The sequence below is a fragment of the Gadus morhua genome, chromosome 8 (genome assembly GCF_902167405.1).
Source record: "Gadus morhua chromosome 8, gadMor3.0, whole genome shotgun sequence".
Classification (NCBI taxonomy): domain Eukaryota; kingdom Metazoa; phylum Chordata; class Actinopteri; order Gadiformes; family Gadidae; genus Gadus; species Gadus morhua.
In genome coordinates, this window is record NC_044055.1 from 28,643,201 (window position 1) to 28,715,289 (window position 72,089).

The 72,089-nt window shown below is 45.5% G+C and overlaps 2 protein-coding genes across 5 annotated transcripts; both read left to right on the forward strand.

Annotated features, from left to right (window-relative positions):
- The first annotated feature begins 3,044 nt into the window (after positions 1 to 3,044).
- On the forward strand, positions 3,045 to 19,334 carry ripk2 (receptor-interacting serine-threonine kinase 2). 3 transcript variants are annotated; one of them, XM_030363196.1, is made up of 11 exons: positions 3,045 to 3,481; positions 3,653 to 3,806; positions 5,109 to 5,264; positions 5,826 to 5,983; positions 6,432 to 6,481; positions 6,745 to 6,906; positions 7,484 to 7,569; positions 7,993 to 8,085; positions 8,408 to 8,501; positions 15,349 to 15,585; positions 17,991 to 19,334. In XM_030363196.1, exons 1-11 carry the CDS (start codon positions 3,273 to 3,275, stop codon positions 18,392 to 18,394), a joined length of 1,803 nt encoding a protein of 600 aa, XP_030219056.1. In that variant the 5' UTR covers positions 3,045 to 3,272; the 3' UTR covers positions 18,395 to 19,334. The 3 variants fall into 3 exon arrangements, with proteins under 3 accessions (XP_030219056.1, XP_030219055.1, XP_030219057.1); XM_030363195.1 differs by having other exon boundaries at positions 3,046 to 3,481; positions 7,990 to 8,085; XM_030363197.1 differs by having other exon boundaries at positions 3,047 to 3,481; positions 7,990 to 8,085; positions 15,361 to 15,585.
- A 1,192-nt stretch (positions 19,335 to 20,526) lies between these two features.
- On the forward strand, positions 20,527 to 55,333 carry LOC115548503 (Y+L amino acid transporter 2). 2 transcript variants are annotated; one of them, XM_030363198.1, is made up of 10 exons: positions 20,527 to 20,735; positions 20,841 to 21,557; positions 22,015 to 22,140; positions 22,251 to 22,395; positions 23,185 to 23,308; positions 23,574 to 23,677; positions 23,851 to 23,947; positions 24,507 to 24,656; positions 53,534 to 53,717; positions 54,291 to 55,333. In XM_030363198.1, exons 2-10 carry the CDS (start codon positions 21,056 to 21,058, stop codon positions 54,383 to 54,385), a joined length of 1,527 nt encoding a protein of 508 aa, XP_030219058.1. In that variant the 5' UTR covers positions 20,527 to 20,735; positions 20,841 to 21,055; the 3' UTR covers positions 54,386 to 55,333. The 2 variants fall into 2 exon arrangements, with proteins under 2 accessions (XP_030219058.1, XP_030219059.1); XM_030363199.1 differs by having other exon boundaries at positions 21,053 to 21,557.
- The last annotated feature ends 16,756 nt before the right edge of the window (positions 55,334 to 72,089 follow it).

Sequence of the window (72,089 nt, forward strand, 5' to 3'; positions counted from 1 at the left end):
TTAATAGTATTTTATTATTATTCAATTATACCGGTATATTATATTATATAGATAGAACAAGATATTTACAGTTGGTTTATTAAAAATGCTTTTCAGTAAAAGTCAATAACAATAACTCCAATAACAAATGATAATTTTATTCAAAATGTATTTATTCAAAATGCTTGAGTCAACAATTCCTGTAATGAATGAACAGCACAATGAAAGAAATAATGTCGCATCTTAACATCCTTCACTTAACAAGTTAACAATAACTCTGAACTCGAAATAACACTCACTTCAGCCTCAGTAATGAACAAAATAATGTCTGTTTTGTAGGGCTATTGGGGGGGGGGGGGGGGAAATTAACCAATGAGCTGATTTACAATCATTGAAAATAATTAAAATAAATAACAAATGAGCTCATTTACAATCAGGTAGCCTATTGGAGAAAATAAATTAACAAATGAGCATAATACAAAAAAAACCATCTTGTATACTCGAAAAAATAACAGAATATACAAAAAAAAATAGTAAATATCAACACACCATCTTAACTTCCCTGCTTAATCCTCGTCTCCCTCTTCATCTGTTTTGTCCTCCTCTTCGTCTGGTTTTTCTTCCTCGTCCTTCTTTGCCCATTTGTATTTTGCTGTAGAGCTGATCTTCTTCAGCAGTGTCTTGTGGCCCAACATGTACGTGTGAAAGTCCTTGCATGACATATCTTTGAGATTGTATTGCACAAATAGGATCCCTTTCAAAGATGGAACTGAGAGCTGGTTCCTCTCCTTTGTCCACTGGCTCTGCATCAGTGAAAACACTCCCTCCACATTTGCATTATGTGAAGAAAGTGCCAAGACAAACTGTGCCATCCTCAGCAGCTCCGAGTAGCATCCGAGGCTTTTGGCCTTCTCGAAGTACTTGACCCACCTCTGGTGCACCTGCAGGCCCATGAATGCTTCATCCTCACTGCAGCTTTCCACAAATTTCTTTAAATTGGACACTTGGTCAAAGCATTTCACATCGTCAATTGCCACCCCTTTCTCCTCAAGGTACTTGATGCAGGCCTCCACATCATCCCACTTAGGTGCCTCGCTCATGTCCATCCACAGGAAAGGTGTGAATTCTTCCATGGGCGCCATCCATTTCTCCAGGTACTCCAAGCATGCATGCCTAACACATCCGCCATGAACTTGTCACATCCCTCTCCAAGTCCTTCTCTGCGGTGTGCGGCAAGCAGTCCCTTGACTTTCAGGGACATGAAATTGTTGGTCTTCCGTTCAATAACGTTGTCGATGCTGCTCAATGTTTTCTTGATTTCCATGATGGAGTTGTCCTCCCTTTCCATCTCCTGAATGTGGCAGTGGAAGATGGACATGAGGGAGTGCATGTGCCACAAATACACCTCACTAAAAGGGTTTTAAAAAAAAAACCTTGATCATCACAGGTGGCTTTTCTTGGGATAAAAAGAATGCTTTTAGAGCAGGGAACATCTGCAGCATCCTCTCTATTCCTGGGAATAGAGAGAGCCACCTGGTCTTGCTGTGTGACAGCATCCTCCTGTATTCCACATCCACAAAATCGCAGTACTCTTTGAGGGACTCTATGCGCACAGTGTATATGTGGAAGTACTGGTAGTTTTTGAAAATGATATTTTCAATGTCCACATTAAGCCTATCTGCCCCGTGATGGACACAGTTGTTAAGGATATGTGCTGGGCATCCCACGCCAATCAATGTTTTGTTTTGTAGCAGCCTCTTCAAATGTGCAAACACATTATTTCCCCCTTCGTCACGCCGAGTTCCACCAAAATTGGTGTTGCAATTGTCGCCGGTAAATGCGACGCATTTGGAGGCCAAATTGTTTTTCGTCAATGTTTGCATTAAGTAATTGGCGATGGTCGTTGCAGTCTCGTTGCACTTCAATTGGTTTACTCTGAACACCACCCGCCTTCCAATCAAAATACTAAATAATGATGGGGAAGATTTTCACCGCACCATGATTGCTCCCATCAGTACTTACACCACAATAAGGGATGTATTTTAGTGCTTCGTGCGCCACTTCTACAGAATGCGGTGCCAGTACACTATCAACAATAGCCTCGGTCTTAGTTCGGGCACAACTAAACTTTTTAGCAGTGTCTGAATCGGGGAGGGTCTTTTTGAGCAATGCACTAGTGCAGTCCATGGATCTGTAACTGTTGTGGTGTTTCACTGTGTGAAATGACCATGCAGCCTCCGCTGCATTCACTGCATCCTCGTTCCCTGGTCTGAGAAAGTAGGCCTACTGTGTGATCGAGCTAGCACTACCCTCGCCTCGGACAGCTGTTTTGTGCTTCTCGGTGTCCAGGTGGATTTTCAGATCTCTTGCACCTCCATTGGACACAAGGCTTCCCATTTGTCTCGACCCGGTCTGAAAACCCGGGAAACTCTTTAGTAATTCTTCGGTAAACGAGCACTTGCGCTTCGGCATGTTGCTTGCGTATGACTGACAGTCACGTTGTCTACGTTCTGATTAATAGGGCTGACAGCATAGGGGCGGGGATTAGGCTACGTCGCACGCAGCGCCGTGGGCAGTGCCCTAGTGCATGTAAATGTGATGATCCAAAGAAGGTAATTTTAAAAACCAGGACATTTCCTCGCTTTCTAAAAATAACGCGGGACACCCGGGACAGGACGTGAAATACGGACACGTCCTGGGAAATACGGACGTATGGTCACCCTACCTTAAGTCTTTCAAACTTAAAATATAACTAACCAAATTTATTCACAAATAATGGCAATATTGTGGTTGTTTGTTGTTGTTGTTGTTGTTGTTAAAAGGTGCTTAAAGGTGTTAGTTTGCTTTTGGTGGAATAACGTGAACGGACTGGACTGTTGACTGACTCACACACTCAGACAAACACGGTTCTTAATTGATAAGGTCATTTAATGCTCATAAATTTATCGCACAATAAATTAATAATAAGACAAATTATAGAAACAATAACAGCTACATTATTGAGTAAGCTACCGGAAGAACGAGTCAGACCTCCCCACAGCCCGCCCCCTCAAGGGCTTTCACTTCTGTCATCTGACGGGACAGAAAGACAGACATTGTGAACCAGAGACGGGCCGACAACCCTGAGCACACGGGCTTTACTGGAAATGAGCGGCTGATTTCCCCGTTGAACTCGGTTTAAAAAAATGCGTATTATATGTTAACAGTAAGCCTAGTCCTAATGTTGAATTGCTCATCCAGTACTTAGGTTATTACTTGGTTGGAGTGAGTATCGGCGGGACGTGTTGAAGAGTATGGACCACAACGCACACCACACGCATATCGGCTGTGTGAACATCGGCACCCTGACGAGCACCCTGCCGGTGATCCCTTATCAGAAGCTGACTGATCTACACTACCTCAGCAAAGGAGGCTTCGGCACTGTGTTCAAGGCTCAGCACTCGGACTGGCGAACCTCTGTAGCCATCAAGTGCCTGAAAATCGACTCTCCAGTTGGCGAAAGGTACGCTATTTTTCCCTAAGCCCCCTTGATACATCTTCTTCTTATGTTAAACGAAACTGATTTGTTCGCAGTAATCTTTAATATTACTTCCTTAAATCACACTGGCTACGGAAAACGCGCGCGTGTGCGTGCGTGCGTGCGTGCGTGTGTGTATGTGTGTGTGTGCTGCAGGGAGAGAAATAGCCTGCTGAAGGAGGCTGAGGTACTCCACAAAGCCAGGTTCAACTACATCATCCAGATCTACGGTGTGTGCAACGAGCCAGAGTTCTTCTGTATCGTTACAGAGTACATGTGCAATGGTTCTTTGGACCGCCTGCTCCACGAGGTAATGACCTTATTTAGGCTTACTGGTATTTTGCAGTGGTTGATTAATGCGTGGGTTAATGTGTAGGGATTTGCTGCTGTCAAGCTTAACATAACATTCACCCATTGATGGGGCCTGGTCTTTTTTAACATAAAGGAGAACTAAGTTATCACCGTGGTTCCTCATTCTTAAGTAATGTCTCCCTGAATGCAACGAAATGTCAAATGTAAACACTTTCTATTTGCTGCATTTATTTGTACAATTATTCTGTTTTATTACTTCGACATATTTGTGCCAACATGTTTGACATCGATCTGTTCCTTATTTCAGTTAAATTTTTTCCGATGACAGTTTTGAATAGTTCTCAAGCATACATATACATCTCATGTTTTATTTATCTATTTATTTATTCTTGGCCCCAGTGTTTGAAATTAGTAATTTCAACTCCTGCATTTGATCGGGTGAAGTTTCACTATGGCCAAAGAGAATATAGAATACTATTCTCGATCCTTTATCTCACAATAGCTTGTGACAACATAATTTACCCCCGAGGGAAAGTCCATGAGGGACTTTCCTGAATGTGGTCCCTGACTGCAATGTGCCCACAGTAGCTATTTAAATTATTTAGTGAAGCATGATCATAGAAATCATCTCAATGAACAAATCTGTCTTTATCCCAAAGTCTTGTCAAAATGAGGAAAAGGTTTTAAATTGTGCTTTTCAAAACCACCTTCAACAAGAAAACATGACCTTCCTATAAACCTCACCTGCCTGTAAACCACACAATATTTAACTGTTTTGGTCTTTAAGTGTGGCAAAGATTTTGCACAGCACACCAGGCCTTAACAAGGCACTAACCCGGCACTAACCTATTTCATTTCAAGCCAGTTGTGTTCCTCAAAACCGAACTCCAGGTTGACAATCCTAGCCCTGTGGACCTGGCCGGCTCTGGGCTCCCCCTCACCACAGGATATAGGATCATATTTAACATGTTCAATATTATGATTGCGAATGCGCGTTGCCTTGTCAGGTTTGGGGAAGAATAATCCAATCCTAACAGACCCCACACCATAGGATAATCTGCCGATTTATATTTACAGCAGTTATTGTAATAAAACAATACAATATAAAACAATAAATCAATGTCACTGACTCAGCTAAGTATCCGGAATGCAACACATACGCACTGGGATCCACACACCTGGAGTCGGCTCTTAATTTAACATAATGATAACGATAGTACAACCAAAGTGAAGATGGATAAATAACAACAGGTTAATCGCGATAATTGCTGAAGTGAGTCTTGGTCTATGTGTTGTACAGAAAGACTCGTATCCCCATCTCCACTGGCCCCTGCGGCTGAGGATCCTTTACCAGATCGCGCTCGGGGTCAACTTCCTCCATAAAATGACCCCGCCACTGCTGCATCACGACCTCAAGACACAGAATATCCTGCTGGACGGGGAATTTCACGTCAAGGTGTGTGTGTGTGTGTGTGTGTGTGTGTGTGTGTGTGTGTGTGTGTGTGTGTGTGTGTGTGTGTGTGTGTGTGTGTGTGTGTGTGTGTGTGTGTGTGTGTGTGTGTGTGTGTGTGTGTGTGTGGTGCACGCATGATAAGGGAAATACAGCTTGAGTAGTGTACAGCCTTTTCAGTTTTGATTAAACCTTTTGTTGTGAGTGGAGGGAAAGAGTGGATTTGAATCTGAATAAGCTGTCATTTTCTTTCCAGCTCAGTTTATGGCTCAGTGGTCCTGTTGGATCTGTTGTGGAATCCCTTATATAGGCTTGTGCTCTTCTTTTCAAATGACCCAGGGTCATTCGAAAATACATCTTGTGATGGACTAAAAATGCATGTGATTGCTTAATGTATTATGGAAATGTATTTCCTTATGCCACAATATTGGTCTCCTTACTCAAGACTTAAGATGGATCATAGACAATCTGCAGAGTACAAAAAACAGTATTTAGATTAACTGAGTGAAACAAGAACAAGAAATACATTTCTCTTTAAACTTGTAATGCTCATGTTCGGCTGCTTAGATTGCAGACTTTGGCCTGTCCAAATGGCGGCAGTTGTCCATCAGTAAAGGTTCTGGGTCCAAACCTACAGAGATAGGGGGCACCATCATCTACATGCCCCCCGAGGAGTACCACCCCAACAGGATCCGCAAGACGGACGTCAAGTACGACATGTACAGGTCAGAGAGAGGCCACCATGTCTATTAACATACTTATTGCTTTTCTTCCATGTCCAATCAGAAACATACTCATTCATAGTTCATTCCCAAAGCAAAGACCATTCAAAGTGCTTTACATGTGTAAGAATAAACTTTTTAAAGACACTTGAAGCACCATCCATAACAGTGGATGTTAGCGACAGTATAGACAGACGGAAACGCTTTAAGCCCTGGTTTAAAAGAGTACACCGCGTTGAGGCAGACTTTCTGGAAGTTTGTTGAACCGGATTTTCAGCATACTGATAGACAATAGACCACACCATGGCATGGCTAAGTAGCTGCCAACCGAACAATCCAACCCACAGCCAGCATTCAGAAGGTGATTTATTTTAAAGAAAAGGGGAATTACATTAGTGACACCATGCTCTTCGTCCCTCACGGGTTCCCCCCCTCTATGTTCACTTTGTAGCTACGCCATCATCATGTGGGAAGTGCTGTCCAGGCAGATTCCGTTTGAAGGTAACCAGACTGATGGCGTATATGGAAGTATATTTTTAAATTCACATTGAATAAAGTAGTTGAACAGCTCCTACTCTGAAATGGATTCCTTGTCAAAGTGCATTTAACTATCTCATTATCGTAGCAATACAAATTAATCATTGTGTGTGTGTGTGTGTGTGTGTGTGTGTGTGTGTGTGTGTGTGTGTGTGTGTGTGTGTGTGTGTGTGTGTGTGTGTGTGTGTGTGTGTGTGTGTGTGTGTGTGTGTGTGTGTGTGTGTCAGACACGATCAACCCCATGCAGATTATGTTCTGCGTGATAAACGGGACCCGCCCTGACACGGGTGCAGGCAGTTTGCCGGACGACACCCCAAGTAGAGAGACCTTGGTCCGCCTCATGACCTGCGGCTGGGCGGGCGAGCCTGACGACCGGCCCACCTTACTTCGTAAGAACACAACACAGGGCCCCCCAAATAAAGGGGCTTGCAGGTCATTGGATTTGGTAAATAAAGCTCAGGGTAACAAAAACGTTCCAGTGGCACCGTACGGACGGCTCCATCTTTGGTGAAAGATTTGTGACAGCAAATACTGTTTACTATTTTGTTAATGCATATAGGAGACGCTTACATAATAAAAGCCATTAAGAAGCAGGTAGGGGTTAGGTGAGCCTCATCTAGTTAATCTATCAACACACTGTAGACTGGCCCCTCTAGATAAACTGTTCTTAAAGTTCTCTTCTAAAAGCTTCGCCCACTCGCACAAATGACTTGCTCTTCGGTAGAATAACCATATAACAAACGGGAAATAAGGCGTAACCCCGCCTCTTTAAGTTTTTGGTTCCTGGATAGGCTCAGTCACGCTTCTCTCTAGAAGTTCTGCTATAACATCGTAGCACTTGGCAAACGTCTTCATTGATCAACCTCAGTCAATTGCGGAGGAAATGCAAAATAGGCCCTAATTCAGGGACACATTTCTAACACACTCAATCGCTCACACTTTGAATGTGTACTGTGTGTCTCTAAGAGTGCTTGATGGAGCTGGAGCCCATGCTGAGGAGATATGACGACATTGACTTCCTAGAGGCCGTCTTTGAAATCAAGAAGTCAAAGGTTGGTCAGAAATCCGAGTTTTTGGGTCTGTGGTGGGTGTGTGTTTGAAGGCTTGTTTTAAAGCAGCCTCAACTGGTCAGGTCAAACTGATTAGTCTCTGGGGCTAGGTGAGGTTGCTCAAACCGCTGTGTACAGCGAAACGTTGCATGGTGTGGCGTTATGAGACTCATATTGGAGATCATTTTGGGCAAGAGCCGTGACATAGAGTTTGAAGACGCATTTCATTTCCTTTCCTGTTGCAAATACCCTTCCTCTTTTCAGCCTCGGTTTCACATGTTTTATCTTTTAGAATAGTATTTTATTTTTGTCTCATTAGTCAGCATTTATCAAGTTTCACAAAAAGATTACAAAATAAAAAAATTTGGAAGGATGGTTCATCAAGCAAAAATACCCTTTCTTCTTATGTTGGACCCACCTTAGAGGAGGAGTGTGAGCTGCTCTCCGGGCCAGGCAGTCTGCCAGAAGGAGGCACAGAGATCCATGGACTTTCTCAAGGAAAGCCCCAGGCCTTGGCCGGTATGTATCCTGCTCTGATACAACCACCATGTTGCATAGATAGACATTTAGTTTATTTTCACCTTTTTATTTGACATTCGTTCACTATTTTTTTATATTATTACTGTCCTGTACTTATGCAGTGTTCTATTCCACATTTCCAGACTGGAATAAGTCAAATGTCTGATCTTAAGTGGCTGATTAAATATTCTGAAGGAATTATCTACCTGCCACAATAATTTCTATAATTACTATCCACATATTTAAAAATGTTTTCAAATGCCAACTCCAAAGAGTGTTGAGTGTTGCCGGTGTGTTTAGCATGTGTCTTCCCCTCCAATAGGAATCCTCCACCTCCTCAGGCTCCGCCTCCTCTCAGGAAACTGACATATCTCAGCCAGGGCTCCTCACCAGCATCGACGCCCCTCCAACTAAAGGTAATAAAGCCACTTGGTATGATGCCATGCAACGCATCTAGCATGCTAGCCCCTTACCATTTATGCTTAGGGCATTTAGCAGACAGTTTTAACCAAAGTGACTTACAAGAAGTACATTTGTCATAAGAAAGTGAAACAACAATATATCACTGTCGGTACATTAAGGATGTTCATAGAACCAAGCAGTGTTGGGGAGAAACGGAATACATGTACCGGCGTTACGTATTCAGAATACAAATATAGCTTACTGTATTCCGCTACAGTTACAATTGAAATATTTGGTATTTAGAATACAGTTACATTGTTGAAATCAATGGATTACATGAAGATACTTCTGTATCAGCAGTTTATTTGTGCTTTCACACCAACAGCATTTAGTGCGCACTAAACGAGTTTGGTCTCCTTGGTTCGGTACGTTTGCGTTGGCATGTTTGCGGTTCGCTTCCAAACAAACCCTGGTACGGTTCGCTTGATTTGTGAAAGCGAACGCACCTCGGTCCGATCCAGTTCTACAAAGCATAGGATTTGCCTCTTTGGAAGTAACAGGCACCCGCTCAGCCCCGCACATTATGGGAATTATTGTTTGATTGTCGGACCGTCTGGGAATTTGGACAGACACCCACATAAAACGTCTCTCTCTCTCTCTCTCTCTCTCTCTCTCTCTCTCTCTCTCTCTCTCTCTCTCTCTCTCTCTCTCTCTCTCTCTCTCTCTCTCTCTCTCTCTCTCTCTCTCTCTCTCTCTCTCTCTCTCTCTCTCTCTCTCTCTCTCTCTCTCTCTCTCTCTCTCTCTCTCTCTCTCTGCGATTTTATAGGCAACACCTATGCACTTATTTTTCGCATAAACATGCCCTTATAGTCTTTGTTCCACTACAGAAAATTATATAAAATAGTTCACTTTCAGGGAGACTTGGGCCTAACACATTCAGCCAGTTTGGACAGAAGAACACACCAGAATAGGCCTGTTTAGTAAGCAGGATTTGATGCCGCATTCCTACACCTATAAAATGCAATTCAATTTGGAAGTAATCCAAGTATTCAGAATACAATACTCAGATTGAATGATGAAACGGAATACGTTACATATAACATATTTGGGTATGTATTCTGTATCTGTAACTGGATACATTTTAAAAGCAACCTTCCCAACACTGGAACCAAGTGCCAAGCACTAACAAGCATTAGGTTAACGCATTCACAGTACACAACAAAGATAGTGAGGAAAAAATGCTACACAACTAAGTACAATAATGAAGTGCGACAAACAATAAGTGTGTACATTAAGTGCCAGGACGAACAACATACGATAAGTAGGAGGGGTGGGAGGAGGTTGCTATGCAGAGTCTTAGCAAACTCTGAACAAGTGAGTCTTTTGCGGAAGCTGGTTAGCGACTCTGGGGCTCTGACGTCGGCAGGGAGCTTGTTCCAGCGCTGTGGTGCAAAAACAGAGAAGAATTGTGACTTTGATTTAGACTTTTGCTTGCTCTTGGTGATGGCGGTACCAGATGCCCAGCTGAAGTAGTTGAGCAGAGCGCTCGTGCTGGGGTCTGTGGTTTGACCAACAGTTGGAGGTAGGCGAGGGCAGTTCCATTGGCCGCCTTGTAGGTGACTACCATCATCTTTAATCTAATACGAGCTGATTCCCGGAAGAGGGGGGTCACATGGGAGAATTTAGGTAGGTTGAACATGAGGCGTGCTGCAGTGTTCTGGATACGCTGCAAAGGTTTAATCGTGGAGGCAGGGAGCCAGGAGCCAGGAGCGAGGTGCAGTAGTTGAAACGGGAGATGACAGGCGCTTGGACCAGGAGCTGAGCTGCTTCCCTTGTGAGGGATTGCCCGATCCTCTGGATATTGTTGACGGCTAATCTGCAGGATCGGGCACGCGGTGATGCTCGTGGTGCAGCAAAACTGATTGTCCAGTACCCCACCAAGGTTTCTCGCGGTTGGTGATGAGGATACAGCGATCTCCTCGACAGTGACCAGTGAGTCAGTCCATGTTAGGGCAATCTTTCACTGGCATAAGGAGGAGCTCAGTCTTGTTGAGGTTAAGCTTCCGGTGACATTGTCTGACAGTGCTGATGTCTGCCAGACATTCTGAGATGCCAGACATTCCTTACCACATGTCCGCCTTGGGTTAGACACCCTGCACACATAGGCTCCGCTCACTATTCACGCCTTGTTGCCCAATTCAGATTTATTGCCCACATCTAACGTTACTGTTTGATTGTTCACATCATTTACTAAAATGTGGCCAATATCGGATTCCAGATCAAACTGGTCAGTCCGACAGACCCACATGAGCAAAAGATCAATAACAAAGAGGTCTCATGGCCCGCTTCCATCATTGCACATGCAATGATGGAAGCGTGCCATGAGACCTCTTTGTTATTGATCTTTCAGTGAAAATCTGTTTCACTGAAACAGATTTTGTTTCTTTTCATTGTCAAGGGCTATTTTCTTATCTTCATTACTGATTTTATAGACATTACTACTATTAACTGCTATTGTCACTTGTCCCTCCAATGACCTCATTAGCAGCTCTTTTCCATGTTTGTATTCACTGTGTGTTCAGAGTGGTGTCAGAATGACCCAGTGACTGAAAGGTTGCCTGAACTCTGACCTGTATCTGATATAGGAACACAAATGTTCACAGAATAAATTATGTCCACTTTTGCTTGCACTGTGAACGAGGCCATATTCTATACCATTTACCGTGCCTTAGAAGGCATGGTATTGCATATGGCATGTAAATAGGCTAATGGACCAACATGCAATCATACATTTTGTTCGGAATTGCACCCTCTAGTTTAGAAAAGGTAATTCAAAACGGGAATGGGGGGCATTAATTGCTGCGCTGTTGGAATACCAGAATGGTCATTCAGTTTAACCTGATGAAACAAATTACTTGTTGAATCTTTGCAGTAGAATTACAGTGTGTTTAGGGTGCAGGTTTGAGTTGGCACCCATTGAGGAGATACATGTGATTCTTAGTCTCTCTCTATATATGTTGTAGCGGGCCTGTGGGTGTGGGGTTTCCACGCTACCAAGTTGAACAGATAAAACGACACAACAGCTCTAGCTCCAACTTCCCCTTCACATGTCTGTTTGCTAGCCCTCTTAAGCCCCAGCACCCCTGCTTAACGATCCCCAGGCTTGCCTGGTTAAAAGGAGGAAGTCCATGTAAGGCTTTGGGGTGGAGCCAGCAGGTTTCCAGACCTACCACTCCCCTCACTCCTCCCTGCAGTCTGTCAGACACCCTCCACCTCAGACCGGGAGGGAGGGGCGGTCCGGCTCCCTAGAGCAACCCTCCTGGACAGGGCCTCTGCAATCTCCTGTGCTGGGTCGTCCCCCACTGCGTCGTCTCCGTCTCCCACTGCGTCGTCTCCGTCTCCCACTGCGTCGTCTCCGTCTCCCACTGCGTCGTCTCCGTCTCCCACAGCGTCGTCTCCGTCTTCCACTGCGTCGTCTCCCGCTGCGGCCTCGTTTCCCGCTGCGGCCTCGTCTCCCGCTGCGGCCTCGTCTCCCGCTGCGGCCTCGTCTCCCGCTGCGGCCTCGTCTCCCGCTACGGCCTCGTCTCCCGCTGTGGCCTCGTCTTCCGCTGCGGCCTCGTCTTCCGCTGCGGCCTCGTCTCCCTCTGCGGGCTCGTCTCTGGCGGCGGCTGCTTCCCATGCGGCGGCAGTGGCGGCCCTTGCGGCGGCGTCCCTTTCGGCGGCGGCGGCGTCTCTGGCGGCGGCGTCTCTGGCGGCCCATCAGCTCCATGTACCTAGCCTGCTGCGCAAGGTTCGCGTCCACCAGTTTCCTCACCAACGCTTCCATCTTTTCTGTGTGCTGGTCTATCTATTCAACTTGGGATTGTTACTAGCACGAATCCTCCACCATATGTAGCGGGCCTGTGGGTGTGGGGTTTCCACGCTACCAAGTTGAACAGACAAAACGACACAACACACAGAGAGCAGTTCAATTTATTCACCTTGTAAACAAAACCAGGGTGGGAAAAGGGTCATCCACTTCCTTTATGCTCCAGTCCAATGTCTGTCCAACACCTTCCACCTATCTCTCTCCCTTTTGGCGTACCACGCTGCCAGGCGATCACACAGATCCTGCCTTTCCTGTGCTTACCCTAGCCTCCCTAGCTCCAGCTCTAGCTCCAACTTCCCCTTCACATGGTTAAAAGGAGGAAGTCCATGTAAGGCTTTGGGATGGAGCCAGCAGGTTGCCAGACCTACCACTCCCCTCACTCCTCCCTGCAGTCAATGTACATGTGGAATCATTAGCTGGAATTAGCACATTTTCAAAATAAACAAGCTGCAGATGTCCTGACTAGGGATGTCGGGAGAACCGATACTTCGGTAACAAGTCGATGCCACAATTCTAAAAACGTGACGGTACTCGTTCTTCTACAGTACCGTAGGTACCGTAAGTACCGTAGGTACCGGGGGTAAAATTCCCCCAAACGTCACATGGGCAGCATATACACCTACAAGTGTTGTAGTCTGCCGTCAAATGACAAAGGAACACAGAAGATGGTAACTACAAGCTGTGACAGCTCCGCCTCGAAAAATAGCAAGAGTCTTTTCTGGAAGTACCTAGCGTTTGAGGCCGATGATCATGGATTAATAATAGATTCGCAAAACCTAAATGCAAACGGTGCCATTGAGCTTTTCAAACGAAAGGAGGAAACACTTCCAACTTATCGAAGTACCTCAAAGACAGACATCCAGATTTATTCAAAGATTTCAAGTCGACTTATCCTGAAATACACTGTGAAAAGCGAGGGTCGCATTTCCACAGAGCCTACCGAGTTTCCCCGTTTACCGTTTGCATGCACACATAGCGCCACACTACAAACAACCACCACACACCTCAGTTTAACCCACTTAATCCATCCACCATTTACTCAACATGATACATATTTCAAGCCATCAACCATGCATTAATTTGTATATCCAACGCAACGCTTAAATTTATTAGTTTATAGTGGTACAACGGCTCACGGATTTCCTGTCATCCATACGGATCAACCCTCACGGTTCGGGACCTCACAGAAGTGATCCGCAGATCGGCCGACTATGCAAAAACAAAAATAAACTAGAACTGCAAGCAGTTATGCAGGGGTCCAAGAAATGTGCATTTCGCCGGCACAACGCGAAGCATGTGTTCAAAACGCTACCGTGAACCTGTGGATATAAAGGTTTTGATTGTGGGAGGTTCGGTGTGGGAGTTATATCCCCAAACGCGTTTTCAGAACATTCCTTTGCCCAATTAGGAGATTAGGAAAATAATTTCTTTTCACGTGTGTCTGAAGATGTCGCGTGCAAAGTTTGGTGTCCATTGGTCAAAAAATGTGGCAAAAGGCAGTTTAGCAGTTTTCGCGATTTTGCGAAAAAAAAATTATGTACGCAAATGTGCGTGGCCTATGCCAAAAGATGCAGCAGACTCCAGTGAATCTGTGTGTCTAACGTTTTGGACTGTGGGAGGTTCGGGGTGGGAGTTATAGCCCCAAACGCGTATTCCTTGGTACAGCGCCACCTAGGGACCGTTGTGTCTGGATTTGGTCGTCTGCGGTCACCTCACGTACCTGGATCTAGTCATTCATTTGGCATGTGTGCAGCATTTACGGTTTGGGCTGTGGTACCACTTCTAATGAAGGAAGTATAATAATCACTACAAAAACAATAGGGATCCAACCTGTTGGCTTGGACCCCTAAAAAGTTGTCCGTTTACGTGATCGGCGCATGTTTAAATGACAATTTCGGTATTTAGCACATAGCCCCCTTTCTGGTTTGTCTAGAATGAAATATAGTGGCACACGCACACGCACACACCATGGCGGGTGCTGATTGACTGCGCACACACACAAACCCTGCTCACCGTTAGAAGAGCTGTAGGCGAAGTAGCCTCATCAGAGACTCTAATTGTATTCAACAGCAAAGTCTCAGAGATTGGTGACTTAAATCTTTTGTGGACTTTTGTCAGCAGCTCCTGCCTTTCTCTACGTGCAGTATCACACAAAAATACGTATGTTGGGTCGCCTAGATTGTTGTATATAGGCCTATAGAGGGGGGGTCTGTTTAATTGAATATTGCATAGTTTCCAATAGCTCCCGCTCAGCCCCTCGCAGCTTACGTGTGACCGTGATGAGTGTGTCTCTAACCTTCCTGGAGTAGTAGCAGGATTTGATAAAGTTAAATTCAAAAGCGGTTGTGAAAGAAAAATAAAGTTCACTGTATCCGGCCCTTTACATTTAAGCTAACAGATATAGATATTCGATAATCAATATTAAAAATAAAAAATAATAATAAATTCATATAACTTCAGAATAATCTGTCTGGCGGGCCAGTTATGGCCCGTGGGCCGCCAGTTACCGACCCCTGGTGTACACTCTACACTCTCCCCAGGTAATGCAGACATAAAATAATTTCAAGTTGTTAATCCAGGTCTGCTGTGCTTCCTTTGGACGCAGGTTTTCTATTTTATTTACTATCCAGGTTTAAAAGAAGAAGGAATAAGGCCTCATTTTGCACTTTATATTGTTTGACACTGTTCTTTATTTGTATTCCTTACTTGAAGGCTACAAGATATTGCCACTGTATTTTGTTATGTTCAAATGTTTTTAATAAATGAGTATGTTGAAATACACGATTTATTGTTTTGTTTTAGTTTTTTTACCGTGGTATCGAATTGGGTATCGAGAATCGTGGAATTTCACTGGTATTGGTATCGACTACTAAATGTCTGGTATCGAAACATCCCTAGTCCTGACCAAACATGGGAATTCCCCCGCTGCAGTTCTACTCTGTACCATGCTGAAGATTCACCCTCACTTTGTTGTTCCTCCTATTGACCTTTGGACCCCCCTTCAGACGGAGTTCAGGCGTCATTCCTATGCCAGACCCTGGAACGTCCGGCACCCCTGAGGGACCTAAGCCCCGACCAGGACATGAACTGTCCCCACGCCATGCCCACCAGGCCCATGAAGGACCCCGGCCAGGCCTACTGCCACGGGGGCGTCGCCTTGTGTGAGACCCTCAAACAACAGACAACGGACGACTTCCCCGTCATGCCCATCGGACAATTGCAGGAACAAGGTGGGGGCCAAGAGTTATCTTGTTATTTTTCATCCCGTAATGTCTAATTTACTCATAATGTATCCTCTTCAAAATGTAACACAACCTAACAGGTTTTGGAAAGTTGTTCATTCTCATTAGTAGAGTGGTATGTTAGGAGTGGAGTTATCGCTTAACATCTATGAGCATCTATGAGTAATGATGAAAGGTGGAAATAATGTGTGTGATTGCATGTGTTTGCCATGAGTTACACACACCAAATCATTCACATACATAGGTTATGTAAACACACACCAGTGGTCCATATATGCTGTGGATGAGGTGTATTCCCAGGCAAGAGAATAAGTGTGGTTGCAAAGCAAACCACACTATTGCTATCAGCTTCCTTATTATTCACAGTGTATCTGTGGATACCTATTGTCTTTGTAGGGTTTATGTATTATTATATTGGATGGTAACGCTTATAGCTCAGCCCCTGATTGCACAAAAGTTTTATTAAATGCCAACGACATTTGTATTCCCAGGAAGGAGATGCTCAAAAAGTTTGGTGCCAAAGTTTCCATAGGTGGCGCTATAAATCGTGGTCAAAGTTAAATGCTCGGCATATCCGCCCCGATTGCAGAAAAAATCTGAAATTTGATGGTCTTGCCTTATTTGGCATGCTGAACATTTTTGGCTGATGGACCCATAATGTCAGCCAGGATATATATATTTTGCTGTACAGTGACATTTTCGTGAATTTTTTTTCATAACATAATAATAATAGCTAGAACTGCAAGCAGTTATCCAGGGGTCCAAGCGATGTGCATTTCGCCGGCACATCGCGAAGCATGTATTCAAAACGCTACCGTGAACCTGTGGATATAAAGGTTTTGACTGAGAGGTTCGGTGTGGGAGCTATAGCCCTAAACGCGTTTTTCCTTGGTATAGCGCCACCCGGTGACCGGCATGTCTTGATTTTGTCGTCTGAGTAGCGGTAACGTACCTGGATCTGGTCATGCAATTGGCGTGTCTGCACCATTTACGGTTTGGGCTGTGGACCCACTTTTAGGGGGGGAAGTATAAAATACACAACGTCGTCGTTTATGGCGCCGCCTTGTGGCGTAATTTTCCGAAGAGAATTTTTCTCGTGGCGGAAATTTCGGAATTTTTTATCGAACGCCATTAAGGGTAGCACCGACATGTGTGTAAAATTTGGACTCGATCCGATGTCTAATTTATGATTTTTTGGGATTTATGATTTTCCACGTGTAACGTAGCTAATAAACAAATATTCAAAACGCTACCGTTTCGTCGTCGATGGTCGGATCACAAAAGTGTTTGATTTTCTTTTTTTGTATGCGTCTGAAGATGTCGTGTGCAAAGTTTGGTGTCGATTGGGCAAGAGATATGGGAGGAGTAGCGAAAAGGCAGTTGAGCGGTCTTCGCGATTTTGCGAAAATGGCAAATGGGCGTGGCCTATGCCAAAATATGCAGCAGACTCTAGTGAATCTGTGGGTATAACGTTTTGGAATGCAGGAGGTTCGGTGTGGGAGTTATAGTAATAATAGGGGATAAGAATCGCTACAAAAACAATAGGGATCCAACCTGTTGGCTTGGACCCCTAATAATAATATCATAAATTGTTTTTTATTTATTATTTTATTTATAACATTTTATAATATTATTATTTAACATTGAAAGTGAATGGGGGCTTTGGGCGTTATCTGACATGCTGAATTGAAGATCCATAACATCCATCTCGATAGATTTTGCTGCACTTTGAAGGTTTTGGAAAAAATAAAAAAAATGACCAAAAATTTTGTCGACGTGCTCCTTGATAATGCCAAACTTTATGTCATCATAATTCTCTTGAATCTGTTAAAAAATAACAGTAATGACAGATCTACGCACAAATATGATTATGCAAATTAGCTGTCATCATTCAATCAATCACAGGTCTGCTTCAGAGAAATCCAGGGACCGATTACTTGGTGGACCCCCCTTAGATATTGTGCAAAGTTCTGTGTTGATAGCGCATAGAAAGACGTCAAAGTGTAGGGGGGTACAGCGCTGAGTGTGTTTTGAGGAAAGCTGACTCCACATATCCCAGGTTTTGTTTCATGCCCCAACAGCCGCTCAAGAGCTGTGACTGGCACTACTCTGACGTCATTATTTGATGCTAAATGGTTTATCCGATAGAGCTGAAAGATGTTTTTTCACAATAAAAATAGGAAAACATCCCATGAATGGGCTATGTGAAAAACAGCATTGAACAGATTCTAGTGTGTGGCCTATTTCACTGATAGTTACCGTTCCTTAGTGTTCTAGCCCAGATCTGTCAGAGGGGTGGTAGAAAGGGGGTCCCATTATCAGGCCCCACTGACACACATTTTTTACTAAATATTTTGTATTTCTATAAAAGAATGTCCCCTCTCCTCCCCCAGGGGCTCCAGACCCGGCATTGGTTCATCAAGCAACAAGAAATCCCTCGGGGCCCCAGCAGGGCCCGGTGGGCCGCTGGATGACATCTCGCCGCGAGGAGATCGTGGAGAACATGACGGAGGCTTGCCTGAACCAAAGCCTTGATGCCCTTCTGGCCCGCAGCCTCCTGATGCGCGAGGACTATGAGCTTGTGCTGAACCAGCCCACGCGCACGGCCAAGGTACGTCAGCTGCTGGACACCGCCCACCGGCACAGCGAGGACTGCTGCCGCCTGGTAGTGCACACTTTGTACAGGAACAAGCAGAATAGACTGCAGCCATACCCAGCCGTGATCGTGTCCCCGGTGACGCCGGGGCCCAGCGCCCCGCTGCTCTCCCTTGGTGACACCTGCCCCGAGAGGAGGTAGCAGCAGCAGCAAAAGAAGATCAGCAGGGCTGCCTTGAAGTGGACTGATGGGGCAGCTCATGGAGGGAGCTTCCACAAAAATGGGTCAAATAAGGAGACTTCTGGGATTCTGGCGGACATCTTGGTTTTTTGGTTTCCAAGACAGACAGACAGACAGACAGACAGACAGACAGACAGACTTCATAAAGTTGCACAGCGGTAAGAAATGGTCGCAAGGAAGATGATGAATTCTTTGGAGTTGGCGTTGAATACGGTCGACTGCTTCCGTTATTGCTTATATGTTGTTTTTAAACAAGTTTTTTGGAGGTTCAGTTATGTATAGCTCTGTACATAAGTCTTTTTGTATGGCCATTTATTTATAAAAATGCTAAGTATTTTCAGTTGGTCTAAATTAGATAAGTATTTAAGTTGTGTTAGGTATGAATGGAAGAACAAGAGTAGCTGTGTCTTCTTTCACTGCATTTCATGGCAGTTCAAAATATATGGTTCATGGTTTGTGATTTGTTATTAAGTGCGGCACTAAGGTAATGCTGTCATTAAGGTGCATAACTTGCAGTACTTGAAGGACGGCTTGTGTTGGACTTAACAGGAGGCACTTCTACCATATTCTACTCAGTAGGATATATGGTGCCTTTTATATAATATATCATGTTCAGCATAATGTTGCAAACATCGTCGTTTGTGAGAAGCTAAATAAATGATCTGGACTGTATTTCACTGGATAATTGTGTTATTACCGTTGGAGCATCCAGTATTTATTACAGGTGACATAGTGAGCATTCCTTCCATTCATGAGACAGTTTAATTAGAGTAGAACTGTAGACAGGATCAACTTGCTTTGTCTCTACTCCATAGCAACCTTTTGTTATGTATTTAAGGCTTTTTTCTTTTCATTTGCATTTGCAGTTTTTACACACATATGAATAAAAATGTTCATAGTATGTATGATTTTATAATTTTCTTTAAATGTGTGTTGAAATTGCGGTGCTCTTAACTGTTCCCCTTTCATCTTTAAAACAGACTGTGGCTGTAGGTGCAGATGGGTTCAGGACCGGCTTTCTGCCAACTGCATACCATTTCTATCTATTGTCCACATTTTGATTGGCTCTAGTTTTCAAAAGTCAAACCTCTGCATGGGGTTCACTTTTTTCAATCGCTGTGAAGAAAGCACGAAAGGCTGTCATCATGGCACAATGTCTGATGTCCATCAAACTGCACATCAAGTGCAGGTTAAACGGTCTCTCTTAGCCATCGTCTTTATTGGCTGCTTCGCGAAGCCGCATGCAGGAAGTTGCTCTGAAGATTCAGGCGGAAAATGATGGAAACGACACAGAAGAAAGTCCTGTCTCTCTTTGGCACCATGAAGACAGGCAAGGCCCACAGACTAACTGACGACTAACTGACGCCAGCAGCTTGCATCTCCGCCAAAGCCCCTTCAGCAGCTGCCGGTCCTACTTGGGGCAGGGGAGGCCTGAGGGATGGGATGGGTATGTCCGGTGTGGACCATGTGTTCCACAAGGTGTGTGTGGCCCGCATCGCCTCGAGTAGCAGCAATTTTTACCCCCAACATTTAACAACACGCCATAATCCTTTTCGCGAACATAACGGCACCATCGTGGACTGCTATCATTTAAAGTTGTTAGTTACCATTGTCTAAAACGATGACATGACAGAAAGAGGAGTTATCTCCAAGGTAACCTAATAATTTCCAGGGAAGTGTAAATTACGCACCTTATTTTTTCTGACCTGTGGTGTGTGGGTGTGTGCTTTATTTTGCAGGCATGCAATGCAATGAATTAATTTACAAGTACATGTACATGGAGCCATGGTAGGGCTGGCCTGTGTGTCTTTGGCATGTTGTCAGAGCACACATTGTGTTTAGGACTACAGGAGAAGGCCTTCAGTAAACATCCTAGAGGACATTCTGGATACAGCTCTGCCATTGCAATGCCTGAAACTAACCCTAGTTCTTGTAGGTCAAAAGTACTGGGTATGCTGTGCTGCAGATATGGGAATGCTAATAATGAATTTATGACGAGACATCAGGCCTGTAATTGTGTCCCAGTTCCCTTTAAGGCTTCACGCAGAAAAGGAGGGGCCTTACTCCCTTTCAAAATAGACGGTTGGGGGACGGGATGTGGTGAGTAGTGTTGAGTAGTGTATGCTGTTGGAAAAACCCTCCTGGCTGGAACCGGGAGGCAGCGATTGCAACACTGACAGGCTTGTTGCTTACCCCCTCAGATGTGATTCATGTGGTGCCTTGCTCAATTTGACTCAAAACATTCCAGTGTAGTGCTGGCGTGAGGATTCCTTGTTCTCTTTTTTTATGGTGAACACACAAGGTGAGTTCCCTCTTGTTTTCATTCACGTGTTTTTGGTTTCCTGTCAGTGATATTGCAATTTATAAGTGTTAATGAATCAACATATTTTCTGACTCGTCCTTGTAGGTGGTTCTTGAAGGTATATGGAGCGTATATAGATCAACTGTTGTTTTAACTTTCACACGCTTAAGTGTTTAATCACAATTTAAAGGCATACAATCTGCATTTGAAATCCATCACATGAAAGTAAGACAACACAATCCACTCCACTTTTGAGTGTTGAACTGAACGTCTGACCTGTGGCACCGTGGTCTCGGTAACAGTGTGTGTTGGTTCAGGGTATGGGGGAAGGGGGTCAGAGTTCGGGGGCGCTATGTACCCGTCAAGCTCCCTCAGTCGAGGATCTCAAGGCGACGGGCGGGAAGGTTGAGAAGATGCAGATGAAGCGGGAGATCTCGCTGATCAACGGCATATGCCTCATCGTCGGCAACATGATCGGCTCGGGCATCTTCGTGTCGCCCAAGGGGGTTCTGATGCACAGCGGCTCTTACGGCCTGTCACTGGTCATCTGGGGCCTTGGGGGCGTCTTCTCCGTGTTCGGCGCGCTTTGCTACGCCGAGCTCGGCACCACCATCACCAAGTCGGGCGCCAGCTACGCCTACATCCTTGAGTCCTTCGGTGGTTTTCCGGCATTCATCCGCCTGTGGACGTCGATCCTGCTGATCGAGCCTGCCAGCCAGGCAGTCATCTCGCTCACCTTCGCCAACTACCTGGTGGAGGCCCTGTACCCCACCTGCCATCCCCCCTACGACGCCATCCGACTCATCGCTGCTGCTTGTCTATGTAAGGTCTATTTACTCCAGCGAGCAGAAACAAGCCTTTGAGCCATGTGTGAAGTTTAGTTTAGACCGCCTGCATACAAGTTTAGGACTAGTGGTTGTAAAATAGGCAGCCATTTAAAGAGCTATGGCCCCAGTGTGAACAATTTGACTAAGTAAGCGGTATATGATACCATTTTCTGTTCCAACTTTCTATTCCAGCCCCCCCACCCAAAGATAGTAAGGCTATCTATTGTCTACCGCTCATGCACACAACTCACACACAGGACAATTTGGAGCAGAGCCACACACTTCTGCAAACGTATGTGTATTAATAGTTGTGCTGTACATTTGTCCTTTGCCCCTCTCCTTCACAGTGGAGCCCACTCTCATGGTTCAACGGAGAGTGGGTTTAGAAACCAGCTGACCTTATCAGCTAACCTCTTGTTGTCTCAATGTTCTCATTATATTGCTTGGTCCAGGTGTACTGATCTTCATCAACTGTGCGTACGTGAAGTGGGGAACGCTTGTCCAGGACATCTTCACGTACGCAAAGCTCATGGCGCTCATCCTGGTCATCGTCATGGGGATCCTCAAGATCTCTTCAGGTGAGATCAACATCGAGACACAGAGACCAGAGTGCATTGCGGCGTATGACGCCGGTGTCTGTTGAAGCACATCCTGTTAATGCCACGGTGGTTTTCCTGTCTCCTTCCAGGGGAGACAAGGAACTTTGACGCTCCATTCGAAGGGTCTTCTTCGGAGCCCGGAGCCATTGCCCTGGCTCTTTACTCTGCACTCTTTTCCTACTCGGGCTGGGACACGCTCAACTTCGTCACAGAGGAAATTCAGAATCCGGAGAGGTAGCATATCGCCCCCCCTCACACATTTTTACGCTACTATTCATTCAGGAAGCAACTTCCATTGACTTCAGATACAAGAGATTGAGGAGAATGTATAGGGGGCAGGCCTCTTACAGAAGGACTCCTACAGGCCAGGCGGAGCTACCAACATCTGGGATCAAACCCAGTATCTTTCGCTGGGGAATTTACCATAGCTACTACACTAAAATGTCCTGCTGCATTCGCAGGCAGGCATGCAAACAAACAAGTGCGTACACCACACACAAAAGCACACACAGAAGCATGCAGTCTTCATGGTTTTAATTTGTAGCTCAGTTTCACTCTGAAACTGACAGTTTACTCGCACACCCAACCTAACCTCTGATCTAAATGTTTCATACGGCCTGTTGACGGTTTCCTGTTTTTAAAAGGGAAACAGATACCCTCTGTCAGCTGCGGGTTTGGTAATATATGTTGGAGTATGTTATGAAACCTAAAACTGTTCTACTGAATAGGTGATGACATGATAAATACAATTATTATATATGCAGTATTTTAACACATAGTATTATTAGGCTTTGTTAAGTGTAGTATATGGCTTACTTGACTGATTATTTTAACACTGATAGCATAAAAGCCACTTTCAAAAATATATTTTGTTGTATAGCCTTTTCCCATTCCCAGCATATGACATTCAGAACGCAAGGCCAATAAATAAATAGATTTTCTCTGGATAAACTATTGCAATTGTTTTATGAAACTGTTAATGGTAATAGTAATTATTTTTCAGTAGTGGTTGTTTGGTTTCAGGAACCTGCCACTGGCCATTGCCGTCTCTATGCCCATAGTGACCATAATCTACCTGTTGACCAACGTGGCGTATTATGTGGTGCTGGACATGCCGTCCCTGTTGGCTAGCGATGCAGTGGCTGTGGTATGTTACTAGGCTATATTTAGCATGGCTCTTCTTAGAACAGTTTAATTTCATAAAGCATATGCAACCCTGATAATAAGAACATAATAAGAACAACGCCTTGGCATATTTGAAGATAGACGACCCAGTAAATTAAAGATACGTCATTTTACTTTAAAATGTATTATTCCCCAAATAAATACTCCACAAATGTCTATGCTAGCATGAACAAACGCTGAGTCACTCTGATATTAAGTGTAATGACTCTTTTGTATCCGACCGGCAGACCTTTGGGAACGCCGTCTTGGGCCCTTTCAGTTGGATCATCCCAGTGGCGGTGGCCATGTCCTGCTACGGAGGACTCAACGCCTCCGTCATCGCCGCCTCGCGGTGATCCCCAAGCCCATGTTTAATGATGCCTTTATCTGTTCTGACATCTTACACAGAATCAATGTGTCTTTAGGCTCTAACGTAGTAAACACATGTATATTCATGTGTTCATTTGAGGATCTATAGCTGTGTTAACTCTGCGCTGATGACTCTAAGCTAATGTTGTCATCCAGGTTGTTTTTCGTGGGGGCCAGAGAGGGCCACCTTCCAAACAGCCTGAGTTTGATCCACATGGAGCGATACACTCCCATTCCTGCACTGCTGTTCAATGTGAGCATTCATGCATTTTTACCAATGATGAAATGTTTTTATTACAGAATAGCTACACAACAACACATGCATGTGATTCAAATATATTTTCAAAAAGTAAAATAATAATGAATCAAAATAATTACAAAAATAATAAATTCATAAACTAAAATAAATACTCAATTCAAGCAATGTTTAAGGAATTTGCAAGGTGATGAAATGCGCAAATTTGTGTGTGGTACATGCAGGATATGGCAAAAGCACATACAGTAATCAAAATTGTGAATATCACAAACAATGATAACTACTGTCAATTGTAATATATTGCATGTCACTCATGTAAAATCAACCTAGATGTGATCATATAGGCCCATTCAGGTGTGAGAACAGAAGTGGAGGCAAATTAGGTGAAGATAAAATAAGATTTGAATAAAAAAGTGGACTGTCAACTGTCTGTGTGTGTATCAAGAAACTTAAAATTAAGTACAGGGTTGGCCATGGAAACCTTCCGTGTGCATGTATAGTAGTGCGTTATTATGTCTGTGTTTGTGTGGACCTAATCGAGCTTGTTGGGTCTCAGGGCCTGATGGGCCTGATCTTCCTTTGTGTGGAGGACGTCTTCCAGCTCATCAACTACTTCAGCTTCAGCTACTGGCTCTACGTGGGCCTCTCCGTCGCCGGCCTTATCTACCTGCGCTACACCCAGCCGCTCAGACACAGACCTGTCAAGGTAGGACAGACAGACCCCATGCAGACTCACTAGATTGAGGTACAGACAGGGAGGCAGGTAGACAGACAGAGACAGACAGAGACAGACAGACAGACAGACAGACAGACAGACAGACAGACAGACAGAAAAAAGGAAAGGCTCAGAAGTGTCAAGGTAGAGGATGGTCTTCCCCATCCTCTAGTGTGTGAGTAGCCTGTTTCTGGAGCTAATTCCTCTCTACAGCGACACCATTTACTCCCTCAGAGGGATAGGGATCGCTCTCTCTGGGGTCCCTGTCTACTACGTGGCCAATTACCTGCCTGATAAAGACAAATAATAAGACAGATAAAAGTAGAACAGGAAGTCATACAGATTAACAGATTGGCAGGCAGGAAGGCAGGTAGATAGACTGACAGGTTTTGTCAAGGTAGAACAGATGAGTAAGACACTTCGGCAAACAGCAGATGCCTGTGCCCCTGTCCAAGATCCAGGTGCGCCGAGATCGTCTATTGGCCTGTGGAATGTGCCACCGCGACCACTGACATACCACGGCATATGCCGTTCAGGAACGGTAAATGCCGTTCCCAACAATGGTATATGACACCAGCACGCCCCGCCTCCTCCCTATAATTTCACGAAAGGTATTGCCGCAAATGTAAAGCTATATATATTTGGTCTTTATTGACACTATATCACAACATAGCGCCGTAAACAAAGGGATTCATATGTTTCTCTGGTCCGTTCTGTTGTTAGGATATGAGCGATCTGTTTGTTGTTGCTTTTGAAATGACAGATGCTTTTGAAAACAGCCAGACTTGCCCCGGTGATGGTGGTTAGCCTAGCCACCTAAACAGGTCTGACTAATCGATAAGAGAGATTTAAAGCTATACAGTCTATGTCTACAGAGGCAGGTCCCTATACCTACAAGGGGGTGGCACTGTAGCCTATGGCTAGACATTCATCCATTTTTTCCCTCGTGTTTTATCAAGGTGTCCTAGTAGCCTATATAGCCTACTGTATGACTATTCAATAGGCCACATTTTAAGTTTTGCATTTGTTCTTATTGGTGTTTAAACAAAAAATACAGTAGGCCTACAGGTTCCTATCATTTAACACCGATCCAGTGTCATAAACCTTCCTATACGACATGATCCAGTGGTATCATGGCAAATAGGCCAAGCTACCATTTCCTACTAGAACCTACCGTTTTTCCACTGGCATGCCACTCATGTAAATGGTATGTACCATTCCCTACTGGCACCTACCGTCTTTCCACTGGCATGCCACTCATGTCCTATGGTATTTGCCAGTTCATACTGGCACCTACCGTTTTTCCACTCGCATGCCGCTCATGTAAAACGGTAAGTACTAGGGATGTGCATTTCTGGCAAAAATACTATTCAATATTCGCTCAGAAGTATTCGAATAATATTAGAAAATCGGTCAATCAAGAACCCCCCACGCAAGCACGCACACAAGCACCTCGGATACACGCACACACAATGACACAGGGAGAGGCTATTATGATTTGTATGAAATCAATCTGTTCATTTCAACAACTGCACCATCAACATTTAAAGGTGCCATGGCATGAAAATCTCACTTTATGAGGTTTGATAACATAAATATAAGTTCCCCTAGCCTGCCTATGGTCCCCCAGTGGCCAAAACTTGCGTTCGGTGTAAAACGAGCACTAGGTGATCTGCTCGCCTTTGAAAAAAACGGAGGCTCAAGCGCGCTGATTTGGAATGTGAGTTTCTTATGGCGTCACACTGCAGTAAGCTCCTCCCCTTACTCTGCCTGGCCCGCCCAGAGACATGGCCCGCCAATGAGACACGACCGTGCGAGCGTGTGATGTGTGTGTGTGTGTGTGTGTGTGTGTGAATACACACACTGTAAAGTGTTTCTTGTCGGTTGCCGCGAGACACCACCGCCGCGAAGCACCACCGCCCGGCAGCGGGCAGCCGGCAGCCGGCAGCAGGCAGAGCGCTGTTCAGTCGTGAAAGTGGAAGAACCAGAGACGTCGCAGAACCCGGCGAAGTCGTCTGTGATTCATAATATCGTCTGGAGGCGCACACAGCTTTTGGCCGTGATAATATGTATTATATGATATAGATATCTATGTATTATATGATATTATTTGGATATAGAGCTCCAGGACTGTAACGCAAATTGTTGTACACTTCCTTTTATTTGTATAACCGTTCTGCTTTTTGTGTTATTGCGCATAACACGTCGGACTCTCGTCTCTGGTATTTTACAACGAGACTCGTAGTGGGGGTTATCTCAGCCATGGTTGTGAATGAATTGGAGGAAAGGAACTTTGGCTTTGACTCCCTCAAGAACATGAACCACGACATGGAAGGGAAAGGGATTGTTGGCGGAGAATGTCTCCCGCTTGAGCCCCGCTTCCCGCTGCCGATCAGGGACCACCGCCTCGGCGCTGCAGGAGGCGGAGGAATCCCTTTCTCCTCCTTGTCGAGGTTCGGTCTACTTCACATTGATATGGACGTGAAAGAACCAGGAACGTCGGAGCTACGGTCGTTTTAGATTCATAATATCGGCTCACACAGCTTTTGGCCGTGATAATATATATTATATGATATAGATATCTATGTAGGCTATATGATATTATTTAGATATAGACCTCCAGGACTCACGTGTGTTCTAGAATATTTACAGAACACGGCTAAAGGCTGTGTGTGCCTCGCCATTGCGATACATCCACTGTAAACAGAGCGCATGGTACCGTGGCTGCACACTGCTCAGGGCCACACACCCACCCTCCTCCTTGACCCGCCTCGCTCCTCCTCCTTTGCATTAAAGCTACAGACACCAAAACAGCGCATTTGGGGGAAGCTCAATGTGCGACTGGCTCGGAGTGGCTGTAACTCTGCACCACGGCTGAATTTCAGGAGCGTCTTTAAATACTGTTAGTGGCCCACTAATACCTATATTAAAGCATCCATAAAATAGCATGTCATGGCACCTTTAACATCACAATTATTTCAACTTGGGCTTAGGCAGATAGGCCTACATGTGCCGAAAACAGATCGCAATTTATCTATTTATTTTACTGAACACAGCCTGCATGAACTAGACACGTCATTAGCATATGGAAACTATGGCATATGGTATAGCGTCCTTGGTAACAAATACATTGTAAAAAGACACACCGTGTGAAGTTATAGTTCTATTTCATGCATGCTACTCCGTCTAGGCTTCGCCTTATCGGCTTGTCCCGTGCGCCTGCTCGTGCTCGTATGCACGGATATTTTCAACTATGGACCCATCAACGTGGGCACGGCCCACATTTCCCACGGCACCGTGTATATAAGGCGGCGCATACCGCCGCTCATCCTCCCTTTTCTTTCAGCTTTCTACTAATCAACAGCTATGACTTCAAAACTTCAAGAACCTTGTGGCAGCGGCGTGGGCGAGGTGACGGACCAACGGCCCTTTTCAGGGCCATTAAAGAGTGATTCCTTGAGAGCTGGGCCCTTTTCAGGGCCTCTTTACTCTTCTTGTCCTGCCTCTCTCGCGCCGGGTGACGGGCACCTGGCGTGTTTCAGGTGCCTCAGCGCAGGCCACGGGTTGCCTTGTCTACCCCCGCCTCTGCGCCACCTGCCGCGTGCCGGCAGGTTTCTTTTCACCGACGGTGAAAAGAAAAGGTGCCTGAAGAGGGGCTCCTCTTCAGGCACCTTTTCTTTTCACCGTCGGTGGCTCTCTCCGAGGCCATCGACATTTTTAAAGCCGGAGTTCCGGACGTAGAAGACGAGGACCTCATCGAGGTGGACGACTCCACCTCCATTGACGACGTCTTTGCGGACTCCGCGTCCGGGCTCTCCCCCTCCAGGGCTTCCATCTCCATAGTCGTCCCGAAGGGAGAAACCACGCCGGATGGCCGAATTATTCGGGGAGATCATGGGCGAGGCAGCGGCCATCAAGGGCATCGCTATGCCAGCCCTGCCTCCCGCCCTCATGTCGGATGACATGCAGGGCGAGTGCTTTTCTTACCCAGTTTTCCTCCCGGCGTGCTACCCAGTGTCCCCTGTTCCCATCCGTTTAGCATTTCTTCACCGCTGCGGGTGGAGACCCTTCTACACTGAAAGCCCCGGTGAAGGCCTTCACTGACTTAACCAACGTGGAGGGGTGGGCTGATACTCAGGCGAGGGGGATCGCGGAGAGCGCCTTAACGAGAAGCCGCTGCCCCCCGACCGCCTCCAGAAGCAGATGTGCTTACTTTGTGCCTCGCAATCTGCGGCGGCGGTCAACAACATCGCCCTGTTCTATGCCCTGGTCTCCTTGTCGGCTGGCAGGGAGGCTTACGGCCCAGAGGAAGCGGCAAGATGGCTTGCAGTTTCCCGGTTCTCCAGCGCCATCCTCCAGGCCATTTGGCTCTCCCACACTGTGGTGCCGGAGCGAGAGCGGGCCAGCCTCGTCCAGGGTCCCATTAGCTCCGGATGGGCTATTTGGGCCCCGGTTCTCGGAGGTGCTCGCGCACCAGCAGTCTGTCCGTGAGAATCATTCCCGTTTCGGGGCGATTCTCCCACCAGCAGGCCGGGAGGAAGCGGGGTCGAGCCAGGTTCCAGCATTCCAGGGGGCCTCCTTCTACCCCGATGCCACCGCCGCAGCCGCCCCAGCACCAGCGGGGGGGAGCAGGCGCAGCACAGCGGAGCCAGAAGTACCACAAGCTGGCTCGCGTTTTTTCTGTACCATTGAATAAAGATTCAAAAGAGCGTTTGGCCGAACAGCAGTACATACTTCCTAAAGGGCGATATTCCTTAGGCCAACTGTGTCCTACGCTTGTTGTGCATTCCTCTAGGCTGCCTCTTTCCCCCCCTCAGTCTGGTGGCTGTAGGGTGGTGGCCGGACGGCATGTTTACATAACCTCTGGTTCACCTGCTTCAAATATGCGGCGTCCCTTTGAGATTCGTGGGCGGACTGGAGACTCGTTACACAAGCCCGTAGATACGGATGCTTGTATCAGTCTCCTAGTACCCCACATTATCCCCTGTCCGCTCCCCCTCTCTCTGACCGAAATTCAGAATGCTCACTATCAGAGCACTGCTCCGATGGGTGAGAGAGGGCGACTGGTTCACATCCCTGGATCTCAAAGATTTTACTTCCATGTCCCTCTTCGGCAGGCACGCAGGAAGTTTCTCCGCTTTGCCTTTATGGGGGTGGCGTACGAGTACCATTGCCTGCCATTCGGCTACTCCCTGGCCCCTCGCACCTTCTCAAAGTGTGTGGAGATGGCGTTGGGAGCGCTCGGGCATCAGGGAAAGAGGGTTCTCTTATACTTCGACGACCTACTTATTCTGAGCGACTCAGAGGAAGCTGGGGGAAGGGACACCATGACGTTGATAAACCATCTCTCTTTCCTGGGTTTTGCCATCAACTGGGAAAAGAGCTCCCCGCTCCCCAGCCGGCCAATAGTCTACTTGGGGCTCTACATAGACTCAGCCACCATGACAGCGATGCTCTGGCACTTGTGTTCGCAGAAACGTGACCGCACTGTCCACCATGCGCCTGTTATAGTAGGGCAGATAACAGCCATTTTTCATTGAAATTGTGCAAAATGTGATACAAGCACCAAATTTGGCATAGTGGTTACCAAGGGTCTACTTAGAAAATCTGCCTGACGTGCCATTCAAAAATCCAAGATGGCGGCCATTTTTCAATATGGACGCCAAATGTGTCTGCCGAAAATGGTTTTTCTCATATAAATCCATGTACTTTATGGATTTGAATGATGTTGTTGTGGATTTCTATGTTTTCTTGCATGCTGATTCAAATTTTTTCTAGAGAAAAAAAAGAAGTGAATAACTTCACACTTTTTGGCTATTTAGATCAGCCTTTTTCTGCATTTTCGTTTGCCTAATGAGTGTTTTGCTATTTTTTACTATGTGCATGATGATAATTTCTAAATGTATAGAACAGTATTTACATTTAGTGCATAGGGTGTAGGGTGTTGTAGTAGAGGTAGGACCTTTGTTTCATCAGTCAGCCACATTCTCCTGATGGAATCCAGGCACTTGGTCCTCAGTACTTACCTAACTCTATGGCTCCAAGAAGTTGCTAGTGCCGACATGGCACTGCTCTGTGTTTGAGGGAGTATGCCATGCATTAATATATACTAGAGCTGTCAAGCGATTAAAATATTTAATCGTGATTAATCGCATTAATGTCATAGTTAACTCTAATTAATCGCAATTAATCGCAATTTTTTTTCTATGCTAAATATCCCTTGATTTTTTTGTCCCATAATTCTTCTCATTTTAATTCTCTTATCAACATGGTGAAGTGCATCGGCTTGCCTTGTGCAAATGATTTTTTATTGATAACAACATTGGCATATACACTGATCAAAACAGGACGATACAAAAAAAGAGCCTATAGTGCAATTAAACGACTGCTTTGAACAAATGTCATTTGAACATAGCAGTCAGGCTACTGCTTCTTTGTTTTGAGCCAAAAAAAAAAAAAAGTTTTTTTTTTTTTTTTATATAAAATAATCGCGCGATAAAATATTTAACGCCGTTAAATTTGGTTTGCGTTAACGCCGTTAATAACGCGTTTAACTGACAGCTCTAATATATACATATATCTGACACACAGCAAATAGGTTATGACAATAAATAGTGGTGATTATACCACCATCTAGTGGTCATTTAAATTTGCTTTAGTAATCTAATTATAGCTTAACTGCCATCAACGAGCATATTCACGGTAGGAATAAAAAACCCAACTCACGCTACAAATAATACATATACAAGAAAGCTTATAACTATTACACAGGTCTAACATATAATAATATGTAACAGATCTTACATTTATTAATACACTAATACACTAACAGCCAAACTAACACCGTGCAGACTCTTCTGGTGTTTTGCCGCGAACTAACTCAAACACAAGAGGTTGCTGGGCAACGGATCTCTGCGCGTGCACAATCTGCTAAAGTCTCTGGCCTTTCTAACATACAGGTTGGTAAAAGGATAAACACTCGGCCCTGGTCATCAGAATGGCTTTAAATACCAAAGGTGAGACTGCATCATGGCAGACCAACTGGACCAAGTGTTGCCTCTGTCAAACAGAGAAAAGTGAATGCCTCACATCTCCACTTGCAAATCCTGCCCGAAGGGTAGAGGATGGATACAGCCTCTTAGGGAGGAATATTCCTCTATTTCATGCAGTGAATGCACTACCAATCAAGATGGACCCACGAAGGCTTGATGACGGCAGTGGGATAGAGGCAACCCTGAGGAAAAATCAAGCACAGTACCATGCTAGTTGCAGGCTTCTGTTCAGCAACAGTAAGTTACAAAGGGCAGAAAATAAAACGTCTCCTGCGATGGATGAGAACAGCAGCAGCGGCAGCAACAAAATACCACGGAGATTGTCAGACCCCAAACGGATAGAATGTTTTATATGTGAGGAGGAGGGAGATCTGGATGACTTTAGACAAGCTATGACCATGAAACTGAACAAGAGGGTCAACAAGTGTGCAAAGACTCTCAATGATGGAAAGCTGCTTGCCAAACTGAGTGCTGGAGATGTGGTGGCGCAGGTACTGAAGTACCACAGTGCATGCTTGGCTGGTCTCTACAACCGAGAACGAGCTCACCTGCGTGCTGAAGAGCTGAGGGAAGCAGAAAACTCTGAGGTAGGAAAGAGTGATGCATATCCAATTGCCTTCTCTGAACTGGTAACATACATCATTGAGACAAAATCTGCAAGTGAGAGTTCAGCTCCATCAGCCTTCCGACTTGCCGACCTATGTATGCTCTACAGGCAGAGGCTGGAGCAGCTTGGCATCAACAGTCATGATGTTCATGCTACCTGACTGAAGGACCAGCTGCTTCAACACATCCCCGATCTACAAGCTGAACATCATGGACGTGATGTCCTACTGGCCTTTAAGAAGGATGTAGGGTCAATTCTTGCACAAGCAAGCAAATATGGAGAAGCTGTTCATCTTGCAAAGGCTGCTGGGATGATCAGACGTGAAATGCTTCAACACAAATCACAGTGGAATGGCACGTTCCATGATGGGTGCCTAGAAGATGCTGTCCCATCATCACTGCTTCAGTTTATTTGTATGATTGTGCATGGAGCAGACATCAAGTCACAACTCCAACATGGAGCCTCAAAGTCTGACCTTGCAATGGCTCAGCTCTTACAGTACAATTGTTTTGCCAAATACAAGGCCGGATCTCACGTCCACAGACATTCCAAGGACCGGGAGACACCATTTGTTGTGTACATGGGCATGTCTGTGTTTGCAAAAACAAGGAAGAGGCAGCTCATAGACATGCTCCATGACAATGGACTCAGCATCACCTATGATAGAGTCTTAGAAATCTCAGCCCAGCTTGGAGAAGCTGTTGTAGCTCAGTACGTGGATGATGGAGTTGTCTGTCCACCAGTGTTGAGGAAGCAGGTGTTCACAACGTCCGCGGTGGACAACATCGACCACAACCCAACAGCAACTACAGCTCAAACTTCTTTTCATGGTACCAGTATGTCTCTGTTCCAACACCCAAGCCCTGAACATCCTGGTGAGGAACGAGAGCCAGTGAAGCTCAGTGGAGATTACAGGGTGAAGAAAGTTCCTGAGCTTCCTGAAGCATTCACCAATGTTAAACCAGCGTACCTTACTAAGAACCCAAAACCTCCAGCTGTGCCAAGAAAATTATACCAAGCACTACATTCAATCCAGCCACACCTGAAGGAAGAGTACAGGTGGCTTGATGAGGTGTCTGTCACTGAGAGAGTGGGTGATACTCTCAGTATCACATGGGCAGCCCACCATGCAGCACAGAAGAGGAGCCAACCTTTTCAAGTGAGCATGACATCACTGTTGCCTTTGATACGAGACCAGGCTCACTCGGTTGCAACAATCAAACATGCCATGGGGAAGATTCGAGATACAGTTGCTTTCCTCAACCCAGGGCAGACGCCGGTCATAGCTGCTGACCAACTACTATTTGCACTAGCAAAACAAATTCAGTGGCAGTGGCCTGAGTATGGAGAGGACCAATTTGTTATCATGTTTGGGGGACTTCACATAGAGAAGGCTGCTCTTGGTTCCCTTGGAAAACTACTGGAACAAAGTGGCTGGACCAGTGCTATCGCTGAAGCAGGGGTGGCCTCATCTGGTACAGCTGAGTCATTCCTGACTGTGTCAAGTATCACCAGGACAAGATTGGCCCACCAGATCACAGCATGCAGCCTGTATAAACTGAAGAAAGAAGCCTACCAAGACTACTGCTCTGAGGAGACTGACAGACCTACGCTCTCCTTTGAAGACTGGTGTGAGCAGCGGAGGCCTCAGAGTCCACAATTCCAGTTCTGGGATCTGGTTTTGGACATGGAGCTGGTTCTGCTCCTGTTGATACGCTCCTTCAGGGAAGGAAACTTTGACCTGTACCGTGAAGCACTCTCAGAACTGATCCCCTACTTCTTTGCAAATAACAACGTGAATTATGCTCGGTGGCTTCCAGTTCATTTCAGAGACATGATGTCTCTTGAGAAGCAGCATCAAGAAGTAGCCAGAGAGTTTCACAAAGGAAAATTTGTTGTCCACAAGTCCAGAAGCGATTTTTCTGCCATGGCCATTGACCAAGCCCATGAACAGAACAACGCAGCCATCAAGGGTGATGGAGGAGCTATTGGACTAACAGAGGACCCAGGGACACTTCGGAGATGGATGGTGGCTGGACCTGAAGGGAGCGATCTAGTCTTTGCATATGAGGCTATTTCTGGTGTGAAAGACGCAACCATCAGCACCAAACACCATGAACAGACCTTAAGTGCCCAGACATCTTTCCTTGAGAGGGTGGAGGCACTGTTCAGTGTGATAAAAGAGATGGGCAACCCTTTCCAAGAAGAGTCTGCTGATTTGCTGGCACTTGACACAAAGAACATTACAGATCCAGCACTAGCTGAACTGGTTGGTAGTCATCATGAGAGAGGCAAGGAGAAGTTCCAGTCATTTATGGAGGCCTTGGAGAATGAAGAAGAATGCACATTGCATCAGCCAATCAAAAAGAACAAGGCTTCTTTCTTGAAGCACGAGCAGGCAGCCAGCAGCTCCAAGGAGAAAGTGCTTAAAGATGACTGTCACTTGTTCTCCCGGCTCTTCATATCCTGCCAAAACAGACAGTGTGACTTGCAAGAATTCTTCAAGTATGAGAACCAGTCAGCACCTGGATCTCTCAGTGACAACGGCAGGCTTCGTATGTGCCAGAAGTCACAGCTAACTGAAATTCTTCAGGCCCTGGTGACATTGCCTGATAGTGAACCAAAGGCTGACACCATCATCATTGATGGATCAGCGCTCATCAATTCCCTACCTCCACGCAGCCCGAAGACTTTCAATGACTATGTAAAAGAAGACATCCTTCCAAAAGTGGAATCCTTTGGCACCAAATTCAAGCGAGTCGATGTCATCTTTGATGTGTACAAGAAGTCTAGTCTGAAATCTGAAACCAGGTCAAAAACAGGTCAAGGGATCAGAAGAAGAGTGACTGGAACCAAGCAGGACCCCAACAAACTGGAGAAGCTTCCTGCGGGATGACGACAACAAAACTGAGCTCTTCCACTTTCTCGCAGAGAAAATATGTCAGGCTGGAACCACAAGTATGGTCATCGTAACAAAAGGAGAAGATGTCATCAGCAACAAAATCAAATCCTTAGATGCTGCGGCCCCATGCTGTCATGAAGAAGCTGATACCCGGATATTTGTACATGGAAGAGATGCAACTGCAGCGGGTAGCAAGTCACTTGTCATCAAAGCCAATGATACTGACGTGCTCGTCATAGCAGTGTCTAAGCTGCCATCCCTGCAGAGGCTTGGTCTTGAAAAAATGTGGATTGCCTTTGGGCAGGGAGCCAATGCTCGATGGATACCAGTCCATGAGGTAGTTTCCGCAATAGGACCTGAGAAAGCCAGTGGGATCCTGTATTTCCATGCATTCACAGGCTGTGACGTGGTCTCGTCTTTCCATGGGAAGGGAAAGAAATCTGCATGGCTGACTTGGGAAGTCTGTGATGAGGTTTCTAAAACCTTTACAAAACTCAGCAACTGTCCAACAGAGGTTTCTGAAGATGACCTGCAAAGCTGGAGAATTTTGTTGTCGTCATGTATGACAGATCAAGTGCAGCTACCGGTGTTGACGAGGCAAGGCTGAATCTCTTTGCCCGTAAGCAGAGGTCCTATGATGCGATCCCACCAACCAGTGCAGCCCTCATGGAACACGCAAAACGCGCTGCTTACCAGGCTGGTATCATATGGGGTCAAGCAACAGTAACCAATCCAGAAGTCGTCAGTCCTGCCGACTGGGGATGGAATCAGAAGGGAGACATATGGCAGATCTGTTGGACAACGCTTCCACCTATTGCAGCCAGCTGTCAGGAACTGACCCAGTGTTCCTGCAAGAAAGGCTGCAACCGGAGATGCAAATGCTTTCGTTCAGGGCTCGCCTGCACTGCACTCTGCAGCTGTGTATGTCAGCTGTAGTGCTACATATACAGCGGTGTACGTTGGTTTCAGTGTTTGGGCCACTGTAATAGTTTGCTTTGGAAGGACGATTTTTACAGTATTAAGGATTTTTAGGGGTCCAAGCCAACAGGTTGGATCCCTATTGTTTTTGTAAGGATTTTTCTTCCTATTATTATTATTCCCAGCTAGAAGTGGTACCACAGCCCAAACCGTAAATGGTGCCGACACGCCAATTGCATGACTAGATCCAGGTCGGTGAGGTGACGGCAGACGACAAAATCCAGACATGCCGGCCACTAGGTGGCGCTATACCAAGGAATACGCGTTTGGGGCTATAACTCCCACACCGAACCTTCCACAGTCAAAAACTTGTACCCACATATTCACTGGAGTCTGCTGCATCTTTTGACATAGGCCACGCCCATTTGCGTCTATAATTTTTTTTCGCAAAATCGCGAAAACCGCAAAACTGTTTTTTCCCTACTCCTCCCACATTTCTTGACCAATCGACACCAAACTTTGCACACGACATCGTCAGACGAACACGAAAAGAAAAACTCAAACACTTTTTGATCCGACCTTCGACTACGAAACGGTAGCGTTTTGAATATTTGTTTATTAGCTACGTTTTACGACGATACGCAAAAATTCAGAAAATACCAAAATTAGACATCGGATCAAGTCCAAATTTTAGACACATGTCGGTGCTACCCTTAATGGCGTTCAGTAAAGAATTCGGAATATTTCGTCATTAGGGGGCGCAATAAACGAGGAAATTGTATATCTTCTAATTGGCCAGGGGAATGCTCTTCAAACTATAAGGGAACCATCAAGGGGCAAACCCGAGTCTATATAGAAAATATGGCCAAGAATTATTAATGTGGGCGGGAGTTTTTGGCAAAGGAAAATTGTCTTTGGAAAATTTAGCCACAAGGGGGCGCAAAAAAACGACGAAATAATATATCTCCCAACTGGCCAATGGAATATTCTGAAAACGCGTTTTAGGCTATAACTCCCACACCGAAGCTCCCACAGTCAAAACCTTTACATCCACATGTTGTTCACGGTAGCGTTTTGATTACTTGCTTCGCGTTGTGCCGGCGAAACGCACATTTCTTGTCGCGTTGTGCCGGCGAAATGCACACTTCTTGGACCCCTGCATAACTGCTTGCAGTTCTAGTTATTATTATTTTCAAATTTTGTTTCCGTCCTGAATAACATGATCCAAATGCTAAATACCTTAATGCAAAATGGGTATATTTAATGTTTATATTTGTGTAAATAAAGTATTAGGAGTATTATTTGATGTGTTATGCTGCTTTTTTATATAAAGTGTTCATTTTCTACCATTTACAGTATTATGATGCTCAGTGAAGGTAGAATAATTAGGTTCAGCATGGAAGAAAACATACAATTCAACACCAAGATCACTCAAATCCATGAAGTACATGCATATCTATGAGCAACACCATTTTCGGCAGACACATTAGGCGTCCATCTTGAAAAATGACCGCCATCTTGGATTTTTGAATGGCACGTCAGGCAGATTTGTTAAGTAGACCCTTGGGAACCACCATGCCAAATTTGGTGCTTGTATCACATTTTGCACAATTTTTCCATTATCTGCCCCACTATAGGGGCTGATGGCAGTCGCCCATCCCGTGGTTCCCCTGGGTCTGCTCTTTATGCGCAGACTCCAGCAGTGGTTTGCTCGCCAACAGTTGGACCCCATGCGACACAAGCTCCGGTTGCTCCTCGTACCCCGTTCGGTGTCACACGACCTTGAACATTGGGAAAACCCTCCGCCCTTCATAGGGGTGTTCCCCTGGGCAGAGTGACGTCCTACGTAGTGGTCTTCACGGACGCCTAGTTGACGGGTTCGGGAGGAACGTGCCTCTCCTACTCAGTCGGAGGCGAGTGGCTTACGCCCCCCACAGCACACATGTGTTGGAACTCGCCGCTGTGAGGAAAGTGCTGTTGCATTTCTCTCACCTGGCACGTGGCCGCCACGTTCTGATCAGGACAGCCAGCGTGTCGGTGGCGGCGTACATAAACAGACAGGGGGGAGTGCGCTCATCTGCTCTCCACCGAAAGGCGGTCGAGCTCTGGCTTGGGCTCATCGGTATCTCCTCAGTCTAAGAGCCCTGCATATCGCGGGCGCCCAGAACTTTGGGGCGGACCTCATGTCTCGTGGCGGTCCCCACCGAGACGAGTGGCAGTTGCATCCCGACATTGTCAGACTGATCTGGCAGAGGTTCGGGACGGCTCAGGTGGACCTGTTCGCATCCAGGCAGTGGCGTTTTCTCCCGAAGGCCAAGGGAAGCCAGGCTTCCCTGTTTTTTAGACATCTAATAAAAACATTTATGTTAACAGTTTTGGTTAATCTGTGGTGCTGTTATTTCTTCCACATTTTCTCATCTCATTGAGCATTTCAAAATGTCCAAAACAGCGCCCCTCTAAATCGTACATACTGAATACACGGTAAAACATGACATCGCACGCTGTATGTCCGCAAGGCAGCCAGCCCGAGATGGCATCCCTTTGTAAGGGATCCTGATATTTAAGTTTTTTCGGCAACATGAGCTTTTATTTTCATTTTGTAGGTCAGTTGGTGGTGTCATGTGCTTTTCTGTTTGTTTTGGATTGCCATGTACTTGTGAGTCCACCCTGCTACTCCTGTCTTGATTTGAATTGCTGCCTCATTGTGAACACGCCTGTTGCTAATGTGTGTTGATTGGTTTGTGGGTATTTAAGCTCAGTGTGCCCATCAGTCTCTGTCGGATCGTGCCAGTATGTTACCTGTGCATGCTGGAAATAAACTCAGAGAAAGTTTTTGAAACCAAGCCTTCTGTCTGCAATTGGATCCTTTTCTACTGAAGCCTAACAAACTTCTTAAAAAAAAAGAAGGATTAACCAATCTTTCCGATCCCAAGGTGAGGCTAACTTCATGACACTGCCCTCCTGTGATTAGTCAGCAGGGTGCCAAGGGAAGCCAGCGGGCCCTTGGCTTCACACCTATCAAATCAAAGCATCAACGTCAACGTAAACAAATAGCGGGAGATTAGCATGTTTGCATTTTTATCGTATAAGCAAGTGCAGCTTTGGAGGGTCGATATTTAGAGTAATTAGTAAAATTTAACCAAACTGCCACATGGGCAGAAACTAAAAATGTAATCTGACGGCAGGCCAATGCCAAAGCTTCAGCTGCGTGTGGAGAGAAAGACGAGTGGTTATCGCACTTTCAATGAGGAGAACTATGTCCGCACCGAGTGGCTAGCTGGTATCGCTAAACTTCAGCTACTATTTTGCTGGCCATGTCTTCTTTTTGGCAAAGATTCATGCTCCCTGAACAATTCCTGGGTCTCTTATTGACCTCTTCGCCACCATGAAAGACTGGCCTTCCTCTACAAATAGGGTGAGTATAATACACACCTCCCGGTGCCGCATTACTGTTCCCTGAGCTGTCCGTTAATTATTTTTTGTGTTATTATATTTCTAATTGTGCCTTGATTGCCTGGAATAAGTTGCATTGGTCCATCAAATGAGGTTATTGATTTATCACGGTTGTTAATGCTGAGAATCAGCACCAGGGACAGCAGGGCTCACCTGAACAGATGCGGCTGTGGTTGCTTATAGCCGCTTGTTCTGGGTTGTCTTGTGTTGTCTTTTAAGTAGTGTTGCATAAGGAACATTGTTTAAGAGGACTGTGAGAGAGAGAGAGCGAGAGCGAGCGTCGGTCAGATTACAGGCGTGTGTAAATCCTGGTAAAATTACCAGTGGAGGCTTCTCCATTGAGGAGAGGGAGAAAGATCCTCCTTAACATTGTTGAGAATAAATTATGTATATTGCCCAGACTACTGTAAATAATTAATGCCCTTAAATATGACTACTTTAATGCCTTTGAAATTATAATGTTTGTTTCCCTGGGTAAAGGGACATAAGCACCCCCTATCGCCTATTGACAATTACTTCAGGGAGGACGTTCCTCCCTCAGCCTCTGTTGACTCCCATTCATTTCCCCGAAAGTACTGGCGGCCGGTGAATAACATGGGTTTCAATGGGAGAGAGGAGAAAAGTCATCCTCTGTGTGAGTGTGACCTTAAGGGGTCTGATCCGCACAAAAATCTAATCACTTTGCGCTATGAACCAATAAGCAGGAATCCCTGGCTGGTGAGCAGTGTTGCCAGATTGGGCAGATTTCCCACCCAATTGGGCTACTTTTAACCAGGTCAGGCTGGAAAAATTATCATTGGGCGGGAAATCTGCCCAATCTGGCAACGCTGTCAATAACAAACCCGCTCTGCATTGCCGCTCAGCCTAAGAGATGCAAAGCAGGTTAAATCATCTGAACGATAGCGAGATTCTAACATTTGCGAAGGAAGTGTACAATGGAAACATTGGAATCAGACAACTTGAGTTTCACATTCTTATGCCACCATACACCAACAGTGCAAGCAGGCCAATGGCAACCAAGTCTTTCCTCCCTCACTTTAAAAATGACCAGCCGCCACTGAAAATTATCAGGCGCTCAAATAGCTCTTGTAGTTACATTTAATAGATAAAAGCTGTGACGTACTCTTTTCTGTCCCCCACCTTCAAAAAAGTATGTAGATTAAAGGTTTTGTCTCATTTGGCATCCTCAAAAGAAATCCCCACGCCATTGCGTCCAGGGAGAACACACACTGCGGGTGGTGGATCTCTGTCAACCCTCGGGATCTTCCCCCTTTAGGGATGGATGCGTTGGCACACACACCTTGGCCGCGGTCTCCCTTGAATGTGTTTCCCCTGCTCCAGCTGATCCTTCCGCTGGCTGGGCGATATGGACCAAAACCCGTGTCTCGATATTTTTTGTTTGAATGGCGATATTATAACGATATTTTGAACAAAACAGGTAAAGTGTGTAGTTTTAACTCTGCGCCACAAGTATTCACTATCAACCATTTATTTAGTGTTTTGGGGGGTTTTTTGCTCAGCGAAGCACAGCTGTGCTTTAAGAACAGATATGTTAGGGATAATGTAAAGAACGCCGGTCATTATCGGGAAAATAAGCTCCGACAGGGCGAACAGGACACTGACCTGAAGGGGCTTATTTTCAATAATGACCGACGACGTTCTATACATTATCCCGCTTATTACACAGCTACTTGCCTAAACGAACAAATAACTTCATGGTGTTTCTTTTTACAATTTATTTGTAACCAGCATTCGTAGTGTTGTTCAGTAGAGAAAAAGTCTTCCAAAGACGTTGACGTCGCATAGCAACCGAAGACGCTGGAGTTGACAAGTTACCGGACTATTTGCGGAGTGATACCAAAGACGTCATTAGAGACAAAAAATCCTGCTTTCCTTGACAGCCTCTTCTATAATATGAATGATTTTAGCTTGTGTGTGCCTGTGCCCGCGATAAATCACACACAAGCTAAAATCATTCAAATGAATGTGCTTTATTTTTATCTTGCACAATTGGAGCACGTACTACTCTCTTGCGCTCCGCCTCTGACTACGAGATGGTTAGTGTTACAACTTTCCCTCCAGGGCCTCGCTCGTCCACTGCACTCACACGCTGACCCCACACACACACACACACACACACACACACACACACACACACACACACACATACACACACACACACACACACACAGATATGCGCACCAGATACTTTCTTGTGCTAACGAGATACTTTCCCGTGCACACCAGATACTTTCTCGTGCTCACGAGAAACGTTAAAAACATTATTTTTGTCCTTTTACGGGTTCAGTACTCTCTACCACCGTATCCTTCATGTTTTTGTTCAAAGTTTGTTGTGATGCGAAACGTCCGTGGGTGGGAGAAAGCTACGTACATATAAGGGGCGGGATTCAGCAGCTGAACATGGTTTGTAGGCTCAGAGAGCAGCGGTCGGCTTTATAAAATAGCGCTTGCAAGGCAACATCAAAATAATATATAATATACCGGTATGGCGATATTGTCTCAACTACATATCGCTTTAAAAAATATACCAGTATAATTTTAAAACCGGTATATCGCCCAGCCCATGTCAGACAGGAGAGATTGTCCCTCATTATATTGGCTCCTGAGAACCGCTCAGCTGGTTTCCAGAGCTAGCGGTGCTCTCTCGAATGCACTTTCACACGCTGTCCCATCTCAATGCGAGGTGGGAAGCATGCTTGCGTTTCTGCAGTACTTATGGAAAAAGATTTGGCCTTCTCCACTCCATCAAGGTCTATGCGGCAGCTGTTTCGGCTGGCCATGAAGGCTGTGACGGTAGACCGATCTTCAGCCATCCACTGGTCAAGAGATTCTTGCGTGGGGCTAGACGTGTTAGGCCGGTTTCGCACATGCTTACGCCACGCTGGGATCTCCCCGACGTGTTGCGCAGGTTGTCCAGGGACCCTTTCGAGCCTCTGTCTTAGGCCCCTTTGGATGCCCTGTCCTTTAAGACTGCGCTCTTATTGGCTTTGGTTTCTGCCAAGCGGGCCGCTGAGTTGACCGCTCTGTCTGTCAGCCCAAGCTGCTTGTTGCTTAACGAGGACAGCTCTTTTGCGCTGCTCAGACCTAATCCTGAGTTCCTCCAAAAGAACATTAACAGTTCTTTCCGGTCAAGCGATATTGTGCTTAAGGCTTTTCAGCCCCCGCCTCATTCTAGTGAGGCGGTGGCGGAGTTGCATCTCCTGTGCCCGGTGCGGGCGCTGGCTATGTACGTGAAACGCTCGGCCGCGTTCCGCTCCACACAACATTTGTTTGTGTGTTATAGCGACTGTAGCGGGATTCACAGAGCGCTTTGACACCCGGTTTGCGTTATCAATACAAAGACGTTTATTTCGATCCCCCAGCAGTCCAACAAAACACAAGTCCTTAAACATAAATCATAACTCCGCTCAAAGCGGTCACGGGGGCCGTTCCTGGCGATCTCTGGCAGCGATCGACCCTGTCTCTCTGCTCCCCATTCCTCCTCACTACAAGACAAAGCAGGCACATAAATACACACTCCTGATTGGTCTGATTGCGAGCAGGTGCCCGCAATCAGACCCATTCCCCCCCAGCAGATCCGGTGCGCTTCCAACATGCCCATAATCCCCCTACAGGCCAGACGCCGCGCGCACCCCCACACACCCCCACCGCCCGACACATGCCGGGGACACATCCGGCCGCCAACTCACTCCCCCCCCCCCCCTCCCCGGAACGGGAGAGGAAGTCCGCCATGGCCATCTGCGCCCCAGGTCTGTGCACAACCTGGAAATTGAAGGGTTGCAATGCGAGATACCACCGGGTATTCCTCGCGTTGACATCCTTCATGCGGAGGAGCCACTTGGGGGGGCGTAGTCAGAGTAGAGGGTGATAGACGCTTGTGCGGATGGCCTTGACCTTCAACATCCCGTAAACCTAATCGTGCGTGACATGATATTGGTGCCCTCATCAGTGATAAACTCTTTCAGGATTCCCACCCGCGATATGCATGAAACAACGCCTGCGCAACACTCTTCGCGGAGATGTTGCGCAACGGAATTGCTTCCGGGTATCGGGTTGCGTAGTTGATCAGGACTAACACAAATCGATACCCCTGTGCGGAACGTTCTAATGGCCCGATAATGTCCATGCCAATGCGGTCGAAGGGGGCTTCTACCAGGGGAAGGGGCCCTAAGGGAATCCTGGGGATGGCCGGGGGATTCACCAACTGACACTCGAGACAGGAGGCGCACCACCTGCGCACCACCTGCGCACCTTCGCCCGAATCCCCGGCCAACAGAACCGAGCCATTATCCGGAGTGTTTTATCGTATCCCAAATGGCCCTGCTATCAGGTTATAATATGCCGCCTGAAAAACTTTATCCCGGCGGCTCCTGGGTACCAGCAAATGGGTGACAACCTCCTCACTCTGGGTGTCACGACCCACCCGATAAAGCCGGTTCGATTCACGTGCCCGCTCTGAACCGGAGGCCCCCCATTTTGCCCTCGGCACCGGGGTTGGCCTGTCCCGCCCCAGGGCAGCTGCACCGGTGTTGGGGCCCGGTGTTGCTGATCGCTGGGCCGTCGGAGGGTTTGGGCGGGTGGCTCTCCGCTAGGTCGACAGCCGCCGAGAGGCCCTCGGGCCGGTGGTACCAGACCCAGGCAGAGGTTCTGGCGGGAAGCCCCTCGATAAACCTCTCTAGGGCTACTTGTTCCATGACCTCCTCCGCCGTGTTCCAGTCCGGGACCAGCCACCTCCTCGCTTGGTCCCGCAGCTGCTGGGTATAGGCGAAGGGTCGGTACCCCTCTGTGAACATCAACGCCCGAAGCCGACGTCGATGTTCCTCGGGATTTAGGACAAGCCCGTCCCAGACGGCCTTGGCGACGGTGTCGAAGTCTCATTGGGCCCCGGCCGGCAGACTGAGGGCTGCGAGCTGGGCCTCCCCCGTCAGGAAAGGCAGGAGACGGTGAGCCCACTCCTGACGAGGCCATCTAGAGATCTCCCTGGAAGGTCTCTAGGAAGGCCGCAGCATTGTCCGCCTACCCCATCTTGGGGACATGGATGTGGGCCACGGCTCCTGCCCTTCTGGGTTCACCGCCGCTTCCTCCGGAGGCGAGGAGCTCACGGAGAACAGCCCAATCAGCCGCCAAGGACAGGGCTAGCTCCGTGAGCACCTCGTTCTGTGCGAGCTGTACCTGGCTCTGTCGTTCGGACATCTGGGCCAGATGCCCGAGCATACTCACGAGTGGTGTCTGGTCCACATCTGCGCTCAGCCCCACATTGGGCTCCACTGTAGCAGGATTCACAGAGCGCTTGGACACCAGCTTTGCGTTTTCAATACAAAGTCTATTTATTTCGATCCCCCATACAAGCCAGACGCCGCACGTCCCCCCACAGCGAGGCTGGCACGGGCCGCGCTCTCACTAAACAGCGGTTTTCTCGCTGGATATGTGAGGGTGTTTGCTTAGTTTGCTTACTGAGTACTCTCAGCAGGGCTTAGCGCCACCATTGGGCGTTAAAGCTCACTCGACATGGGGCGTGGCCGCTTCAACGGCTCTACTCAGAGGCGTTTCAGTGGTAGACATCTGCGCGGCTGCGTCTTGGTCTTCCCCCGCCCCTTTTGTCAGTTTTTACATGCAAGACATGTCCAGGGCCACTCTGCGTTGGAGTCCGGGGCCCCTTCTACAGCTTAAGAATCCAGGCATGTTCTTCTAAGCGGCATCGTTAATATCCTCTCGCCGGCTGGCGAGTTGGATTTGGCTGCCAGTATTTCTCTCCCGCCATTTTTTTAAATGAGAAACGGACGAGAGAAGTTCTTTGGAGTTGGACTCTCAATAGCTCCACCCCCGGTGGTAGTGGACCTAATGGAAAACGTCTTACTCCGGTTTTTCTTTTCCTTTTCATGGATTCCATGAAGCACGGCTTGAGCCGGAGTTTTTACAGACTCGCCTGACTTGCCTGATCTAGGAGGAATTAAGATTTTTGACTGGGGTCCAGCAGGAGTACATTGATTGGGCTCCGCTCAAAGCTTCGCCTTGGCCCATAAGGCGAAACCTAGACGGCGTAGCCTGCATGAAATAGAACGATAGTTATGATATTATAACTCTAGATTTTATAACTTCTATGATTGTAGGCATAGCCGTCTAGTTTCCCACCTGCTATACCCTCCAAATGCTGAAAGAATAGCGTGGAGGATGAGCGGCGGTACGCTCCGCCTTATATACACGTGCCGTGGGAAATGTGTGCGGTGCCCACGTTGATGGGTGCATAGTTGAAATTATCAGTGCGCGCGAGCACGCGCACAGGACAAGCACATAGGCGAAGCCAAGACGGCTACGCCTACAATCACAGAACTAGAGTTATAATATCATAACTATCATTTCCATATGCCATAGTTTCCATATGCTAAAGACGTGTCTAGTTCACCGTCATGCAGGCTGTGTTCAGTCAAATAAATAAATAGTGATCTGTTTTCGGCGCATGTAGACCGATCCACCTAAGCCCACGTTGAAATAATTTTGATGGTAAATGTTGATGGCACAGTTGATGACGTAAATTGATTTCATACAAATCATAAAAGCCTCTCCTTGTGTCATTGTGTGTGCGTGTTTCCGAGGTGCTTGTGTGTGTGCGTGCGTGGGGGGTTCTTGATTGAACAATTTTCTAATATTATTTGAAAACTTCTCAGCGAATATTGAATAGTGTAATGCACATCCCTAGTAATGCACATCCCTATTACTCAGCATTTTACATGAGTGGCATGCCACCGGAAAAACGGTAGTTGCCAGTAGGAAATGGTACATACTAGGGGTGTGACGATACACTCAGCTCACGAGACGAGACGAGACACGATATTGGGTTCACGAGAACGAGACGAGACGAGATTTTAAGAAAACTACAATGACAAATTATATGACTGGACCTAACAGACTTTAACAGACTTTTATTTAACCAAGTGGCGCATGTATTTTGAAATGTTTTATTATAACTCTTTACATGCATGAAATTGAAACTAAAACTAAAATTGATAAAAGTTCAATTAAAATAAATTAAATTAAATAATTCTCTTTTTTTCAATTGCAAACAATATTATGTGCAAAACCAAATCAAAGTACCCAAAATGTACTTTGATTAAAGGTATTCGTTCTGAAATTTTGGGTATTTTAAGTGCATTATATAGTGCATGAAATTAACCACTGAGAATTCGAACACCGCTACAAAATGGCGAGCACCCTAAATAGTACAATATATACGTGATAGAACGATTTCGAACACAGCTTATGGCTGCTTTCGATGCTTCCCCTGCTTCCCCTCCTTCTCCTCATCTTCTTTTCCTTCTCCTTCTTTAGGTTCTGGCAGGCTAGATGTAGCAAAGGCGCATTACTGCCCCCACAGGGGACAAATGGAAGTTTGGATAAATCACAAATCTCGCGAGACCGAGTTTTAACGCGACGGGTAATATCATCGAGTTTAATCTCGCGAGATCTCGTGGCACGAGATCTCGTCACACCCCTAGTACATACCATTAACATGATTGGCATGCCTGTGGAAAAACGGTAGGTTACAGTAGGGAATGCTAGGGGAGAGCCGGGTCGATTGAAACACAAGTGTGATTAAATACATATGTTGGATGATCGCGCTGTTTTTAACTTTGAACGTGTGTGGACATTTGTTTCAAATACCCCGCCTAGTCGGGACGTTTGAAACACATATGCGGGACGAATGAAACAGCATATTTTAAACAGAAACTATTGACCTTGCTCTTGGTTTTATGCAACATACCGGACAACATACTAGCTAAAATTTTACATAATTTCTCATAATATAAATAGGTCAAAACATATTTTTGTCCTGTGCGTAATTGTTAAGATGCACACTTCGATTAAAATTCACCTTTCTTCTTATTTACAAGTTGGACGGCTACATTTTCATTTCATTTACTTATTTTCCCTGTCACCTAAGTCATGTTTAGGGATACATAGTTGAACATCCTGTTATTTATTTTAAACAAATTGGTGACGTGTGGGACATTTGAAACAAGTGTTTCATTCGTCCCGACAGCGCATACTGGCACTTAAAACTCTGACATTGCACACTTTAGGACAGGTTTAAGTACTAATTCATCTGTTGTATTGTCATATTATTATGCCATGAAACAGAAAACACAACTGTTTATTACAAAAAACTACCGCACAGAAGATTTTACTTGCCACACTCAAAAACAGGTTCGCCGGGATAACATTTGAACAACATCATGACACAAAATTTCACGGGGTTGGTCAGTCTTGTGTGCTGAACGTAGTGACGGAATTTGACGTGAAAGACTTGCATGGTTTTCGAGGAAATTGCTGTCTTTCAATCGTCCCGTGTTTCAATCGACCCGGCACTCCCCTACAAACCATTAACATGAGTGGCATGCCAGTGAAAAAACGGTAGGTACCAGGAGGAAATAGTAATTACCATTTTTACATGAGTGGCATGCCAATGGAAAAACGGTAGGTTCCAGTAGGAAATGGCACTTCCCATTAACATAATTGGCACGCTCATCTGAATGTTAGAGAGAGACAGAGATATCTGAAAAGAAAAATCGATTTTATGCTCCGATCCTTATTTGTTACCCCCAGGTTGTTTTAGTCCATTAGTATCGGCCTCACGCTTGCCTCAAATCAATTTTCATGACATATATATTCATATATATGTATACCTCCCCATACAGAGGAGATATCTTGAAAGCGTTCAAGAGCACTGATGCCTACCAATATGCTGTGGCTGGATGGGTGAAGGACGCTAAAGTGAGGCACTTGGCCACCAATAGTTTTTATCTGATAATGGCAAAGTTAAGTACTATATATTTGGGACTTCTTGTGAACAGTTTGTGGTGGGTTACTATCATTGATCGTTGAAATCAGTCATCAAATCGTAGACGGTAATTACGCCGGGGACGCTTGGGACGAATTTCCTCTAGATTCATTTTGTACCCACTACAAAACCCGATTTGAATTATTATGGATTATTTTGGACAATGAATGAGGTATTAATACTCTTTGGCCTGGACGTTTTCAACATTGGGTATATGAAGCAGAACATAGTCGGTCATATGTCAACGTTTTTTGTATGCATTTTATTCATTAGTAAGCTACATGGATATGCCATCTTTCAGAACCTTTCATTACCTGCACTAAAGAGAATAAAAGAGCGCATGTCATTGTTTGATTGTGGTCGTAGGTGTTGTTGTTGGTGCTGAGTTACCACTGAAATCAGTGGGTCAGTGGGTGGGATCGGTCATCAAGAAGGCGGCGCAAAGCTACGGTGACTCAAGTGAACCAAACAAATAGGCTACTAGGACACCTTGATGAATCACGATTGAAAAAATTGATGAATGTCTAGCAATAGGCTACAGTGCCACCCCCTGGTAGATATAGGGACCTGCCTCTGTAGTCATAGGCTGCGTCTCAATTCAGGGGATGCATCCTTCGAAGGCTGCATTTGAAGACCGCTTGCGAGAGAAGAGTTCCAACACTATCTGATCTCGCCGGCAGGGTGGTCACGTGGTTCATGTAAGCTGTATAAGAGGGCTCATGTCCACCGAAGACTTACAAAAACTTGTACATGCCTTTATCACTAGTAAGCTTGATTACTGCAATGGTCTCCTTACAGGTCTCCCAAAACAAACTCTAAGGAAGCTTCAGCTTGTTCAGAATGCTGCTGCTAGAGTTTTAACAAAGATCAAAGAATTTGAACATATTACACCAATTCTTAAATCGTTACATTGGCTTCCTGTAGGTCAGAGAATTGATTTTAAAATCATGTTGCTAACCTATAAATCCCTACATGGTTTAGGCCCAAAATATTTAACTGATATGCTTCCACTACATAAGCCTTCTAGAACACTAAGGCCCCGTCCACACGAAGCCGAAACCGTTACGGTTTTGATCTATCCGGTTTCGGAGTATCTCCGTAAAGACGGAGTCAAGCGAAACCGGGTAGATCTGTAGAATCGCTGTAGTACACATTCCAGGCCCATAAGGGGCGCCGCTTCTGCTACAAAAATAGATAGTAAGAAGAGGCGAGCATGCGCATAAAGGGTGAGACTCCGCGGGCTTAACAGTCATTGGCTAGACTAGGGTCGAAGGGTGGGGCGATGACGTCATGGTTTATGGTTTCAGGCGGTTTCAGGCGTCCACACGAATCCAAAACGAAACCGGGTAGATTTGAAACCACCTCCTAGGGTGGTTTCAGAAGTTTGCGGTTTCGGTCAGCGGATTCGCCGGCTTCGTGTGGACGGAAGGCCGAACCGTACAAGACCTTTGCGGTTTCGCCATGAAATCGGCTTCGTGTGGACGGGGCCTAAGATCTTCTGAGACCAATCTGTTAATTATCCCCAGAGTAAACACGAAACATGGGAAAGCAGGATTTAGTTACTATGCAACAAATAGCTGGAATAAACTCCCTGAGGATTTAAGACTTGCCCCAACTCTGAGCACCTTCAAAACAAGATTGAAGACTTTTATGTTTGCTTTAGCTTTCTGCTAAATCTTAAATACTTTACCTTTATTTTACTAAAATGCCTTTTTAACTTTCAATTTAATTTTCTCACTTTCTTAAATACATTGCACTTTCAATTTTACTTACTAAAAAGCCTTTTTCAACTTTCAATTAAATTTTCTATTTTTACCAGAAAGATACATGATCTGATACCAGAGAGAAAGGATAAGGGTTACTAGAATCCGGGTTGGAGTCCCAGAGAAAGTACCAAGTTCCTTTTAGGTCGGGTTGGAGTCCCGACGCGGATACCAGAGAGACTGTTGATCTGATCTTAAATACATTGCACTTTCTATTTTACTCATTTCTTTGCATATGTTTTCTTTTACTTATCTATTATTTTATTTTATTGTATAACAATGTTTATGTGTGAAGCACTTTGAGTCTGCCTTGTGTATGAAAAGTGCTATATAAATACAGTTGCCTTGCCTGGCCTTGCGTAAAAAAATATACATAATTACGCTGTGCATATACGAATAAATATCAGTATATGCATCATAAAGGGCCTCTAATACAATATAGACAGTTGACAATTCAAAAGAGGTAGCTATTTAATGCACTTACCCATAGGCGTCGATTACGCCGGGGACGCTTCCCCACCAGATTTCGTCATGAATCATTTTGTACCCACCACTTTTAAAGAGAATGAATAAAAAAAAAAAAGTTTTATTATTATGGATTATTACACGGATCTTCTCAATGCCGTGGAACGCTCCGTTCACTTGCATGGGCTCTTCACAACTTCGCGGTGAATGCTAGATATAAATTGACCGCTGACAAGGAAAACAAAGGACTTTTTGCCTATAATGACGTCTTTGGTATCACTCCTCAAGAGGTCCGGTAACTTTTCAACCCCAGCGTCTTCGGTTGCTAAGCGACGTCAACGACTTCGGTAATGGATAATGTATGGAACGTCACCGGTCGAATTTAAGCCCCTTCAGTGGGAAGCAATTACCCACGCTGCGCGTCGGTAACCTGTTCGCCCTGTCGGGGCTTATTTCCCGATAATGACCGGCATTCTATACATTATCCCTTACTTATTACACGGCTCTTCTCAATGCTGTAGACTACATTCGTATTCGGTTGCTAAGCGACGTCAACGACTTTGGCGAATTATTTCTCTGCTGATCAACGCTACGAATGATAACAAATACATTGGAAAAAGACACACTGTGTGAAGTTATTTTTTCAATTTGGCAAGTAGCCATTACTAATAATACCAATACTCTTTGGCTGGGATGATGAGGCATCAGACAATCAAGTCATTTTAGCCTGAATACATAGGTAAGAAGCACCAGAGCATGTTGCTAGTACCATGGACAGTATCAGAACGATAACCTGTTGAACTAAATGGATGTGGTAGGCTACACCACGGGATGCATCTGCAGACCACTGCCACATGAATAAAGGTAAGACGTGATATTTATTGCTTAAGATTTGCTGGTGCTGTGGCGAGGTCTTTTGTGTTTTTTGCATTCAAGTGGTCGGCTGTTTTAAATTGCAATTGATAGTCGGTGGAGTCAGTCTCTTGTTGACACAAAGTGACTTTTGGTCATTCTTGAATTCTGGCATAATTGAGGGGGGGAGTTCATGAGTTTTGGTCAGAATGCCTGATGTAGGCTAGTTTTAATGGAATGTGTGTTGTGAATTGAGAACAGCCAGCTCCTGATGTGATAGGCTACAGCGTTCAGCTGTGCAACAAATATTTCTTTCTTTTTCAATCTTGACGACTTTTGTAGTGCTGTGTGTAGCCACACCTTTGGCCCTTCTGAACTTAAACACGCAGTTAAATTCCTTTCCTAGCTCCTCTTGTTTATGTTGTTAGCTTAGCCATTTCATGTCACGTTGTCAACATTGGATACATGGAGCAGAACATAGTGGGTCATATGTCCGATGCTTTTTGAAAACGTTTTCTTCATAAAACGTGCCAGACTGATTTTGTATACATTTTATTCCTTAGTAATTAGCTACATGGTTATGCCGTCTTTCAGAACCTTTCATTACCGGCACTAAAGAGAGAAAAAGGAGTGCATCCTCATTGTACCCAGCACTTCTAAAAATGCACTTCCGAATGCGTCTCTGTCCCCAGCACATTTCAAACCAAACTGACGCCAATGCACTTACCTCAGAAGTTACCCGACGGCCAGCAATGGAAATTAATGATCTCCTGCGCCATAAATGGATGTTTTGGAACTATGCAAGGCTCCATACCCCGGAAATAGGAGACAAAAAATGCTACAACGGAGCCCAATGGAAGTGTCGACACTCTTATATCTGTTATATCTATCACTCTGGGCTGTCCCATTTCGAAGGCTCCTTCAAATGCGGCCGAGAAATGCAGCCTTCTTTTCCCAGATTTGAAGGGTCCACCGGCTGGATCCTTCAAGGCCCCCCCCCAAGATTCATTGCGCATTGGATTTTTTCAGAAATGGCGTCGGAGAGAGCGGAAGCGGCAGTTGCAGCAGATTACATAATGACAAAACTATGTAAAAACATTGTTTTATATTAAAATAAAGTTGGGACTATTTTAAATTTGTAACTTTATTGTCAAAGTTCAATGCCATTAACACGAGCCATATAATGTTAAACTAACTAACGTTATATTTTATATAATTATAATATAACGGCTTTTTCTCCTCCGCCGTCCGGTTTGAACCGCAGTTGTCAGGGTTACTAGGTGACAGGGGCAGCGCGTCGTCACGCAAGGTATTAATTTGATCTTAAAATGCACCGTATGTCAATGAAAGACATGTTTAAAATAAAAGAGACATTGAACTTTAAAGTTCATTATGTTTGGTATTCATTGAATAAATCAGCTATAATTTACTTGAATTAAATTATTTTGAAATACCTTCTCAGAAAAATGTAAGTATGCGATTAATTTAGATTAATTAGTCACAGAGCCTTTAATTAATTAGATACATTTTTGTTTATCGCTTGACAGCCCTAGTTGTGATGTCAATAAAGACCATTACATTTACGGCAATACTTGTCGTGAAATTATAGGGAGGAGGCGGGGCCTGCTGGTGTCATATACCATTGTTGGGAACGGCATTTACCGTTCCTGAACGGCATTTGTCATGTTATGTCAGTGGTCGTGGGGGCACATGCCACAGGCCAATAAACAAACTCAGCGTCTCTCCCAAAATCTGTCAAGGGAAGGACGGAGAGTCAAACAGAGACCCATCAAAGTAGGCCAGACAGAAAGGCAGACAGTCAGAGTTAATACACACTGGTCCAAGTAGGGCATAAAACAGATGGACAGAGGGACAGATGGGTAAACCATAGGTAATTTAGGACCAGCCAGATGGAAAAAACATGAATGAACCAGTGTATTACCAACACGAATGAACCAGTGTATTACCAGTGCCTGTTTTGTCTATCCCCCCCTCCCAGCTGCCTCTGGTCTTCCCCATCCTCTACTGTGTATGTAGCCTGTTTCTGGTGGTGGTTCCTCTCTACAGCGACACCATTAACTCCCTCATAGGGATAGGGATCGCTCTCTCTGGGGTCCCTGTCTACTACGTGGCCATTTACCTGCCTGAGGACAACAGACCCAAACTCATCGGCACAATGAACGGTTTGTTTTAAATGGAAAACACAGCCTTGTGTGTTTGTGTGTGTTTGTGCGTGCGTGCGTGCGTGCGTGCGTGCGTGCGTGCGTGCGTGCGTGCGTGCGTGCGTGCGTGCGTGCGTGCGTGCGTGCGTGCGTGCGTGCGTGCGTGCGTGTGTGTGTGTGTGTGTGTGTGCGCGCGTTTGTTTTAAGATGATATATCCTCAAGAAGAAAGTCACTGCATTTCTACGTATACATGATGAATCCAGTTCAAATGTAATTTGTTATCACAGTGCATTCAAGTTGCTGTGTTGTTTGAATAGATGGAATAAACAGGATGTTTATAAAGCCTAACTTGACCACCATGGGTTCGTTTCTGGTGTTGTTACAGGACACACTAACATAATCACTGCAAGGAGTACCAAGCTATAATTCCCCTGGTCATTTTCTGTCTGTCTGTCTATCCGTCCTTCCGTCTGTCTGTGACCCTCTGGCTCTCTCTATATATATCCTGTATCTTGATCTTTTTATATCCCTCACTCACACACATAGACACATAGAGAAAACACAAAAACTCATCATCTGGTATGTTTTCCCAGCCTTCTTCACCAGGTACACCCAGATGCTTTGTTACTGCTGCCTCACCGAGCTGGACACCGAGACCGGGGCCCCAATGGTTGATGAAACACAGTGAGGGGGGTCCCAGTCGGCAGCACCCCACAAAACACCAACTGTGCCTGGACACTCCCAGAGCATAGAGCGGATCGGAGTATGCTATCCTCATCATCATCATGGATGTGGGAAGGCAGCATACTGTCTGTCCATTTCAGCGACCTGACAACGTAAACAAACACACTGCCATCAAGAGGAGGAGGAGGAGCAAAGCTTGATTGTGTTTCATTAAAGGATACCATCGGGATATTTCTACCTTGACAATATTTTCCCATCATTTTTGGTTTAAAAGACTAATGCATAGCACAATTTATTTTAATTGGTCCAGTACTGAGCGAGACCATTGCAGCCGAAATCCGTTAAACTGGCTACAAAATAATCCTTATTGGGAAATATGTGCTTGTTTTTTCTCTGAAGTACTTTTGGATGTTTATACATGCCCATGTTGGAAGTGAAAAGATTTAGTGTGAATACAATAATTTTATAGAACCACAGTTATATAATTAGTACCATACCACAAATTATATGAAACTGTTATGGATTTGTAATAAACACATTTCAATTTTGATATAATAGGTGCATGGTGCCATTAGAGAGTGCCACAGCACAGCCACTATGAGCAGTCACAAAGTGACCCTCCATGTCAGCCCAACCCTCCCAACGGCAGAAACCTAGGGAGCCGGAGAGACGTTTCACTGAAGTACTTTAATCAAGTCAAATTAAGGTTATTGTACTTTTACTTAAATACTGATGGATTCCAAAGTAAACATTGTCTTCTATTTGTACTTAGACATTGTTACGGCCACATTGGCCTTTCAGTCGTCATTGTGTGTGTGCTATTAGTTTTGTCTGCCTTTGCTCTCATTGGCCTGGTCCTGAATATTCCACTGTCTTCTGCCCCGTTTCTTTGTTACGTCTGAGCCGCGTAACAACATGCACGTTTGAATAAAAAGTAGGATTGAAAGAAGGACATCCAAGTATTGTATATTATTCTTCCACTCTGTACAGGGTTTACATACAAGCTATATGTAGCCCTAGTGGGCAGTAGAGCATTCAGATATGAACTTGTCAATAGGTTCGTAATGAGGGAAAGAATAAAATGACAAAACAATGATTAACTGGAGCCAAAGGTTAACTTTTAGATTTACTGTATTCAACCTTGTAGAAAAATAATAAAATAGATTTCAGTGCAATCAAGCATATTCAGGAATTCCACAATTTAGACCCTAACATTATGTCAGCAACAATTATCGGTAAACACCATGAAATGCCTGAAAAATGTCCATAAGGAAAAAATGTAATATAAACAAAGATAAATTCCTTGCAAATGTTCATTTAATTGCCTTGGTTCGGTCAGTTCAGCATACTTTAGTCAAAAAAGGGGAATGTCAAGTCAGAAGTCAAAAAGTAAAAGTCAATTGGTCATGTCAGAGCGCTTTCTCCCGATATGCTCAAGTGATTGATGTAAAGGAAGATTGGTATCCTCCTCGGCACAGGTGATGTCGGTCCACTCCTTTGGATAAGGAGGTGTCTTCACTAGCTCGCCACCCCTTCGTCAAGGGGAATTCCATCAAGATTCTCAAGGGTTTCCAAGGACTCCAAAAAACCTAGCCTTTAGTAAAAAACAGGCTATTACTACATGGGTCTTAGAATAATACTCTTTATGGCCATAATGGATATCATCAAAATCCTCAACATACTGTTGAACCACCATAGTAATACAATGAATGAATTATCTTTTTTAACTGTACAGCTTTTTTCCACACATGAAATGTGTTAATCTTTTGACTAAATATGAATTATATTTAGCTATTTATCATGAATCACAATCACTTCAACTCTTTTAACCATGAAATATGATTAAATAAACCTTATTTAACCATGTGTCTTTTTACTCTGTAGCCTAACATAAAACACATCTTACAGGCTACACCTCAACATATTAAATTCAAGGCTATATAAGTGCATATAGAACAGTCTTTTTAAACATATGCTACGTACCATTAGCACAAGTAGTGCATAACAGAGCATACATACTGAAATTGTAAACATAAAAACACCACAAAAGTAAAGTGCAAATAAATTGAGCAGCTTAGCTTCATATTTTCTAGCAGATTATCAGTGAAATAATGTGCTGCTTTAAGTGTAGCTTCAATACTGTACAGCAGTTTACATAGAGTCAGGTTCACAGCATCAGCAGTAAAATTACGAGCTTCTTACGCCTCGTGCCCACTGCATCCGTCCGTTGACTGATCCCCATTGACTTTGAATGGGGACGTACGCGCGTAATGCTTTGTGGATTTCAACTTTTTCGGCAGCGACGGATCCGTCATCCAATCAGATCGCGTCTGCAAATTTAAGCACTGTGACACTACTCGGGCTCCTTCCGACGTCTTTTGACTGATGGTGCAGTGGGCACGAGGCATTACTGAGGGCTTGTTCACACTACCTCCCTCCATCGACGGATCTCATTGACTCTGCATGGGGCGTTCGCGAAATGCATTGAGGGTCCGTCCGTCCATTCGGCTCGGAGGCCTGCGTCAAAAAGTTGAGAAAGTGTATAATACAATAATATTTTCATAAAAAACACACACACACACACACACACACACACACACACACACACAACAGAAAAAATACTTAATCAAACAAGGCCACCTTTAAAAGAGTGAGCTGAGACAGAGAGAAAGGTTAGAATGATGGTTGAATGGAATTATATGATCACATTAGTAGTAGTGTATCTGTAATGAAGACAATGTGGAGAGATAGTTGCAACACGCTACAAGAGCAGCTTTCTCAATAGCTCACTCTTCGTAGCTACCCTGTCAATGACAATGTCTGAGTCCAATGCCATGAGGATGTTGTAGTAGATTAATCGAGATATAAACACTTAGACTAATTCAAGAGAGAGAGAGAGAGAGTAAAATAAATCGAGGGGTCCGGAGCAAGAATTGACAAAAGACTTTATCGTGAAGAAAAACAACAATGATAACAGCCGAGTAGGTCTTAAGAGTCACTCCTTGAACATCGATTCCAGCTTCTTTATATACACACAAACTGAGCGGCTTCTCCTTGAGGTGTCTGCCTCCTGTTCAGTCAAAAATTCATCTTAACCTGAACAGTCAGCAAATGGTCAACAAAGATAGCCCAAAACACTAGGCTAAGGTCAGCATGCCTTATCCCCGTAGCGTCCTGCTCCTTTTTAGGGGCCCCACCATCTGTTCTGAACCCAGACACCCAGGCCCCGTGTGTTTCTCCACTATTAGACACACAGACCTCATCACAATCATGGTTCACCACAGAATATACTCCTTAATTTCTACCACAATGTCTATCTCGGGGGCCATCATCATGAACATCTCCAGCTTGTTTGCCGACAGGCTGCTCCGAAGTCTGTTTTTTATGAATTTGAATGTTGAAAATGTTCTTTCACTGGCCACCTGAGTCAGGGAAAGGGTCAGCAAGTACTTGTACGCAAGCCCAAGGAGATGATAAGTAACTGCCAGCATGTTGAATCATCTGAGGACTTGCCCACTCTGATAGCAGCAGAGTGGGCAGTTCTTGCAGGACGAACAGCTTGTGGTCACAATCTTTGTTTCTTCTTCCTGTGCTGCAGATCCATCTTCCACTGTTCTGATCTCATACTCATCCACATGTGATGCCTTAAGCATGTCCCACTGTCCTGCAAAAGCATGTAGTTCTGACTGAAGACGGTTCACTGTAGCCCTAGAGTCAAATTTGAGCAGACATTTCCTTAGGTTCTCAAGTGCATTACTGGGAAGTGTTGTCCTGATCTGAGCAAAGTTCCTGGGGTCCAGCCATGCCAAATCAGCAAGGAGAGTGCCATGGGTGAGAAAGCGCCTGCTGATGGCCTCGGTAGCTGTGTCTAGAATAATGTTGTGCACATTCACCGCGTATGCTCTCTCCTCATTGCTAAGTGCTTCATCCTGCGCAATCTCTCCAGCCATGCCTTTGTTTTTCTTTATCCTTTTCTGAGGCAGTGCAGCCTCAACTTCAATGATGGTTCCTTCGTCCACCTCCTGAAGTTTTCCATTTGTCCCAGTGTGAGCACTGCATCTATTAACAGGCCATTGTCAGGTTTTCCAAAATGTCCAAATACTTTTTCAAGAGCATTGTGCTTGGCCCACCACCGTGTCTCACCAATTGGAAGAGGCGTCTGTGTCTTTTTTCCTGAGTTTGATTCTCCCATAGAATAACCCTCTGGTAGGAGTCCTTGAACACAGCTATGTCATTTAGGAGATGTAACAGTGACCCACTCTCAATGTTGGTTTGGGTAGTTTCAGCCAGTACAAGATTGAGTACATGTGCATAGCACCACACAGGTACATGGTTAGGAGACTCGGAGGTCATCATCAGTGCTGAAAAACCTTTGTACTGGTCCTGCATATTGGATGCCCCATCTGTTGCATTTGAAATGCACATGGTCTTGTCCAGTTTCAGACGCTCAAAGAGTCCAGAGAGCAGGTCCGGAAAGTATTGCCCAGTGGATGCTTGGCCCCTCAACACAGCAACAAGCCTGTCATGCACATTATCAGTCACATACCTTAATATTACAGAACACTGATCATGACCGGTTATGTCCTGTGTTGTGTCTAGCTGAACAGAAAACATTCCAGCTTTCTGGACATCACCGGCAATGGTCTCTTGAATGAGATGCCCAACCGTATCTATGACAGAGTTTGCCATTGTTTTGGAGAGTAGGGTGATGAGCGACCCTCTTCCTCTTGTTCCACAGGATTGGTGCAAAGTTTTGCTTTTGTCTATGCAGTCATCAAGTTGCTCCCTTGAGCAAACATCATATTTCCCCAATAACAGGATGAGCTCCAAAAAGTTACCATGGTCTATGGTGTTGTCAGCCAGTGTATATGCTGCCTCATTGTCCACATGCCTATAGCTCAGTCCCCTTTTCCCAAGCAATTGAACAATCTCCACATCTGACTGCCAGCAAACATGCTCTTGACATCCTTTTTTGAGCACCTTAAAAAATAAGCTTCAGCACAGGTCCGGTGTGCAGTGCTCTTTTCGTGCTCCTCTGTAGGCCCGCCATTCATTCCCCTCTTCGTCCCCGCCTCCGGCATCCTGCTCGGCCTCTGCCGCTGCAATTTCCGACGTAGTCGGTGGTGGCGGTGCTGATGAAGGGCCAGCTCCAGCTGTCGCAGCAAACATGTTCGATATTTTACCAAATATGGCAGTGTTTTCCTCTAGTGCTTGTCTTTTTTTGTCTCTGAGTTTCTCTGCGCCTCCTTTACGTTTCTTTTACATTGTTTTTTAGTGATGTGATTGACAGATTGACAGCCGCGGCCTGAGGGGCGGGACCTCGGCCCTCCGGTGTGTGTGTGATTGGGCCAAGCCCAGCCCAGAACCATTCTTGGGGCCCTATCTTGCATCCGGCGCAAGTGACTTAGTCACTGGCGCATGTGTCGTTGCTAGTTTACAACTGGCGCAGAGCGTTCTTTCCCCACCAGCGCCACTCGCCGGTAAATTAGGGATTGATCATGCGCCCCAAGGGGCGGTTCGGCGGAAGGAGGAGGCGTGTTCTGGCGCAAACGTTATTTTGCCGTCTCTGAATACCATTGCGCTACTGACCAGGAAATACCTGGTTTAAAGTCAGTGGCGCGTTGTTCAGACGCTATTTTAAGGGCGCATGCATACATGCGCATGCGATGCATACGGATTGCTTGTGCACCTCGCGCATACACTTTGCTTCTCTCATCTACCTAGCCGCACATTCTTGGTAAATTATTTGGGAAAGAACAGCTGATGCAGCGGTAATAAGTTGTACTTTTAAATCAATGCATCTGCAAACACCGTACAGCAAACGCATATTTTCCTGACACAGACATCGTGTAGGCCTACATGCCCATAACTTTTAGGATTGATGAGTAGGCCTATTTGATCGTGAAAAACATTGTTTTACCGCGAGTGAGTGTTAAAAAGAATGAATGAATGCGGGCGCGCGTGTGTGCTCTGTTTAAACACACGCAAACTAAACACTCTCATCATCATCTCATCTTCGTTCGCTTATCCGGGGTCGGGTCGCGGGGGGAGCAGCTCAAGCAGGGGGCCCCAGACTTCCCTTTCCCGGGCCACATTGACCAGCTCTGACGGGGGGATCCCGAGGCGTTCCCAGGCCAGTGTTGAGATATAATCTCTCCACCTAGTCCTGGGTCTTCCCCGAGGTCTCCTCCCCACTGGACGTGCCTGAAACACCTCCCAAGGAAGGCGCCCAGTGGGCATCGTTACCAGATGCCCGAACCACCTCAGCTGACTCCTTTCTAAGTAAAGGAGCAGCGGCTCTAATCCGAGTTCCTCACGGATGGCTGAGCTTCTCACCCTATCCCTAAGGGAGACGCCAGCCACCCTTCTGAGAAAACTCATCTCGGCCGCTTGTACCCGCGATCTCGTCCTTTCGGTCATCACCCAACCCTCATGACCATAGGTGAGGATAGGAACGAAGATCGACCGGTAGATCGAGAGCTTTGCCTTGCGGCTCAGCTCTCTTTTCGTAACAACGGTGCGGTAAAGCGAACGCAATACCGCCCCCGCTGCTCCGATTCTCCGGCCAATCTCACGCTCCATAGTTCCCTCACTCGCGAACAAGACCCCGAGGTACTTGAACTCCTTCACTTGGGCAAACTAAACACGTAACGCATAATACAATCAATGTCAATGTCTATTACCGCGGGGACACATGCATATTAGGATAGCATACAACACTGATAAGAAACAATGTTTATAATGTATTGCGTTTATCATTAAATAGAACCACAGTTACCGCATATCATATGTTATAGCCTATCATACGTTTTCTTTGCCGAAATTTATTTGAGGACTCAGTATTTCTGAAGTTGTGGAAGAAACCCCCTTATTCCATGTGTGAATTAGGCCATATTATTTGGCAATAAACTAAGCCATTTGCAGTTTGAAATTCATGTGCATCTGTCTCATCGGAGACTGCAGACGCGCTGTCAAAATATCAACTTGTCCGATTCAAATGCGCTCATGGCTCTTAAAGGGGATGGGAGCTGGCACTCTCATTGGTTTGTTGCACGTTACGCCCAAACCACACCTACGGGTAATTAGGCTGCTTCAGACCAACCCCTTTGACACTTGCGCCGCGGCGCAAGCGTCATTTATCCGCCTGTAAAATAGCGATAGCGCCGTAGAACCGCCCACAAAGCTACTTGCGCTTTGCGCTTCCCACTTGCGTTTCAGACCGTTAAAATAGGGCCCTTGATGTGCAGGGCTCCGAACCGGTTCCAGGAACGAAAACCGACAACGAACGGAATTTTACGAGGAACGGAAACGGAAACGAAAACCAAATGGTCTTCAACTGTTCCGGAACAGAAACGTTATTCTGAAATCCCCAAAACCGGTTAATAACAGGTTTTTTTTTGTTCTCTATATAGCCTATAACATTTCACAAAAGCATAGCCTATTTCATGAAAAAAATGTTAAAAACTGGTTGCCGCGTTCACTTCGCCACCCGCTAAGCTCAGTTGTCACAAATTCCCACCACCGCCCTGGCGAGAGGCGATTTGGAAGCAACAGTTTCACGTTACCTTCGACAAAGGTAACGTGATTGAAATTAACCAAGTCCACTATATTGCCTTTGCATTGTTTCTTGTTGGTGGGCGTGCTCTTAACCTGCGTCCGCGTCCAAGTGACAGCCCTCACTGCTGTCTACACACAGCTATTTGATAAATGCCAGATTATAAAACCCGCATTTCAAAAATCGAGTCTGACTGTCAATAACAATTAGGGCTGGCCCGAATGCCATTTTTCAGGCTTCGAATACTCGTTGGTTTTTCCGAGCGAATATTCGAATACTCGTTCCAGAAAAACACACCATCAAAAACAACATTAATAATCCCTATACACTCCTGGATGTTGTTGAAGATTTAATAGCTTTTGAACGTTAATTAGTAGGCCTAAGTAAGTTGGAGTTACTTAGTTTTTTCCCCTTGGAAGCGAACAGCTGTTGTTCCGTACCAAATCAGCTGTCCTCTGCCATCTCAGCCCTTGCGGGAGCTTTTCAATTCATTCTGGAACGTGCATCTTTTCAGGGAATTTGTACAATAAATCCATAACAAATACCAAATATTGATTGTCGTATGTGTCCATATTATATCTATTATATTGGCCGGGTATTCGCAAGACGCTCACCCTCTGCAGCAAGCCAGTCACAGTTGATTGGCGCGGCGCTGTACAGCGAACGTAAACAAACAACTAAGCTAAGGTTAGCATTTAACTAAGCATTTATTTTCCTCCCGAGATCCCGCTAATGTTGTTATAAAGTAAAGGGAAACAAGATATCTATTCTTCCTCCACCTCTCTCGCTTCTCTACTTGGTGTCGCTTATAGCATGCCTCCCTCGCTCTGGAAACGTCACGTACGTGTTACAACGAAGCTCCGAATACTTATTTAAGCTTCGAATACTAATGTTCCGAAAGAGTATTTGAATATTCTAATAATTCGGGCCAGCCCTAATAACAATGCGGGACAACGTCTCAATTTGCGGGACGTGTACAAAGTACACATCTGGTCGCCCTATATCGACCACAAAAATAGACTAGGCCCAATAACACTGCCGGAACGTTAAAGGTCCCATGACATGCTATTTTTATGTATTCTTTAATATAGGTATTAGTGGGCAACTAACACAGTATTCAAAGACGTTCCCGAAATAAAGCCGTGGTGCAGAGTTACAGCCACTCCGAGCCAGTCGCACATTGAGCTTCCCCCAAATGCGCTGTTTTGGTGTCTGTAGCTATAATGCAAATGAGGAGGAGCGAGGCGGGTCAAGGAGGAGGGTGGGGGTGTGGCCCTGAGCAGCTTGCAGCCACGGTACCATGCGCTCTGTTTACAGTGGATCGCAATGGCGAGGCGCACAGCCTTTAGCCGTGTTCTGTAAATATTCTAGAACACACGGGAGTCCTGGAGCTCTATATCTAAATATTATTATATAGCATACATAGATATCCATATCATATAATATATATTATCACGGCCAAAAGCTGTGTGAGCCGATATTATGAATCTCAAACGACCGCGTTGGGTTCGCCGACGTTCCTGGTTCTTCAACGTCCTCATCAATGTGAAGTAGACTGAACCGCGACAAGGAGGAGAAAGGGATCGTTGCCGGGCAGCGCTTAGGCACCTCCGCCTCCGGCGGTGGTCCCTCAGCGGGTCTCAAGCGGGGGACATTCGCCGCCAACAATCCCTTTCTCCTCCATGTTGTGGTTCATATTCTTGAGGGAGTCAAAGCCAAAGTTCCTTCCCCCCAATTCAATCTCAACCTTGGCTGAGATAACCCCCAATACGAGTCTCGTTGTAGAAATACCAGAGACGAGAGTCCAACGTGTTATGCGCCATAACACCAAAAGCAGAACGGTTATCCAAATAACAAGGAAGTGTACAACACTTGCGTTACAGTCCCGGTTGAAAAATAATTTTGTTTTCAAGCCCTGATGATGAGTAATGGGCCTTTCAAGTTAAGTTGACACTGACAGGCAGCCTGCGAGGGAAAGGACCTCGGCCCTCGGTAGGGTGACCAGACGTAAAGCTTTGTGAGGGACAGTCCCGCATTTCCATTACTCTGTACACATCCCGCAAATTGAGACGTTGCCCCGCATTGTTATTGACAGTCAGACTTGATTTTTGAAATGCGTGTTTTATAATCTGGCCTAGCCCCGTTTCCACCGTTCCATGAAGGCGTCCCTACGGGCCAGCTTGAAAGACAGCGACTGGGGGAATAGGCTGCCATGGGTAATGCTCGGCCTCAGGTGTGCCCCTAAGGAGGACCCGCAGTCCTCATCGGTGGAGCTGGTCTACCGGCAGGCCCTACGAGTGCCAGGGGAATTTATTCCTGATGCCTCGGTTACCTGGTCAGCGGCCAGACAACGTTCCTCCCTCCTGGAAACCACCAAGGTTTTCACTCCCGTTCCCACGTCGCAAAACGGCACCCCCACTTTCCGCATGCCCCCCGATCTGCACGCGGTGGACTATGTCTTCATTCGCCACGACGCCCACCGTGGTCCCCTACGCCCTCCTTACGATGGCCCGTTCAGGGTTTCACGCCACGGCGACAAGTGCCTGGTGGTGGATGTCGGGGGTAGGCCTGAGACCGTTTCCTGGGATGGGATTAGTATTATCCCGTCACAAGGACTTTGACTATGGGTGAATTCTGGGGGGGCTTGTGTGGTGGTTAACATAATTCACCCATGGAACTATGGGTGGGGGGTGTGTTTAGCACAGACTCTTTTAGCAGACGGAACGACCAGTTTAGTCCGGGTTTGCCTTTCGAATGTACTGCTTTCAAGTTGTGTTAGCCAAAACTCAGTGCCACGCAATCGATTAGTTTCTTGAGTATTTCCCGATTTTTCCTCACGATTTCGTTTGGGTGTCTCCGAACGTCTTCAACAAGACTGTGGCATGCAAGTGGCCCGCCGTACTTTGGTGTCTTTGGTGTACTTTGGTGACTTCCTTTCCAACAGACCACAACAAGTGAGACTCGGCCCCCATCTCTCCTCCCCCCTCACACTCAGCCCTGGCTCCCCCCAAGGCTGCGTGCTGAGCCCACTTCTGTATACTGTATACACATCTGACTGCTCCCCCTCCCACGCCTCCAACCTCATCATGAAATTTGCTGACGACACCACTGTGGTCGGACTCATCTCGGGGGGCGACGAGACGGCATATAGAGATGAGGTCCAGCAGCTGTCAGCATGGGCTTCAGCAAATAACCTCCAACTAAACACATAAAAAACTAAGGAAATCATCATAGGCTGTGTCCCAATTCAGGGGACGCATCCATCGAAGGACGCGGTCTATGAAGGTGTGGCCTTCATAGACCGTGAAGGCCGGACCGAAGGCCGAACAAACGTTTTTAAATGAGACGGTCTAGCCTACCGACCATTTCCGGTTTGCGTAACAAGCCGTTAACGCCCTTTGCCTTGCGTGATGACGCGGCAAACGTTTCACAGGAAAAAAAATGGAGCCAGACACTTGTCTAAGTTTTTATATTTTATTGGAGGAGTTACTGGATGTTCACCGCCTCCGGAGTCGGCGGGTGTTATATCTCCGGCTCAGAAGAAGAGACGACCAAAGATTGGTAAAGCTGTGTAACCTTACTTTTACCTTACCTTTTGCCTACTTTTAATGAGCGGTAATGTTAGCATTAACGTCAGTTTGCTAATTAACAACCAGGGCTGTAGTGGTCAAATTGGAGGTGGGTAAACTATGAATTTTGTGATCAGACCGACCTCGACACAACGCAACGCAAAGTGTTGCGACTCTGTAAGGCTAGCCTGGCTATATTCCATTATGTTATCAATTAAAGTCATATTAAATCAATCATTGACAGTCAATGAATGTGTTTGTAGTTTATTCAAGTTATTCAAGTTTAAACAGTAAAGAAAAGTATGTGTAGATTAAGAATTATCTATATATGGCATGTGTGTATGTGTGTATTAGTATGCATGCTTTTCACAGTAGTGCCCAGAGGGCCTCCTTGTCCTCCACGTCAGGTCCTGCCTTGCAGGGGCGTGTTCTGGGGTTCATGGCTCCCCTGTGCTTCACCAGCCAGGACTTCACAAACTGTGTTGGATTGAACTTTGTGAGTGGTGGGCCATGCAGTTAAATAAACATCAAGGACGAAACTGTGACCATGTGCAGACTGCATCTCAGGGAGCACACTATGATGTTCATTAAGCTGAACCCCCTCTCACACTCAGCAGTGCTAACTGGAAAGATGGTGGATATTCAGGAGTGGTGCAAGGTTTTCTGGAATAATGCTTGAGTTATCCTTGAAATCCCTATAGCCTACTGTCTGAACCTTTGGGCAAGTTGTTTCACCTTGGATTCCCCATACGGTTCCTCTAGGGGAACAGGCCAGTTTGCTGGGAAAATAACTTTAAAGAAAATAAATAATAAAATAAAAATATTTATAATATATAAAATAAAAATATTTATAAATATTTTTATTTTTATTGGTTTAACCGCCAACCGCCCGAATTTAATCAAAATATATTTTTTTGTGGCGTCATCCGCCCGATCCACGGTTTAGCCGCGGAGTCCACGGCTGCAACCGCCAACCTCGCATCTCCAAATTGAGGCTTTATAATAGCGACCGAGCTATAGCGAAGTTCATACGCCAAAACACAAGTTTGATATGGATAGTAAAACTCTGACTGACTTTCGCTCATTTTGACATGGGCAGTACAAGGATAGCATGACTACGCATTGGCCAATCTGAATGCTCGTAGTCATTTAATAGTTTGTCTAGTAAAATGTATATATAAATCACAAAAACAACTCATGTGAATTGATCATTGATCATCAATTGAGGCCTTTTTCGGGCATCTGATGGAGTGGGAGCACTCGAAGGTCTCTTTAAAAATCACCTGACATCCATGGCTAATTAATGACAGGTAGGCAGGCATGATAATCCACAACGCGCGTAGGGCCATGTGTTTACATACTTCCTGTTTACATATTTTCCTGGATCCTGATTGGTGTCGCCGCTGCAGCCGCAAGGCACTGATTGGAGGGTCACAGACTATAATAGCATGGGCCTACAGCGCAGATGAAAATGATTCAGGCCCCGTTTGCACGAAGGGAAAACGCAGATATTTCCACGCGGTTTGGCCTCTCATTTACACGAAAACGCAGTTTTTGTTACAGAAAACGATCATTTCTAAAAACTCCAGCCAAAGTGGAGATTTCTGAAAACGCCGGTTATGTCGTGTCAACGGGGAGGAACAGGGTTTTAGGTTCTGAAGCGTCACATTATGCGCCAGGAAATGCTCAACGTCATATGAGCGCCCTATGTTTACAGTTTGTTTGTCACAGGAAGACGCTTGTGTTATTCGTTGTTGTTGATTCTGAGGATTCTGATTGGTATGCACGGCTTTATCCTTCTCCCTACTAGAGTTTAGATTCTCTGCCAGAGCCAGAGCCAATATTTCCCACAACTATCCTCGGGCCGGGCCTTTGATCGACGATTTTTATTTATTTTTATCATTGGTTTATTGGCCTAATCTGAGGAGAAATCTTTGCCATAAACAGAAATATTATAGGCCTTTATTACACGGGTCTTCTCAATGCCGTGGAACGCTCCGTTCACTTGCATGGGTAGTAGTCCGGTGACTTGTCAAGCCCAGCGTCTTCCGTTGCTAAGCGACATCACCGTCTTTGCGGACAAATTATTTCTCTGCTGATCAACACTAAGAATGCTGGTAACGAATAAATTGTAAAAAGACACACCATGTGAAGTTATTTTTTTGTTTTGGCAAGTAGCCCTGTAATAAGCGGGATAATGTATAGAACGTCGCCGGTCATTGTCGAAAATAATCCCCTTCGGGGCGAAGCAAGACACCTTCGCTGCCCGTCGGTCGTTGTACTGTTCGCCCTGTCGGGGCTTATTTTCCCGATAATGACCGGCGTTCTATACATTATCCCTTACATATATATTTAGCAGAGTAGGCCTAGTAACAAATGTGTACAAAGTTACATATGTATTAAAAAAAAAAGTCGGGTTGAAATCGGGCTCGGGCTCATTATTACGGTTAATGTGTCGGGCCGGGCTCGGACAGAACGTGCACGGGCTCGGGCCGGGTCGGGCTTGATTTTCTGTGCCCGATCTAAGCTCTACTACACTGCCGCCCATACGTTTGGTTATAATGGCGCTCGGCGGCGTATTTATTCGTTTTGATGTAAACGACAACTTTTTGGAAAACAATGCTGTGTGCACAATGTTATTTTGAAAACGGAGGGGGCGAAATATTTGTTTCTATAAATACCCTGCTACGTATAAACGTGGCCTCAGACTACAGCGTTTTTTTGTTCAACAATATGAAACTTTGTCTTAGGTGTTTTAAAATGATACCAAATTTTTTCCGATTATTCCAACGGCAGAATACAAGGCACAGGGTACTTTGAGGTGCGTAAACGCCACTTAGAGGTAAGTAAACGCTATTTAGAGGTGCGTAAACGCTATTTCCTAAATTCCAGAGGTGCGTAAACGGCGTTTACGTGCGTTTACCCTCCACTACAGCCCTGTTAACAACCATTAATAAACGTTATATGGCTAGCATAAATGTCATTGAACTTTGACAATAAAATGGTCTCAAACTTACTTTAATATGAAAAAAATGGTTCTGTCATTAATCAGCTAAAGAAGTTTGAGCAATTAAGATAAGATATATAATTATTGCATAGATAGATAACGATAGATATATTTAAGGCTTATCTATCTAAACTCCCTGCATTTGCTTAATATTCCTAACACTTAATGTCCAGCTATTGTTAAACCGTTTTTCTTCTCTTTCTTTCCCTAAACCAGCCGAGACCCCTGTACTGCAGGATAAATTTGAATGTTCCTGTCCTGGACCGTTTTTTTAATGGCCAGGACACCAGACCCGATTTTAGGTTGAGCAGGGAGGCCCTGGCAGTGCTGCTTGACCTTCTCCACCAGGAGCGGAGACATGGATAGGGTGCCACCATTGAAACCCTGGTGTTTCTCTTCTGGCTGGCTTGTGGGGCATCATACAGGGTGGTCTCGAGAGTGTTTGGGATACCTCGTTCCACTGTCCACCGCATCGTCCACAGGGTCACTGAGGAGGTGGTGGCCATTCGCCACAGTATATATTTTTATTTGATCACTCATTTCCTTTGACTCTTGAGTTGCTGTAACAAGCAAATAACCTCTGTGGGGAATAATAAAGTTGATCTTATCCTATGTTAAGGTCATCCAACTCCCGAAGACCCCTGAAGACCTGGAGGAGGTGACCCGTGGGTTTGCAGGGCTGGCAAGACACCGCGCTTTTGTGAAAGCAGCGGGAGCAATCGACGGCTGCCATGTCCGTATCAAGCCACCGAGCGGCCCTGAAGGTCACTGCTACATGAACAGGAAACTTTTTCCATCAATCATTCTGCAGGCTGTTTGTGACCATCAGGGCCGCTTCCTTGATACGTACGTGGGCTTGCCTGGGTCGGTTCATGACTCTAGAGTCCTCAGCCAAAGCCCCCTGTATAGGTCACTATACCCTCCTCCAGGGCACTTCATCCTTGCATACGGCGGGTACCCTTGCCTCCAACACCCACTACCCCTCATCACTCCCTACAAGAGGCCAGTGCGAGGTGTGGGAGCCCAGCGCTTTAACTGGCATCATTCCAGGGCACACTCCATTATAGAGCGTGCTTTTGGAATGATGAAGACCAGGTTCCGGGCCATCTTCCTACAAGCGCTGGAGGTTCACCACACCTTCGTACCTCATGTAAGTAATCACTCAACAGGATTTTTTAGAATACTGAGGAAGAGTAAAACCAAAAACATTTTTTTTTACCATTTCAGGTCATAACAGCATGTGCCATCCTCCACAACATCTGCCTTGGGGCCGATGACATCATGGCCCCAGAGGAGGAGGATGAGCCTGAGGACGATGTAGAGGAGGATGAGGGGGGCGATGGTTTGGAGGCAGTCAGTGGTGCTCCCTGGTGGGACCAGCTGTCTGCAGAGGTGTCTGCCCTGGAGGAGGCCCACCCTGACCACCAATATATACAGGCAAGTAAAATAATTGAAAAGCTATGATTTCTATTTATTTAAAATGTTTTGTAGATTTTGCCAGTTAAAATAATTTATGGCGAGATTTCTTTGGCAAAATGAGGTCGTGAAGTAGTTTTTTGTATGCCTTTCTTATTCTTGCCCTTTTCCAAAAATAACTTAGTGACAAGGCAGCCGTCGATTCAGTCAGCCCTGCAAACCCATTCGGGGAAGATGCGGTGGACAGTGGAGAGAGGCGTCTGCCTCAGGAGACCACCCCTGGATGTCCCACTGACAGGAGAGACACCAGGGTCTTTAATGTTGCAGCCTATCCGGGTCCAGCAGCACCAGCACCAGGGGCTCCCTGCTCTGCTCAATTCTGTTTTTGTTTTTTAAATAGTTGTATTGTAAATAGTTGCAAATAGATGTAAATAGTTACGTACATGAAACCATGTAACTACAGTTGGGGTTTAAGAAAAGTAAACTGTTGAAATATAACAACTTTATTAACACTTTCTTATTGAACATTATTATTAATTATTTATCAGCTATTCTCTCTAAAATGGAGAAAAGCCTCTCCATTCTTTCCCTGCTCTCCTGAGCTCTTCTTTCCTATTCCTCCCTTTGGAACCTCAGGTCCTCTTTTAAGAGGTCTAGAAGTTCGTCATCTCTGCCCCTTTTCCTCTGCCTGGACCGTGGCCCTCGCTGTCTTTCCTCCTCCTCGTCCTCCTCCTCCTGATCCACCACTGCTGTACTATCCGGCAATCCGGTGGTCATCATCAGGTTTGTTAACCGCAAACACAAGACCGCGCTGCTGAGACAGGGGAGGAAGCTGAAAGGAAGTAACGTGTTCCTGAACGACCATCTCACTAAATACAACGCCGTCATAGCCAGAATAGCTCGCAATTTGAAAAAGCTGAGGAAAATTCACAACACTTGGACTGCAAACTGTAAAATATTCATTAAATTAAATGGTTCTCCCGAGGAGGCTAAAGTGTTGCTCGTCAAGCACATTGAGGAACTGGATAAATACCAGTGAATAAAAAACAACACTCAACAATGACACAAACTCAAAGTATTCGCTCAAATGCATCTGTAGACAATAGCCACATAACTCAGGGGATTATGAATAATGACACTTTGGAACTAAACACATTTGAATTTACGGATCATAATGCACTGGATTTGGAGCACGAAATAGACCCGGACAACAATTTTTTCTCTACCATCAACATCAACTGTCACCATTACACTGGGGAACAGTTCAACCGGAGCATTAAGACCGATGGCAAATTATCAATTATTCACTTCAACAGCAGAAGCCTGTATGCAAATTTCACTTCTATCAGGGATTACTTGGATACATTTTCACAACCATTCAATATCATCGCAGTATCTGAAACCTGGCTCAATAAGGACAGAGAACTGAGCCCTGTTTCAGGTAGCTGGTTTTGAGGCAACCCCGAGTTTGTTCGCTCTGAGTTAGTGGAAACTCTGGGTTTTCCGTTTCAGGTAGCAGGTTCAGCGCAACCGAGAGTTAGTTGCTGCGGCAACATACGCCGTGGACCTAACCAGAGGGGTGTTCCACGAACGGAGGTTTAACAAACACTGAGTTAACGCTGAACTCTAGGTTGATTGACCCTGTGCCGACCAACCCAGAGTTTTCGGTTCCACAGCAGCGGTTATGCATTAGTTCAATCAACTCGGGGTTGGTTAACACAGGGTTGTGCGCGTCCACGCCAAACTTAAAAAGACGTGATGTATGGATCATGGAAACCCTGATCGATATGGCGAAACGGGCCGCTTATTTCAATGAAATGGAACTCCAGGTTCTCCTGGAGAGCTATGACGAGGAGAAGGACATTATCACAAGAAAAGGGAACGCTAAAACCTCTGGAACCCGGAGAACCAAAGCCTGGCAGCGGATCGCTGACCGCGTAAATGCGTTAGTTACACGTCAAAAGCATGATCCTTAATATTTGAGCCATGAATATATAAATATCCCAGTTAAGCATTCTTAAAGATGCTACCACATAACCCCTTTCTTCTAAAACAATATGTACTCCGATTGCTTCCAAGCGGTCAGAGGATCAAGTATAAAAATGAAGTATAAAAAACATACAAACTGGTAAGCTTTTCCCACTGTATCGTATTGGTATAA

What these genes read in the sequence shown, in the direction of transcription:
- ripk2 (XM_030363195.1), top strand. Translation starts at nt 3,273, where the DNA reads ATGGACCACAACGCACACCACACGCATATCGGCTGTGTGAACATCGGC. An exon ending in TTGAAATCAAGAAGTCAAAG is followed by an intron (nt 7,570 to 7,989) that starts GTTGGTCAGAAA and finishes GACCCACCTTAG; the next exon opens with AGGAGGAGTGTGAGCTGCTC. An exon ending in CGGACAATTGCAGGAACAAG is followed by an intron (nt 15,586 to 17,990) that starts GTGGGGGCCAAG and finishes CTCCTCCCCCAG; the next exon opens with GGGCTCCAGACCCGGCATTG.
- LOC115548503 (XM_030363198.1), top strand. Translation starts at nt 21,056, where the DNA reads ATGGGGGAAGGGGGTCAGAGTTCGGGGGCGCTATGTACCCGTCAAGCT. An exon ending in GAAATTCAGAATCCGGAGAG is followed by an intron (nt 22,396 to 23,184) that starts GTAGCATATCGC and finishes GTTTGGTTTCAG; the next exon opens with GAACCTGCCACTGGCCATTG. An exon ending in TCAGACACAGACCTGTCAAG is followed by an intron (nt 24,657 to 53,533) that starts GTAGGACAGACA and finishes CCCCCCTCCCAG; the next exon opens with CTGCCTCTGGTCTTCCCCAT.